The sequence below is a fragment of the Microtus oregoni genome, unplaced genomic scaffold, assembly GCF_018167655.1.
Source record: "Microtus oregoni isolate MIOR12 unplaced genomic scaffold, Mior012 000008F_ref0000371, whole genome shotgun sequence".
Lineage (NCBI taxonomy): Eukaryota > Metazoa > Chordata > Mammalia > Rodentia > Cricetidae > Microtus > Microtus oregoni.
The window spans coordinates 54,812,937-54,885,025 of record NW_024543067.1 but is presented as its reverse complement, the minus strand read 5'-3'; the positions used below and the strand labels follow the sequence as shown (position 1 = coordinate 54,885,025).

Here is a 72,089-nt window from a genome sequence, read left to right as displayed (position 1 = left end):
AATATAATAAGAGGAGACAATGACACTGGCTTGATTAATGTATCTGAGTATAGAATGTGGAAAGCTCATATGATATTAATAGTCAGAAAGTCTAGAAGTAGAATAGGAACAAATTGCTTGCAGCTGTGGAAGTGACCTTGAGAAGAATTAGATATTAAGTTGGTACTAGTCTGAGGAGATTCAGTTTTCTCTTGGGGATAAGGCTAAGAGTATAAACAGAAAATTCAGTAAGGTTCGCTTTTTGTTAAGTAAATCTTTGCATTGGTAATTTTTTTATTATACTGTAATCATCTTGGGTAACTTGATGAATAATTGCTTGGAAAATAAATTAATTCACATTCCAAATTCATATGTGTTTTACATCTGATTGAAAACAACACATACATTGCTCTCTTAGATATTAAGGCACTAATGCGCGGACAAGATGACTCAGAGGGTACAGGCACTTGCTACACATTCTTCATGATCTTTCATTCTCAGAATCCACAAGGTGGTAGGAGAAAACAGGCTCTCCAATGCTGGGAGCAAAGACCTGTATTTTGGTTATAGTCAAGCCATTTAGTCACAAATTAAGTAAGATATTCACCTCTGCAGGGCGTGTTGCAGGCCCAGGAAACAACCTTTATCTCCCCCTGTGAGTTATATATGCCTGCAGGACCCAGGTTTCAGAAACAATTAGCATCCCTCTGTTAATTAACTGTTACAGACCCTCAGCATTTTTGTATATCTTCCTGTTAGCTAGGGATGTCTCCAGACCTGACGTTCCAGCAAACTACCCACTCCCCTGCCTTTTGCTATATAATGCACTTAATAAAAAATAAAGTTGGCATCTTGATAAGAATAGAGACTTGTTGTCTGTTTCATGTGTCTCTTGTCCCTTCATTTCTCCTATCAAGGGTTTGGGCTCTCGATTTGTGTCCCACTGGTTGAGACACTCCAAAGTTAATCTCAGGCTTTTACATGTGAGCCATAGTATAGACCTGTGTGAATACATATATAAGCAAACACAATAATAATAGTAATTAGTACAGTATTTTAAAAATTAAAGCAATTGCCAATAGCTTGTGTCCACGTTCAACATTCAGAGTTTTCAGATTCCATTAATTCTAAACTTTTAAGATTTTTTTTTTTAAAAAAAATTATGCTATAATGATTTTTCCTTTAGGTTCTATAATGCAAAAAAAATAGGCAAAGGTTGCTTTTAGTACTTATCTGTGTCTTAAAAGCTATTATTTTATATGTTAAATCCATTCTTTGGATTATAACAAACCTATCCATAAGACTGTAAGGTGTGATTTTTTACTATATTAAGTATTAAGAATATTACTAGGGTGAGTTCTTTACTTATTAAAATTTTATTCACATTCTCTCAGGATTATTTGTGTTTTATTAGATTGATTTTTATGTCTTTTGTATTATTTTGTTTTGATTTTAGAAATTAAATTGAAATGTTTTAATATAAGGACACAAACTGACACAGAAAATCTACTAAATATAAGGTTTGTACTTGCACTTATATAAGAAAAAACAGCCTTCAAACAGCATAGGAGCAAATTGAAAATACCTCATAGCTTAGTGAAAATGGTATTACTCAAGTTTCAAAATTAAAGTAAGAAAAGGATAATCAGAATTTTTAGTGCAATTACTTGTATGCTTTGCTCAATAGGTATTAGAACATCATCAAAAATTCATTGTGCATATTCAATATCTAAACAATAAAATTAATTAATATACCAATGAAATATATATATATAGACAATGCTCCAAAATAAACCAAATTCTCTGTATTAGCTCACTCCCCTGTCTTTCAGTTTTTTTTTCATTTCCTGAAATCATCTTAGATAATGCACTTTTTATATATTCTTAACTTTCAGGAAATCCATTGTTTTAATATTGTGATAGTACCTCATATATACCTTTAGTAAATACATTTAACAATGAGGCAGAATCCTACCACTTGGTTACATTTCAGAATTGAGAGTCAGTGGGGAAAAAGGAAATTTAAATTGGGAAGGATATGATCTAAGCAAGGGGAAATTAATTCTACTTTTTCTAATCAGACTCGTATTATGTCTGTATAGCTTATAATATCTTTATCTACCAACACTGGGAGAGTTAACAATAGATTTGGGAACCAGCTTTATTAGCAATAAAGACTAGTGATTTAAAGGAAGACTTCTGGTTGACCCTCTTCACACCTTCAAAACCATTTGAATATGTGTTCTTATCTCTTAAAATCTTAGACTTCCCTGTTCTCTTCTGGATCCTATTGTAAAAAGATGTTTAGTAGCTTTCTGTCGGAACCCACTTCCATTCTAGGTCCTTTATATGTGGATGACCACAACTCCCATCTGGTCCCATCTTATCCTCAGCAGAATATTAAGAAATATGCTTTTATATTCATTCATTTTAATTATCGCTGTAATGCTTTTTGTTTTGAAGCTGTTGATCAGCTTGTTGGATATTTTATTCCTATTTCAAGTCATTATGCAAGTGTTGCTCATGAATTTTAGTGTAAAAAGAAATGTTACATAATTTTAGGGATAAATTTGTAAGAAAGATATAACCAAATGTAAATATAGGGCACACATTAGTGCCCATAATTTTTATAGTGAAATATAGTGATAGAATAAAATTTAAAGGAAGGTTGTAAAGTTTGACTGTCATCCTATTTAATGTACTTTTCTGGGGAATTCCTGTCATGCAATTCTTGTGTCAATGAAGTATTTTGCCTTTTTTTAAAACTGTATTTCTTTTTTAAGATTATAATATGGTTACACCATTTCCTCTTCCCTCTCCACCTTCCAAGCCTCTATATACTTCTTTTTTTTGTATCAATAATTTTTCATTATTCACACCTGCATGCATGTATATGTTCTTTCTAATATTTTCCAAAAATGTCTTTATTGGCAGCCCTATGCTCACAACTATGGACCAGCCTCATAATAGCTCTGCTCCACTAGGAGCCTTCCAAATACCATATAATATCCACGTGCAATGTTTGCCTTGCATTCTGAAGAACAATCTACATTTGTTCTTGTACTATGATGAACTTCATACAGTTGTGTGCTTAAATATTTTAAGCCTGTTTGAATATCAGTTCATAATGATATCATAAGAAAATTTCTTTCAGCCATTATGATTATCTACTATTTCTAACAATGTCATACTTCTTTATTTTTATTTGAGATTGTAATTTCATTACAAATTTTTCCTTTAGCTTTCCTCCTCAAACAATGGGCCAACCATCTCCTACTCACTTTCAAATTATGAGTTATTTCACTAACACTGTGAAATGCATAGGTGTATTTATTCATACATATATTCCTAAATACCATAGCAAATTTATATGTTATAATTCAAATTATTGCTAGATCCCTCTTTTTAAGTTATATTTCTATTGAAATAGGGTGAAGAAGACACCATGGAAGTCTCGGAACTTAATTAAGATAAGAACTGAAGACTTTATAATTTTAAGTATCTAATTTGATATTCTCTGTGTTCTGGTGAGATATAGTCATTAATATTCATCAATAATGTTTCACTGTCCCATGCAATTAATTATATATTAAAATCATAAAAACACACAGAGAATCTGAATACTGTATGTAATTATGTTCTTTTTTAAATTATTTGAATGCTGAGGAAGGAGCAACATCTTCCAAAAGATATTTGTTTATAAATGCTGCTGAATTAATCCAAGATAGGTATTTTCAAAATACCATGACTTCAATATTGAAGTCTAAAGATATGTTACTTTGCAGAAGAGGTTTTATTTTGTTTCCACAGGGAATTAGAAGCTGTGAATTCATTCTGAGTTCATTCTGAGTTAAGAAAAATCAGGTTTGATCAAGGAAGATCACCTGAGAAATCTCTGGTAGGAACAGATGGCCCAGATGTCTGAGTTCTACCTCCACAAAATTTTCAAGACTTCTTACTAAGATGATGAAGCCTCATAAGATACTCCAGTCATGACTTGATCATAATTCTAAATTTTCTTTACGTGCTCATAATATTATCAGCACCCCCCCCACCATGGGTATGTATTAGCCCGGTAAACTATGCCCTCATTCCCAACAAATGGACTATGGATATTTTCATTTGTTTAGAATGTTGGTTACAAGTTGTTATGGATAATGATCAGGAGAAAAGGTACACAAAGGATATCAGATTCAGCGTTTTTGTTTTTTTTTAAAGTGGAGAAGTGCTGTGGGATAATTGGTCTGTACCCTGCCAATTATATTTTAAATAAATGCAGATTGTCCAATAGGCAGGCAGGAAGTAGAGACAGGAAAATGATAACTCTGGAAAGAGGGAAGATCTTTCTGCAGTTGTGATCTATCCACAGAGGAAGCAAGAGGTGGCTGCTTTTCTGAAAAATGTACCAAGCCACGTGGCTAACATAGACAAGAATAATGGGTTAATATGCATTATAAGAGTTAATAAGAAGCTTGAGCTAATGGACCAATCAGTTTATAAATGATGTAGACCTCTGTGTTATTTCTTGGGACTAGACAGGTAGGGGACCTTGTGGGACAGAAACCTCAGACAACAGAGCTACAGTCCTAAAAACAGCCTGGCATTGACATAAACACAGAAAGGAGGATCATTGAATTCAAATCAAAGACCTGGTATCAATTCACACACACCCGATTTTTGACAAAGACACAAAAATATGAAATGGTAAAAAAGAAAACATATTCAACAAATGGTAGTGAACTGCTAAAGTTCATTTTAGCTACCAGAAGCTATTTACAGATTCGCCAAAAGCCATTTACAGAATCATTGCAGTTCCAATTCTCATGACATTTTCACCGAAATACAAAGACAATCTTAAAATCTATAGGGAAGACCAAAGGAACCTAAATATAAAAAGCAATTATAGATTAAATAAATAATACTAATGTGATTATCAAACCTGATTTTAGTTAAACCACAGACCCACAGAAAAGGAAAGCTTCCATTGATGATGTAAAATTTGTGAAAATTCAATTGAACATTTGTGAAAATCTTATAATCTTTAAGTTTCTTTTATTTTAATTTTTCTAATAGATATTATTAACATATTCTGAATTTTCTATAGACTCCATCATATTTATTATATTTATTTATATATAAGGATGGTTTCCCTTTTTCCTTTCTAATATGATGCCCTTAAATTAAATTTAGTTTCTGATTGCCCAACCTAAATTTCTAGAAACAGAAATAAAGTGATGAGATAGATATGGTCCTCATCATTATCTTTAATGGAAGTCTTTCCTGGAGGATACTATTTATATAGTAAAACAAAAAACATTTTTGGTTCAATGGAGAAAGTATTATGATCAATACACAAGATGTTATTGGAACATAAAATCTCATGTATCAGAGAATCTGAATTTGTGATGAACTGGAAGAATCAATTAACTGTTAAATCGTTAAATCATAGGTAAAATTGTATTAAATACTATGAAATGGCTCTTTCTACAACTCATGTTTTTAAGCTTCCAATTAATTTGAAAAAAGAAGAGGCTCCAATATTCCAGTTCTACCTGATCCTAATCTTCCTAGCAATCTATGTTATTAGAATGATAGGAAACCTGGGCACGACACTCTTGATTCTGTTTAGTTCTCAGCTTCACACACCCATGTATTATTTATTCAGCAGTCTGTCCTTTATTGACTGTTGGCAGTCCATTGTCATTACTCCCAAAATGTTGGATAACTTTGTGAAAAAAAAGAATTTCATTCTCTACCCAGAATGCATAGCTCTCGTTTACTACTTCTGTGCTTTTACAATTGCAGAATGTCTCATGTTGGCTGTGATGGCCTTATGACAACATTTAATGTTTGGTACCTGGGTGTCTTAAAAGAGTTGTGAGACATTTGCCACTAATACCATGTCAGACAGCCCCTTTCAAATGAGTCATGCTTCTGCTTCCCTCTAGCAAGCAGAACCCCCCTGACAAAATGGTGCTACAAGTGGCACCCAAAGTTCAGCAACTACATTCACATAATAGCTGAGAGTGCTCAGGAAGGGATTCTGGACAGAAAAGAACAGTGTTAAGCATGACTTCTTGGTAGCAGCATTTTCTGAGATGGGCTCTGTTCAATAGCGGCAAATAGAGGCATAGCTCCTATAAGAGAGGCTTCCTGACTCAGCCTTAGCAGGAAATATCTTATAGCTCATTTATGAGGCCCTGCCATGAAATACTTGAATGGTGTTCATGAGCACCTTCTTGGTGGTGTCATTGACCCAAAAACTCCAAAAAGGAGTGACAATAAACATGTCTCCTGCCCGTACCTCTGCCATGAATTTAGACTCTTGGGAAGCTAAAGAATGGAGCAGAGCCAGCCACCAAAGTTGCAGCTTCAATCCTACCCATGCTGCTTAGCAGAGTCAAGACTCATGTGTTCAATATTTGCTGATGAAAAAGATAAATATATACAGGAAAGGCAGATTTAGACAGAAAAAATAACCTCTAAAACATTTTATAGTATTTTTAAAAATATGCATAGACTTGGGAGAGAAAGAGAGGATAAAGAAATTTCTTAAAACATGAAATAGGGAAACGGGATGATTGGGATAAAGGAAGGTTGGGTAGGGGAGCAGGGAAGCACATATCTTAATTAAGGGAGCCATCTTAGGGTTGTCAAGAGACTTGGACCTAGAGGGGCTCCCAGGTGCCCAGGGCGATGTCCCCAGTTATTTCCTGTGGCAGGTGAGGATAGGGAACCTGAAATGACCCTATCCTATAGCCATACTGATGAATATCTTGCATATCACCATAGAACCTTCATCTGGTGATGGATGGAGATAGGGACAGAGACCCACACTGGAGCACTGGACTGAGCTCCCAAGGTCCCAATGAGGAGCAGAAGGAGGGAGAACATGAGCAAAGAAATTAGGAACACAAGGGGTGCACCCACCCACTGAGACAGTGGGGCTGATCTATTGGGAGCTCACCAAGGCCAGCTGGACTGTGACTGAAAAAGCATGGGATAAAACCAGACTCTCTGAATATGTTGGACAATGAGGGCTGCTGAGAAGCCAAGGACAATGGCACGGGGTTTTGATCCTACTTCATGTTCTGGCTTTGTGGGAGCCTAGCCAGTTTGGATGTTCACCTTCCTAGACCAGGATGGAGGGGGGAGGACTTTGGACTTTCCACAGGGCAGGGAACCCTGACTGCTCTTCAGACTGGAGGGGAAGGGAGAGAGGAGTGGGGGGAGAGGGAGAGGAGTGGGAGGAGCGGAAGGGAAATGGGAGACTGGAAGGAGGCAGAATTTTTTTTTTCAATAAAAAAAACAGAAAAAATAACATGAAATAGAGAGTTGGGAGTGGTGTTTTATTCCTTTAATTCCAGCACTTGAGTGAAAGAGACAGGAGATCAGTGTGAGTTTGAGTCCAGCCTAGTGTACAGATGAGATCCACCACAGCTAATGATACGTAAAGAAACCCTGTCTCAATAAACCAAAACTAAAAAATAAAAATCAAGTAATTAAATTAAAAAAAGGCTATGTGGAGATAGAAAATACACAAAGAATCTGGATATTTTATTTTATTGTGTTGTCTTTGTTGATGAAAAACAACAATTGCAAAAAAACCATTTGATTATAAATATCCTTGAATTAATCCAACCTATATATTTTGAAAATTCTTTGACTTCAAAATTTAAGTTGAAATATGCATGTCTTTGAAAAAGAGATTTTGCATTTTTCATTTTACAGGAAATGAGAAGCTGTGCAGTCATTAATGGTGGAAACAGCAGGTTTGATGAAGGAATACACCCTGAAAAGTCTCTGAAAGCAGTGGATGGCCTAGAAGATCCAATATTTTAGAACACTTCTGTTGCAGTTTCCTCTCTCTTCTACATGCAGAACAATATCAAGATTGCTGGCTGACATGATCTAGTCTCACAAAATAATCAAGTTAGGACTTGTCAAACTTCCTCTAAAAAATCTAACGTAAAAAATGTGCTTTCACTCAACATAAAATAGTTTTCATTAGCAATAGGGAATAACTTATGCAATTGTAGGACGACATAGTCTACAAATAGGGATTAATAACTCTAGGTATAAATTATTGGTAATACAACCGACATAAAACTAAATGGAAAAAACATGACAGTGATACCACTAAAATCAGGAACAAGACATGGTTGCTCACTTTATCCATATCTATTCAATATAGTTCTTGAGGACATAGCTAGAATATTAAGACTACAAAAGGAGATCAAGTGGATACGAATCAGAAAAGAAGAAGTGAAACTTTCACTATGTACTGATGATATGATAGTTTACATAAGTGTCCCCCAAATTCCACCAAGGAACTTCTACAACTCATAAAAACTTACAGATATGCAGCAGGATACAAGATTAACTTAAAAAATCAGTTGCCCTCCTTTACAGAGATGATAAATGGGCTGAGACAGACATCAGGGAAATATCACCCTCTACAATAGTCACAAATAGCATAAAATATCTTGGAGTAACTAGAACCAAACAAGTAGAAGAAATGTACTTCAGGAATTATAAATCTTTGAAGAAAGAAATGGAAGAAAACACTAGAAAATGAAAGCTCTGCCATGTTTTGGGGTAGGTAGAATTAACACAGTAAAAATGCCAATCTTACCAAAAAGCAATCTACAGATTTATGCAATGCCTATCAAACTTCCAGCAAAATTCTTCACAGACCTTGAAAGAACAGTACTTACCTTTATATGGAAAAGCATAGAAGACAGGATAGCTCAAACAATGTACTATAAAAGAACTTCTTGAGAAATCACAATCCCTGACTTCAAACACTTCTACAGAACTACAGTACTGAAAAAAGCCTGGTATTAGCATAAACACAGAAAGAGAACCAATGGAACCAAATCAAAGACACAGATATTAGTGCATACACCTATAAACACATGAATTTTGACATAGAAACAAAAAATATAAAATATAAAAAAGATAGCATATTTAACAAATGGTGCTGGTATACCTGGATATCACATGTAGAAGAATGAAAATTGATCCATATCTATTACTATGCCTAAAACACAAGTCCAAATGGATCAAAGACCTCAACATAAAGGCAATGACACTGAATGTCACAGAAGAGAAAGTAGGAAGTACACTTGCAAGCATTGGCACAGGAGAACACTCCTAAATATAATCTTAGTAGCACAGACACTGAGAGAAACAATTAAGTTGAACCATATAGAACTGAAAATCTCTTGTAAAGCAAAGGACATGGTAAACAAGACAAAAAGGCAGCCTATAGAATGGAAAAAAATCTTCACCAACCCTACATCAGACAGAGGACTGATCTCCAAAATATACAAAGAACACAAAAATAAATTGATCATCAAAAGAATAAATAATCCATAAGAAAAATGGAGTACAGACCTAAACAAAGAGCTCTCAAGAAAGGTATATACAATGGCTGAAAGACACTGAAAGAAATGCTCAACATCCATAACCATCAGAGAAATACAAAACAAAGTACTGTGAGATTCCATCTTATACCTGTAAGAATGGCCAAGATCAAAAACATGTTGACAACTTATGCTGAAGAGGTTATGACGTAAAGGGAATACTCCTGCATTTCTGTAGGGAATACAAAATTATTCAACCCCTATGGCTAACAGTTTGGTAATATCTCAGAAAATTAGGAAACAACCTTTATCATAACCAAGCAATATAACTTTGGGGTATATACTCAAAGGATGTTCAATCGTTCGACGAGGCCATGTGCTCAATTATGTTCATAGCAGCATTGTTTGTCATAACCAGCAACTGAAAACAAGCTAAATGCCTCTCGTCTGAACAATGAATAAGGAAAATGTGGAATATTTACACAATGGAGTACTATACAGCAGAAAAAAAATAATGGTATCTTGAAATTTGAGGGAAAATGGATGGATCTAGAAAACATCATATTGGGTGAGGTAACCCAGTCCCAAAAAGGTAAATATAATATGTACTCATTCCTAAGTGGCTTTTAGATATAAAGCAAAGAAAATCAGTCTACAGTTCACAATCCCAGAGAACCTAGAAAATTATGAGGACCCTAAGAGAGACATATATGGATCTAATGTACAAGGGAAGTAGAAAAAGTGAAGATCACTTGAGTAAATTGGGAGCCTGGGGAACAAGGGAGAATGGAAAAGGAGAAGGGAGAAGGAAGGTGAGCAGAAAAAAATGTATAGCTCAATAAAATTAAGAATAAATATGATTTAAAAAATAAGTTATGCAATATGAACACTGTATAAATCTGATTATTGAATAGTGTTCAACACTACATTAGTTTACATGAGGTTCAAGGACACTGTCTCTTATACTCCTACCCACAAGCTATTTTTACTATCTTAAACTAGAATGACAACATGACACAGAAATGGAGGTGTTATACATTTTTTGTTGTTATTTATGCAATAATCTTCATACTATGGTATGGTTATTCCTCAGTTACCTATAATTCTATATTATATGTTTTCTTCATTTTAACTTTGTTTATATTTATTCTTTGTGTCCATCACATCATACTTTTGATCCTATTCATCTTCTTTCTTTCTTTCTTTCTTTTTTTTTTTCTTTCTTTGTTTTTTTTTTTTTTTTTTTTTTTTTGGTTTTTCGAGACAGGGTTTCTCCGTAGTTTGGAGCCTGTCCTGGAACTAGCTCTTGTAGTCCAGGCTGGTCTCGAGGTCTCGAACTCACAGACATCCGCCTGCCTCTGCCTCCCAAGTGCTGGGATTAAAGGCATATGCCACCACCGCCCAGCGATCCTATTCATTTTCTGTTCCTGCATATCTGCCCTATTCATTTGCAGACCTGTCCCACACAAAGAAGATAAATTTTAACAAGAAATAAAGAAAAAAAGAACGAAGAAAAGGTGAAAATATCTTTCCATGGAAGCTGGACTATGACACGCTGAGTCATGTAGAAAACCCTTTTGTCCATATATATTCATGTTCAAGTGTTCATTGCAAAGAGTCATTGGTCTGCCTCATATATCTTTTTAATATAGAGCTATGATGTCTTCCTTTCTTACCATTTTGAGTTTCAGACTCAAACCTTTTTCTTTCACTGTATCATATATTTGTATCATTATTCATTAGGGAAAAAGATAAAACTGGAAAATTGTTTTCTGAATAAAGATGATGTCCCAGTCATTAAATAATGGTTAATTTTGAATGAAACATTGGGTATAGTCATGGGACCACCAATTATTAAATGTTCTTACTTTTCTTTGCTAAATTCAGGTGTTGTATTATTTAAAGGAAGAATAGCATGTTTTACTCTGAATGTTCTTGCTGTGGTTTTATCCAATTAGATGTTAAGGAAAAGAATCACACACAAGCCAGAGGTTAGTCTGCTCTTCTGAGGTTCATTCTCGGTAAGTGAACCTAAGTTTATGTCCAGTTGTCAGCTGAAACCAACTGTGAGAGTCTATAACAGAGTGAGTGCACTGCTTTCTGATTTTGCTTTTAGAAAACAATATTTAAATCATCAAGAAGCCATGAATTTAATTACATTATTCCACAATTAAAAAATAATAATATATAACAGTAGTTAAAATCAGGGTCAAAAAAAGTAATTCGTTTGCTTGAGTACTTGTATTACAAGCAACAGGATTCAAGTTAGATCTCAAAAATCTTTTATAAAAACTAGGGATGAGGTGGGCAGTCCTTGGGCTTCCCACAGGTCAGGGAACCCTGATTGCTCTTCGAGCAGATGAGGGGGGGGGGACTTGATCGGGGGAGGGGGAGGGAAATGGGAAGCGGTTGTGGGGACGAGGCAGAAATCCTTAATAAATAAATAAATTTAAAAAAAAAAAAACTAGGGATGAATACTGACAAATCCAAAAAAACTGGGAGGTAGAAATTGGTATACTGCTAGGACAAGCTAGTCACACAGACTAGCTACTTGACTAATTCCAGGCCAGTAAGAGACCTTGCATCCAAAAATGTGGACAGTCTGAGGAACACCAAAACTGGTCCTTTGCCCTTCAAATATTCATGCATATGCATGGACATCTTTACATGCGTAGATATACACAGACAAATCAATAAGGATTCCTCATACATTGTTGATTGATTGCTTATAATCCCACTTACTTGGGTACATGAGGCATAAGTCCTCAAGTATACAAATTGTTGAGTTGGATACCCTATAAGAGCAACCTTTTGTGAAAGAGAAATTATTTTATTATTTTAAATTCTCTAAGAGCTTCTCAATAAGATATGTCAGACTATCTTCTGACATTTAAGACCAGCTCACTATAATATGTGCTGGAAATGACAACACTAATAGCCATAAGATATGTAGAATCTTCAATTCTATTGTGATTTCATTAATCAAAATATTGGTTTTAATTTAGGTGGCCTCTCTAAGTAAATCTTTACCACCAATGGAGGTTGTTTTTGATAACAGAAAAGGATTATCCTGTTGGGAAATGGCATTTGTTTCCCGTTCAAGGGTTTTCTTCCTGAGAGTTGGAAGTCCTTGGAGACTCTGTGATCATTTTATTTGGTGTTGGCATATATAATTCTAAGGTAAACCTTCAGAGTATAGGAGGCAAAACTGCTCAGGTGATTGCAAAAGGTGAGACTGTTGCCAACTCTAGAGCACAAGAAACTCTTAGGGTTGTTAACCTGTCATTATAACAACATCAGATGTAGTTCTGAGACTATATACAGGGTCCTGGTAACTCAGCAGTGATGATTGCACAGTACTGAGCAGATAAGTATTAGAGAGATTGCAAGTAGGAAGTATAATTTGTCCTGACAATGTTAGAGAAAAAGATAGTGATTCATGAGTCTAAATGAACCATTGTGAAAATCTGTACTCTACTACTAACTTGGTTCATTTATTCAGTTATTTATTGAGTATTTTTTATTATTCAGTAGGGAGGGCCAGTCAGTTCAATTTATGAAGACTCTAAGGGATGTAAATACTTGCCAAATAAATGGTGTGCTTATTGGCATAGTCTGTCTGCATCACTGCCTGGAATAAGTTCCTAATTTCTTTATTTCAATTAATATTAACATACCTAAATACCTTAGATGTCACACACTAATAGAACCTCTCTCTATTTCCCTCCCTTAGCATATAATAAAGCCCAAAGACATCATTACATTATGTAAGAAAACATATATTTTGGATCATTTTTGATCTGTCATTGTACCTCATTAGGGGGACATTTATTATTATCTTTACCAGACAGATGAAATGCATCCATGTATAACAGTGTTTCCAAACTCTTGAATACATGGATATTTGTGTTAAAATTATCGCTGGATGAGATAAGTAGAAGAGACCATGGTTTCTGATGGTAACCACCAAGTTTTCCACCGGAGAATGAGGACTAAACTCAGCTCCTCATCACATGCTGAATTTTTCCTGATATTGTATTTGCATGCCTTTGAAATGGAATGTGTATTGCATATCTTATTTAAATTATTATTACAGTTCAATCGCTGTTTATATTTAAATGATGCTCCAGATGATCATTTCCCTATGCATCAAAGAATGATGCGTGGACTATCTTGATCTAGTAAGGATTTTTTTTTTCATACCAGTTGCATTAAATCATTTATCTTGCACATGAAGAAATATTTTCACCCCATAATTTATATCTATTCCAGAAACTCTTAAATTTTTGAAAGAAATTTATTTGTCTTTGGATACATTTCCCTGGTTGTTTTTGTTTTTTAATTAATTTTGAAGGCATGCTGGCCACAAGAATTACACCTTACCAGGGAAATGTGTAATATTTGGCTCAAGTTTAACTCCAAAAGAAAAACTTTCATAGTATTAGACTCCATAAAACCCACTTAATCTGTGATTTTTATTATGATCATGGTAATTCAGGCAATTAAGTTCAATGACAAGATTTGACATTTCTTCTGCATTACAAAATGCATAGCCCCATTAGACTAACAACTAATTCAAAACAACTAAATTTAAATATAACATATTTTACATTTAATATTCATTCTGATGATCACTGGGGACCATAAGGTGCTTTGTAGGCAAAAGAAATTTTTAGAGAACCATATTGAATCTAAAGACATTTGAATAATTATATAGGAAAAACATGTTATGGAAGATGAAAATATAAAATAATTAGCATCATATTCATTACCTCAAAAGAGGTGATGTCTTTTCAAATTTTATGATTGCTCATTAGCTCAAATGTTTGCTTATTGAACATTATTACCATGAGTTTTGTGCGTATTTATACTGATCATAAGAATATCTGTATTCAGTATTAATCATTTAAATTACAATTTACTGCCTTTACCTGTCATCTTTTTTTAATGCAAATTTCACCACATATTTGGAGTCGAATTCCACTAAATAATGCAAAACTCCAGAATTAGGTGGTGAGTTCTTTAAATCAGAGTGGATTTCACTTTACCTTTACTTCTGCAGTGACATGAGGACATTGTCATTACCTTTGTAATTCAGAAATATTTAGATGGAAATGGAGAATGAGAGAGAGCTAAGGAAAAGCAAAAAATGGGAGGGGAAAAATGCTAGAAACTGTCTTGAAAGCATAGTATTAAACTGATTTTACTTATTTTAATGCCTCCCAAATGCATAAACATTTTGTACTTTTATGACTGTATAATTTTATTCTTATACTTTATGCAGTACAGATCTCTTCAAGCTTCCCAAATTGATTCATAATCATCTAGTTTAGCATGGAGTAGAAGTTCTATAATTAACTAAGTTTAAGAGTTGTATATATAATTTTGTATATGTTTAGTGGTTGTATAAGCGACTAGTCTATCTATAATATAACATAACTTCCAAATACAAAGACGAGAGACGAGGTAATGGCACTGACTTAACTGGTGTAATTGATTAATATTGTAGGTGAGTCTAGAATATGGAAAGTTGATATAATGCTAATATTCAATAAATCTTGAAATAGAATATGAACATATTATTTATAGCTGTGGATGTTACTTTGTGAAAAGTCAAAAATATAGTTGGAGCTGCTCTGTGGAGAATCAGCTTTCTCTTGGGACTAAGTTTAAGACTATAAAAAAAAAGACAGCAAGGTTTATTCTCTTCATATACATGTTTTATTTTAGCATTGGTAAATTTTAATATTATTGTAATTATTTTAGTTAATTTTGATGAATAACAAGTTGAAAATTAAATTAATTCATATTTCATATTCAAAGCAGTTTTATATCTGATTGAAAAGTTACTACATACATTATTTCTTAGAAATTACAGTACTTACTGGACAGACAAGATGACTCAGAGGGTAAACGCACTTGCAAGCAATGCTGATAACCTGCATTCAGTCCTCTGAATCTACATGGTTGAAGGATTAAAGAAACTTTCCAAAGCTATTCTGTTGCCTTCACATGTGTGCCGTGGCATACACCAATGCACATGCATACCCTTTAAACAAACACAATTAATAATCATAATAAATATACTATTTATAAATGAAATGAAAATACTTGCCAATACTCTATGTGAATGTTACATACAGAGAGATTCAAGAAGAAAGTTTTGTACTGAAAGTTACATATCTCCAGAGTTTTCAGATTCTCTTATTGTTACTTTTTAAGACACACTTTTTTAAACATTATTCTATAATTATTTTAACTGTCAATTCTTAAGGCATTAAAAGTAGACAAAGGTTGCTTACGTACTACAATACTGTCTTGAAAGCTATAACTTTATATGTGAGCTTTCATTGGATTATGAGAATCCTCTGCACATCTCTGTGAGCCTTAGTGGGTTTTTTTTTTGTTGGTTTGTTTGTCTCTTTTTACCATGTTGAGTATTAAAACATTTCTATGGTGAGTTCTTCTCTCATCAGAATTTTCTTCACCCTCTCTCAGAACTGCGTAAAAGATTCAGATTATAAGAACTGTCTATGTTATTTTAGCTTGAATTTACCTATTTTGTGCTAACCTGTTCATAATTTATTCTATTTATTTTTAAAATATTCAAAATTCAATTAAAATACATTTTAATATAAGGACACATGTTAATAAAATCAAAATACGGTGATAATTGACATACCAAAATTAGCAAATTCAAAGCTTTTACATATGCTTTACATATGACAAAACAGGCTTCAACAATATATCGGCAAAGAGAAAGTACATCAAAGCTTAATGAGAAAGAATGTGACTCAAGTATTAATAAGTAAAGTAATCAGAATTTTTGTGTAGGATTATAGTGCTTTGCTCAATAGATAATGTAGCAGCAGCAAAAACGTCATTTTGTACATGGAATATCTATACAAAATAATTAAAAAATAGAAAACTAAAATATTCATAAGAAAATACAGTCCATTTATGGGCATCAAGATCAAGAGGTTCTTAGTATGACAATGTTGTCATACAGGAGTTTTATCTTGTGGAGCAGAAAATTGTTCAATATTCCTATATGTTCATGCCACTAATGTAACAATTAGATTGTTTTGCAGTCCATATGTTTTTAAAGCTCACAAGGTGCCAAGCTGGATAAGATTTTTGAGCATTTTTCTCCTCTGGTAATGTCTGAGATTATGCCCAGTACTGTGAAAGCTAGCCAATAAGAATGACACTTCCAGGCCAGTAATAACCTGATATCAAGTTCAGTTACCAAGTACAGGGTACCTTCAGCAACAAGGTCTTTCCACTGAGCTCTACAAAGACCAATAGCATTGATAAGAGCCTGTGATTTTTCCAGCAGTTATTGAGATCTCACTGGCTAACAACTCCACATTCAAATGATGGAACCCAATAATACAAGGTGGTTAATGAATCCAAGGGAACAAGGTCCTTAAGACATAAAAGGATACATTTCTTAAGTGATATATTCAGGTGGAGTTTCATGGGATACTTTTAGCAGATGAAAAGGCTAAAATGAATTATTTGAAGTACTGACTGAAGCTTTGTTTAAAAATTTACCCTGAAATATGGGAATAAATAGGCAAAGATTGTGAATTTAAGGCCAGTCTGGGAGCCCTTGTCTTAAATAAACAGTATTATCCATAGAGTAGAAAACATTGATGAAAAAATATAATGAATGCTATAATTTGACCTAGCAAATAAAATGCAAAATTTTAACTAAGAAAATCAGCATAGGTGTGAAAGCTTAATTATTAATTCATTTTTTCCAATGCTTATATTTATCTGCCATTATTGAGTTTACTATTTATGCATTTTCATAATGTTTTTAAGTTACCACATATAAAATATTTTCTACCAAAATGTATGACTAAGACATGACAAATACTTGAAACACTCAATAAGGGGTGCTAGAATGGTTTGCAGTCGGTAGGAAATGGGTACATATACACAGAGTTCTTATGACAAAGTCACAAGTATGCAATCATCTGATTGATTATTCTTTGCATACCTCTTTTTGCCAGGACTCAAAATCTCTGACTACTTGGGTAGAAAATAGGTTGACAGCTGATTGACAATACCTAAAAATTTGAATTCTGTTTCAAAATTTACTGATTGATAGGAGAATGGACACTCACATTTTTCTTCTATATAAAATTTTCTTCTCATGTCGAGTTTTCAGAAGAGAATGGAAGAAGTAAATCAAACCACAGTGACTGAATTCATCCTTGATGGGTTAACAGATAATCCAGAACTTCAACTGCCACTTTTCCTCATCTTTCTGGGAATCTATTTGGTTACAGTTGTTGGAAATCTAGGCATGATCATCTTGATTCTGTTTAGTTCTCAGCTGCACACACCCATGTATTATTTACTCAGCAGTCTGTCCTTTATTGACTGCTGTCAGTCCACTGTCATTACTCCCAAAATGCTGGTAAACTTTGTGACAGAGAAGAATGTCATCTCCTACCCAGAATGCATGACTCAGTTCTACTTCTTCTGTGTTTTTGCAGTTGCAGAATGTTACATGTTGGCTGTAATGGCATATGACCGCTATGTGGCTATCTCTAACCCTTTGCTTTACAATGTAATCATGTCCTATCAAGTCTGTTTGTGGATGATTTCTCGGGTATATGGTATGGGTTTTCTTAGTGCCACAGTTTATGCTTTCTTCATGATAAGATTGCTTTTCTGTAAGGCTAATATAATAAGGCATTATTTCTGTGATTATTTCCCATTACTAGAGCTCTCTTGCTCTAGTACTTTTATCAATGAAGTACTATTATGGTCTCTTGGTTCACTTAACATTCTTATACTAGCTATGACCATTCTTAGTTCCTACATCTTCATCATTGTCAGCATCCTCAACATTCATTCCACTGAGGGAAGGCTCAAGGCCTTCAGCACCTGCAGCTCCCACATAATGGCTGTTGCTATTTTCTACGGTTCTTTAACATTCATGTATTTTCAGCCACCATCAGTCAACTCTCTGGGACAAAGTAAATTGTCATCTGTGTTTTACACCATTGTGGTGCCTATGTTGAATCCCATGATCTACAGCCTGAGAAATAAAGATGTCAAAGTTGCCCTCAAAAAATTAATACAAAAGGTAAATTTCCATACAACAAAGAATGATTTTCACTAGCAATGGAGTATAACTTCTGTGCTTTTTCAATGATATTGCCTACATATATGAAATGTTAACACTAGACGTGAGATGATTGTTAGCACATTATATTTGGAAAAAAAATTATGAAAGGTAAAAGTGGATTCTCACCTTCATACCCATGGCGAAGTGCTACTCCTTTGTATAGTAGAGTTTATTCAAGATAGCATCCTACGTCACCTGCTGAAATTCTGTAAGCTTTTTTTTTGGGGGGGGGGTGTTTGGTACTATCATATATAAACCACACTCTGCTTAGAGAAGCCAAATGTAACTTTAATAAAATTGATGTACATAAATTCTGCAATAGTTCTTTGTTGCCTCAATGATTTGTAGAAGATCTTCTTGTCCAATTTGCAAATGATTCAAAAAATACTTTCAACAATTTCACAAGTGAAGTAATTGTAATAAAATAGGTTATGCATAGAAATATAGTGTAATTCTGATTATTGAAAAGTATACAGCACTATATTAGTGCATGTGCAAGCAGAGGACAAGTTCTACAATCATCCCCCACACAAGGCGTTTATACTGTCTTAAACTAGAAAGGCAATGGTAAACAGGAACCAAGACAGAGTGCATTCCATGGTTATCTGTGCAATATTCTTCACATAGCCGTATACTAAATCCTCATTTTCCTATAATTCTATATTCATAGTTATTCATGTAGAGTTATGTTGTTTTCTTTTCTCTCTTACATCTCTAGCATTCATTTGTATCACATATTCACATGGACGAAAGATATAATTGGCATTTTTTTTTCCTGAATAAAGATAAGCCTCACTCATGAACTCATGAGCAATTTTGAACGAAAAATAGGGGTCAGACAAGGATACTGCTGAATGTTCTTGTTCTGGAAACCCTAGGTTATGGTTATGGTTACTAAAAGGAAGAATTTAAAATACCATTTATTATAAATATGCTTGCTCTGGTTTTATCCAGTTGGATGTCAAAAGTTACACACATGGTTATAGGGCAATCTGCTTTTTTCAGGTTTCCTCAATATTTATTTCAAGAAGAATCAAGATTATTTAGATCAACAAGAAGAGTTTATGAGCAGTCTCTCTCAGGGGTCTTGAGTTTAATTCCCAGCAACCTTGTGGTAGCTCACAACCATCTATAATGAGATCTGGTACTCTCTTCTGGCATGCAGGCATATATACATGTAGAACATGCATTTACATAATAAATAAATCTTTTTTAAAAAGTAATCTAAAAATAGGATTGGAAAAAAACTATTCATTTGCTAAAGTTTTTGTTTATGAGCACCAGGATCAGAGTTGATTCTCAAAAATCTATTTTCAGAAATAGTGGTGACTGGCAATTATAAACACAGCACTCAGAGGTAGAGACAGATTCCTAGAACAATCTGGGCACCCAGACTAGCCTACTTAATTACTTACAAGTCAGTGAGAGACCTTGCATCAGAGACCTTGCATGAAAGAAAGTAGACAGTCTAAAGAACAACACCAGAGTTTTTACTCTGGTTAAAAAAAAAAAAAAACGTTTTTACCCTTCATATACTCATGAGTGCAATGTGCACACAAGCACATTATGTGCATAGAAATATACAGACAAATAAATAAGACTTTTTGGTACATTGATACTTGCCTATAATCCCACCACCTTAGATAGATGAGGCATGAGTCCTAAAGTATATAGATTACAGATTTAGACAGGATATAAAAGAAAACTTTTATATTATAAAATAAAATTGGTTTATTATTTTCAAATCGTTGGCCATTTTTCAGTAAGATGCAACTGGCAGCATGTCTTCTGGCTTTATAAGACCACTATAATGTGGGTACTCTGTAGTGTGAGACTGAACCAACAACACTGATTTTTTTTTTTTTTTTTTTTTTGGATTTTCGAGACAGGGTTTCTCTATGGTTTTGGAGCCTGTCCTGGAACTAGCTCTTGTAAACCAGGCTGGTCTCAAACTCACAGAGATCTGCCTGCCTCTGCCTCCCGGTTGCTGGGATTAAAGACGTGCGCCACCACCGCCCGGCCAAACTGTTTAGTAGCATATAAGAAATGTAGAAATCAAATCTTACTCAACTTTCAATTGATAAAACATTGCTTTTAAAACAGATAGTTTCTATATATAAAATTTTAAAACTAATGTACAATTTTTGATGATAGAAAAAGATTAAGCAGCAGGCAAATGCCAGTTGCTTCTCTTTCAAGGGTTTCTTTCCTGAGAGTTGTAAACCTTTCAAGAGTGTGCATTCATGCTGTTTGGTGCTAGCATATGTAAGTCCAGGGTTCCCTTTCCGAGTATAGGAGGCATAACTGTTCAGATGACTGTGAAAGGTGTGACTGTTACTAACTCTAGAGCTGAAGAAGCTCTTGGGGACGTTACCCTACCATTAGGGGTAACAAAAATTGTTCTGAGCCTGAGGCCCTGATCTGTCAGCGCTGATGACTATAGAATGTTGATCACATGTTACTACATATCAGCATTAGTGATTATGCAAGTGGCAAGTAAAAGTTTGTGCTGAGGCTTTTGAGATAAGGAGAGTCGTGTGTTCATGCCAACTTGACTAATGTCATGACTCTAGAGAAACCACTGTGAAAAGTCAGAAAATATATATCTAATTGAATTCATTTATAGAATACTTCACAGAATAATTTTGAAATCTTAGAAAATACATCAGCCACCTTCTCAGGTCCCAAAGGCACAGAATTAGCCCATCCTCTGAATTCTGTTCTAGCTCACAGTATGAAGTTGTGCTGCTTTGAATTTAATTTTGTAGTAGTCACTAGAAAGTTCAGTCAGTTATGATGAACATGAAAAGTTTGCAGGATTCCTTCCATTTTAAAGACACTTAAAAAGAAGTAAGCTTTTACCAGAACATTGAGTGGACAAATTTCCTTATGCCTCAGGCAGGCTGTGTGAATCTCCCTAATTTAGCTAGGAATTATTCCTCAATGCTCTAATATGGATTGCATAAAACCTTGTATTTTGGATGTGGAAAAAAATGATTTTCACACCATATATTCCTCATTAACTGTAAAATTTCTAAATAGTTTTATCGCCCCATTGATCCATTTTCCTGGTTTATTTTTAGCTTCCATAACTGAAGTTGTAGTAACTTTGAAAGCATACTGGCCACAAGATGTTCACCTCACTAAGAAAAATGTGTGATATCTGCCTCAAGTCTATCTCAAAAAGGAAAATTATGCAAATGTTAGACTTCATACACCATTATAATCTGTGATTCCTATTATGTTGATTGGAATTCAAGTGATTAAGTTCAATGACAAGATTAGACCTTCTCTATCACATTTTAGAATTTATAGCCACACTACTCTACCTTTGGTCAAGTATCTAATTTGAAACAAGTATACTTGAGTCCAACAGGTTTTGAATTTTTATTTTATCCTGATAATTATTGAGGATCATAGGAATTTTGCAAACAAAATAATTTTTCAGAAAACCATAATACATCTATAGATATTGGGATAATTAGAAAGGAAAACCACTTTTATGGATGATAAAAACACAAACTTCCTTAGTAGAATATTTTTTAATTGAATAGAAGTGACAATATTGAAAATTTTAAGGTTACAAATTGGCTCAAATTTATCTTATTATGCAACATTGCTGGGAATATAACTACACTTTTCTGCTTAGCATAATACCATCATGAGTGCAATAATGCCATTGCAATTAAAATTTTATTGCCTCTTCATTTAAGTTTTATTTTATCTGTAAATTTCATCATATATTTAGAAGTCTAGTTAATATATGCTAATATGGCAGATTTACATTGCTAGTTCTTCAAAATAGAATGGATGTCATTTCCTTTGTATTTCAGCACTAGTTAGACATAGAAAGTAAAAGGAGAGAGAGGGAGCAAGAGAAAGAGAGAGTACTAGGGTGAAAGAATGAGACTTTGGTGGGAAAAGATGCCAGGAAATGCCTTTGAAGCTTCATCATACACTACTTTACTTATCTGAGGAGTCCCAAAGGCATAATTATTTTGGGTTTTTATAGTTTCATATTTTCATTCTTCTTAAAGCAGTTCAGTAGTCTACATGTTACCTGAAGAGATTTATATTTTTCAAGTTTTCTTTGGATTAAAATTTGTATAGCAAATAAATTTTAAGAGATGAATAAATAATTTTGAGAACACTTTAATGGTTTTAAGCTATAGTATGAATACTGACGAATATCTTGCATATCACCATAGAACCTTCATCCGGTGATGGATGGAGATAGAGACAGAGACCCACACTGGAGCACTGGACTGAGCTCCCAAGGTCCCAATGAGGAGCGGAAGGAGGGAGAAGATGAACAAAGAAGTCAGGACCACGAGGGGTGCGTACACCCACTGAGTCAGTGGAGCTGATCTATTGGGAGCTCACCAAGGCCAGCTGGAATGTGACTGAAAAAGCATGGGTTAAAACCGGACTCTGAACATGGCGAGCAATGAGGGCTGATGAGAAGCCAAGGACAATGGCACAGGGTTTTGATCCTACTTCATGTTCTGGCTTTGTGGAAGCCTAGCCAGTTTGGATGTTCACCTTCCTAGACATGGACGGAGGGGGGAGGACCCTGGACTTTCCACAGGGCAGGGAACCCAGACTGCTCTTTGGACTGGAGAGGGAAGGGGAGAGGAGTGGGGAGAGGGGAAGAAGGGTGGGAGGAGGGGGAGGGAAATGGGAGGCTGGAAGGAGGCTGAAACTTTTTTCCCCTTTCTCAATAAAAAAAAAAGCTACAGTCTGTCTACAATATAAAATAATTTCTATAAATATAATAATAGGAGACAATGACACTGTCTTGATTATTGTATCTGAGTATAGAATGTAGAAAGTTTATATGATATTAAAAGTCAGTAATTCTAGAAGTAGAATAAGAATAAATTGCAGCTATGGAAGTCACCTTGCAAAGAGTTAGAAATTAATTTGGAACTACTCTTAGGAGATTCAGTTTTCTCTTAGGGATAAGGATGAGAGTATAAATAGGAAATTCAGTTTTCTTTTTGTTAAGTAAATCCTTTTTACATTGGTAATTTTTTTTACTATGCTGTAATTATCTTAGATAACTTGATGAATAATAGCATTGGAAAATAAATTAATTCATATTCCAAATTCATATGTGTTTTACATCTGATTGAAAAACAATCACATACATTACTTTTATAGATTAAGGCACTTATGGGCAGACAAGATGACTCAGAGGGTACAGTCTCTTGCTATACAATGCTCATGGTCTTTCATCCTCAGAATCTACATTGTGGTAGGAGAAAACAGGGTCTCCAAAGTTATTCTCTGGTTTTTACATGTGAGCCATAGCATAGACTTGTGTGAATACATATATAAACAAAAGAATAATAACAGTAACTAATACAGCATTTAAAAAAAGTAATTGAAGCACTTGTCAATAGTGTGTGTCCATGTTCAACATGCAGAGTTTTCAGATTACATTAATTTAAAATTTAAGATGCTTTTTTAAACATTATGCTAGAGTAATTTTTCCTTTAAGTTCTATAATGGAAACAAATAAAAAGGTTGCTTTTAGTACTTATTTGTGTCTTAAAAGCTATTATTTCATATGTTAAATCCATTCATTGTATTATAACAAACCTATCCATAAGACTGTGAGGTGTAATTATTTACTATATTAAGTATTAAGGATATTACTAGGGTGAGTTCTTCACTTATTAAAAATTTCTTCACATTCTCTCAGGACTATTTTTTTATTTTATTAGATTGACTTTTATGTCATTTGTATTATTTTGTTTTAATTTTAGAAATTCAATTGAAATGTTTTAATATAAGGACACAAACTGACACAGGAAAACTACTAAATATAAAGCTTGTACTTGCAATTATATAAGACAAAACAGGCTTCAAACAGCACTGGAACAGATGGAAATATATCATAGCATAGTGAAAATGGTATTACTCAAGCTTCAAAATTGAATTAAGAAAAAGATAATCAAAATTTTTAGTGCAATCACTAGTATGCTTTCTCAATAGGTATTAGAACATCATCAAAAATTCACTGTGCATATTCAATATCTAAACAATAAAATTAAAAATATACCAATGATCCAAAATAGACCAAATTTCCTGTATTGACTCACACCCCTGCTTTTTCATTTTTTGTTCTCCAAAATCACCTTAGATAATGCACTTTTTATATATTCTTAAATTTCAAAAAATCCATTATTTTAATATTGTGACAGTACCTCTTACATACTTTCATTAAATTCTTTTTTTAACAGTAAGGCAGAATTCTACCACTTGTTTACATTTCAGAATTGAGAGTCATAGAGAAAAACAAAATTTAAATTGTGAAGGATTTGATTCTAGCAAGAGGTAATTATCTCTACATTTTCTAATCAGACTCTTATTATGTCTGTGATGGAGGAAGGTCATTAGTTAAATAAAAAGAAACTGCTTGGCCCTCATTGGTTAGAAGATAGGTGGGAGGAATAAACAGAACAGAACGCTGGGAGGAAGAGGAAGTGAGCTCAGACTCCACAGCTCTCCTCTCGGGAGCAGACACCTCAGAGAGATGCCATGCTCTGCTCTCCCGGGCAGATGCATGCAATGAAGCAAGCTGCCAGGTTAGACATGCTGAACCTGTCCTGGTAAGACCGGTGCTCACAGATTATTAGAGATGGGTTGATCGGGATGTGAGAATTAGCTTGTAAGGGCTAGAGCTAAAGGGCCAAGCAGTGCTTAAAAGAATACAGTTTCCGTGTAATTATTTTGGGTAAAGCTAGCCGTGGGGGCGGCCGGGTGCCGGGACGCAGCCCCGCCGCCCCTTATTACTACATGTCTGTAAAGTTTATAATATCTTTATTTACCAACACTGGGAGAGTGAACAATAGATTTAGGAACCAGCTTTAATAGCAATAAAGACTAGTGATTTAAAGGAAGAATTTTGATTGACCCTCTTCATACCCTCAAAACCATTTGAATATGTGTTCTTATCTTTTAAAATCGTAGACTTCCTTGGTCTCTTCTGTATCCTATTGTAAAAAGATGTTTGGTAGCTTTCTGTCTAGCCCACTTACTTTCCATGTCCTATTTATGTGTATGACCACAACTTCCCTCTGGTCCCATCTTATCTTCAGTATAATATTAAGAAAAATGCTTTTATATTCATTCATTTTAATTCACGCTGTAATTCTTTTTGTTTTAAAGCTGTTGATCAGCTTGTTGAATATTTTACTCCTATTTCAAGGCATTATGCAAGTGTTGCTCATGAAGTTCCGTGAAAAGAGAAGTGTTACATAATTTTAGTGATAAATTTGTAAGAAAGATATAACTAAACGTAAATACAGTAAACACATTGGTGCCCCTAATTTTTATATTGAAATACAGTGACAGAATAAAATTTAAAGGAAGATTGCAAAGTTTGACTGTCATCCTATTTAATGAACTTTTTTTTTATTATTTTTTATTGCGAAAAGAAGAAAAAAAAACATAAACAAAAAACAAGTTTCCACCTCCTCCCAGCCTCCTATTTCCCTTCCCCTCCTCCCACCCTTCTCCCCCTCCTCCCACCCTTCTCCCCCTCCCCCCACTCCTCTCCTCCTCCCTCTCCAGTCCACAGAGCAGTCCGGGTTCCCTGCCCTGTGTTAAGTGCTGGGTCCTCTCCGTCCATATCTAGGAAGGTGAACATCCAAACTGGCTAGGCTCCCACAAAGCCAGCACATTAAGTAGGATCAAAACCCCCTGCCATTGTCCTTGGTGTCTCATCAGCCCTCATTGTTCGCCATGTTCAGAGAGTCCGGTTTTATCCCATGCTTTTTCGGTCACAGTCCAGCTGGCCTTGGTGAGCTCCCCGTAGATAGATAGATAAACCCCTATCCAAACTAATCAAACGAAAGAGAGAGAACACGCAAATTAATAAGATCAGAAATGAAAAGGGGGACATAACCACAGACACAGAGGAAATTCAGAGAGTCATTAGATCTTACTACAAAAGCCTATATGCCACAAAACTGGAAAATGTAAAAGAAATGGATGCTTTTTTAGATAAATACCATTTACCAAAACTAAACCAGGACCAGGTGAACAATCTAAACAGACCTGTAAGTCGCGAAGAATTAGAAGCTGTTATCAAAAACCTCCCTACCAAAAAAAGCCCAGGACCAGATGGTTTCAATGCAGAATTCTACCAGAACTTCCAAGAAGACCTAATACCTAAACTCCTTAATGTATTCCACAATATAGAATCAGAAGGGTCATTACCAAATTCCTTTTATGAAGCCACAATTACTCTGATACCAAAACCACTCAAAGACTCAACCAGGAAAGAGAACTACAGGCCAATCTCACTCATGAATATCGACGCAAAAATCCTCAACAAAATACTGGCAAATCGAATCCAAGAACACATCCGAAAAATTATCCATTATGATCAAGTAGGCTTCATTCCTGAGATGCAGGGCTGGTTCAACATACGAAAATCTATCAATGTAATCCAGCATATAAATAAACTGAAAGAAAAAAACCATATGATCATTTCATTAGATGCTTAAAAAGCATTTGACAAAATTCAACATCCATTTATGTTAAAAGTCTTGGAGAGATAATGAACTTTTCTGGAGAATTCCTGTCATGCAATTCTTGTGTCAATAAAGTATTTTGCTTTTTCATTTTTTAAAACTGTATTTCTTTTTTAAGATTATAATATGATTGCACCATTTCTTCTTTTCTCTCCACCCTTCAAAGCTTCCATATACTTCTCCTTCCTTTGTTTCAAACAATTTTTCATTATTCGAACCTGCATGTATGCATATGTTCTTTCTAATATTGTCTAAACATGTCTTTATTGGCAGCCCTATGCTCACAACGATGGACCAGCCTCCTAATAGCTCTGCTCCACCAGGAACCTTCCAAATACCATATACATCCATGTACAAAATTTGCCTTGCCTGCCTTCTGAAGAGCAGACAATCTACATTTATTCTTCTACTATGATGAACTACATAAAATTGTATGCTTAAGAATTTTAAGCCTGTTTTGATATCAGTTCGTATTGATATCATAAGAAAATTTCGTTCAATCATTATGATTATCTACTATTTATAACAATGTCACACTTCTTTATTTTTATTTGAGATTGTAATTTAATTATATCTTTTCTTTAGCTTTCCTTCCTCAATAGGCTAACCCTCTCTTACTCACTTTCAAATTATGAGTTAATTTACTAATAGTGTGGAATGCATAGGTGTATTTATCCATACACATATATTTCTAAATATCATAGCAATTTTTATATGTTATAATTCAAATTATTGATAGATCTCTTTTTTAAGAGTTATATTTCTATTGAAACCAGGGTGAAGAAGACACCAAGAGAGTCCCAGAACTCAATTACGATAAGAACTTAAGACTTTAAAATTTTAGGTATGTATTTTGATATTCTCTGAGTTCAGGTGAGATATAGTCTTTAATATTCACCAATAATGTTTCACTGTCCCATGCAATTTATTATGTATTAAAATAATAAAAAAAACACACAGAGAATTTGGATACTGTATGTTATTATGTTCTCTTTAAATTGATTGAATGTTGAGGAAGGAGCAACAGCATCCAAAATATATTTGTTTATAAATGCTGCTGAATTAATCCAAGAGAGGTAATCTGAAAAAACTTTGACTTCAAAATTGAAGTCAAAAGGTATGTTACTTTGCAGAAGAGGTTTTATTTTGTTTCCACAGGAAATGAGAGGCTGTGGATTCATTCTGAATTAAGAAAAGTCAGGTTTTGTTTCATGCCTTAAGTAGAAAGAATGAAACTTATTTTTGGAGTATCCTTCCTTTCCAATTACATATTACATTCAATATGATACTGTGCATGTTTCTGTAATAATTACAGTTGAATTTAACATTGAAGGTTCCAAAATGCTCCAACTAACACAGGATGATGCGGGAGATATAAATGTAAAAATATCTCTGGAAAGAAATAAATGATGTGTTCATTATCTGCTAAAGCTACTTCATTCGAATGCTGTATGTAGGGCTGGGGGAGCAGCCAACTCCACTCATTTGATAGGAATCTCCAAAAAGTACAACTTTTATTACTTTTAAACTTCATGTTGTATATTAAGTTATTCACCCTGCCTAGCTATTATTTGTAGCCCCTGACCTATATCACCCTCCCAATTCCTTCTCTTCTGAAACTCCTCTGCCCTTTGCAACCATGGTTTTATTTTATTATCTGTCTTGAGTGCTCTATTCTGGAAGTTTCCTACCTGTGTTTCAGTCATATTTCCTTAGATCTCTGGTAGGTATAAATGACCATGAAACTAGGTTACCACCTTATATAATTTTCAAATAATTTTTGTCATGGGATGTGATAGACTTCATGAATAGCTGAGTGAAGACTTGTCACACTTATAAAAAAAGTAGAACTGAAACAAAAATCTATGCAGGATATTTAGGTATAGACACATCTATGTAAAATTCATTTAATACGCATCATCTGGTTTTCCTCTAGACCTATTTTACATCATGAAAGCCCAGCTTTATACTTTATCTTGTTAATGGTAACCTTTTTGTCTTTCTTAAGAAATTTGAAATAAATGGTGCCTAAAGACCAAAAAAGAAAGAAAAAAAGAAAGAAAAATCAGGTTTGATCAAGGAAGATCACCAGAGAAATTTCTGGTAGGAACAGATGGGCCAGATGTCTTAGTTCTACATCCAGAACAGATTCAAGATTTCTGCCTGAGATGATGAAGCCTCACAAGATACTCCAGTGATGACTTGATCATAATTCTAAATTTTCTTCAGGTCCCCATAATATTATCAGCACCCCCAACAAGCAGGTAGTAACCTGGTAAACTATGCCCACATTTCCAACAAATGGACTATGGGCATTTTCACTTGCTTAGAATGTTGGTTACAAGTTGTTATGGATAATGGTCAGAAGAGAAGCTAAACCAAGGATATCAGATTCAGAGTTTTTGTTTTTCTTTTTTTAAAGGGAGGAAGTGTTGTGGGATAATGGCCTGTACCCTGTCAATTATATTTTAAATAAGTGCTTATTGGCCACTTAGCCAGGCAGGAAGTAAAGATAGGGCAATGATAATTCTGGAAAGAGGGAAGGTATTTTTTGCAGTCATGATCCAGCCAGAGAAGAATCAAGATGTGGCTGCCTTTCTGAAAAAGGTACCTAGCTACGTGGCTAACACAGACAAGAATAATGGGCTAAAATATATTATAAGAGTTAATAAGAAGCTAACGGACTAATCAGTTTATAAATAATGTAGACCTCTGTGTGATTTTGGGGACTAAACAGCTGGGGGACTTGGTGGGACAGAAACCTCAGATGACAGAACTAAAGTACTGAAAACAGCCTGGCATTGGCATAAAGACAGACAGGAGGATCATTGCATTCATATCAAAGACCTGGTCTCAATTCACACAAACACCTGATTTTTTACAATGAAGCAAAAATATAAAATGGAAAAAAGAAAGCAGATTTAACAAATGGTAGTAAACTGCTAAAGCTCATTTTAACTACCAGAAGCCATATACAAATTCACCAAGCTCCATTTACAGATTCATTGCAGTACCAATCCTCATGACATTTACACAGAAATACAAAGACAATCTTAAAATCCATATGGAAGACCAAAGGATCCTAGATAGCAAAAGCAATTAAGGATTAAACAAATAATACTAATGTGATTATCAAACCTGATTTTTAGTTAAACCACAGACCCACAGAAAAGGAAAGCTTCCATTGATGATGTAAAATTTGTGAAAATTCAATCGAGCTTTTGTAAAAATCTTGTAATCTTTAAGTTGCTTTTATTTTTCTTCTAATTGATATTATTAACATATTGTGAATGTTCTATAGACTCCATAATATTTATTATATTTCTTCATATATAAGGATGGTTTTAGTTTTTTCTTTCTAATATGGTACCTTTAAATCAATTTAGCTTTATGATTGCCCACCTAAATTTCTAGAAACAGAAATAAAGTGATGAGATAAATAATTGTCCTCATCATTATCTTAAATGGAAAGTTTTTCCTGGAGGATACTATTTATATAGTAAAACAAAAAACATTTTTGGTTCAATGGAGAAAGTATTATGATCAATACATAAGATGTTATTGGAACATAAAATCTCATGTTTCAGAGAAGTCTGAATTTGTGAACAACTGGAAAAATCAATAATCACTGTTAAATCATAGGTAAAAGTTGTATTAAATACTATGAAATGGCTCTTTCTACAACTCATCATTTTAGGCTTCCAAATTTTTTGAAATAAGTAGGGGCTCCAGAGCTCCAGTTCCAACTGATCCTTATCTTCCTAGCAATCTATGTTATTATGATGATCAGAAACCTGGGCATGATCATCTTGATTCTGTTTAGCTCTTAGCTTCACACACCCATGTATTATTTATTCATCAGTCTGTCCTTTATTGACTGCTGTGAGTCCCCTGTCATTACTCCCAAAATGTTGGATAACTTTGTGAAAGAGAAAAATTTCATCCTCTACCCAGAATGCATAGCTCATGTCTACTACTTCTGTGCTTTTACTTTTGCAGAATGTCATGTGTTGGTTGTGATGGCTTTATGACAATATTTAATGTTTGGTACCTGGGTGTCTTAAAAGAGTTGTGAGACATTTGACACTAATGCCATGTCAGACAGCCTCTTACAAGTGAATCATGCCTCTGCTTTCCTATAGCAAACAGAACCCACCTGACAAAATGATGATTTAGATGGATATGTAAAAGCTAGCCAATAAGAGGTTGAAACTAATGGGCCAGGCAGTGTTTAAAGGAATACAGTTTCCTTGTAATTATTTCGGGATATAAGCTAGCCTTGCAGGCAGCTGGGTGCCAGGAAAGTAGCCCACTACTCCTAACACAACACATGTCTTGGAAAAGAGTTTTTGCTTTTTTACAGGAGATGAGAAGCTGTGCATTCATTCTTGGTTGGAAACAGCAGGTTTGTTCAAGGAAGACACCCTGAAAAGTCTCTGAAAGCAGTGGATGGCCTAGAAGATCCAATATTTTAGAACACCTCTGTTGCAGTTTCCTCTCTATTCTACATGCAGAACAATATCAAGATTGCTGGCTGACATGATCTAGTCTCACAAAATAATCAAGTTAGGACTTGTCAAACTTCCTCTAAAAAATCTAACGTAAAAAATGTGCTTTCACTCAACATAAAATAGTTTTCATTAGCACTAGGGAATAACTTCTGCAATTTGTAGGACGACATAGTATACAAATAGGGATTAATAACTCCAGGTATAAATTATTACTAATACCACTGACATAAAACTAAGTGAAGCAAAAAAAAAAAAACTAAGTGAAGAAAACATGACAGCGATGCCACTAAAATCAGGAACAAGGCATGGTTTCCCACTTTCGCTTTATCTATTCAATATAGTTCTTGAGGACATAGCTAGAATAATAAGACTACAAAAGGAGGTCAAGTGGATACGAATCAGAAAAGAAGAAGTGAAACTTTCACTATTTGCTGATGATATGATAGTTTACATAAGTGTCCCCCAAATTCCACCAAGGAACTTCTACAACTCATAAAAACTTACAGATATGCAGCAGGATACAAGATTAACTTAAAAAATCAGTTGCCCTCCTTTACAGAGATGATAAATGGGCTGAAACAGAAATCAGAGAAATATCACCCTCTACAATAGTCACAAATAGCATAAAATATCTTGGAGTAACTAGAACCAAACAGGTAGAAGAACAGTACTTCAGGAATTAAAAATCTTTGAAGAAAGAAATTGAAGAAGACACTAGAAAATGAAAGCTCTGCCATGTTTTTGGGTAGGTAGAATTAACACAGTAAAAATGCCAATCTTACCAAAAGGCAATCTACAGATTTATGCAATGCCCATCAAACTTCCAGCAAAATTCTTCACAGACCTTGAAAGAACGGTACTTACCTTCATATGGAAAAGCATAGAAGCCAGGATAGCCCAAAGATTGTACAACAAAAGAACTTCTTGAAAAATAACAGTCCCTTACTTCAAACACTTCTACAGAACTACAGTACTGAAAAAAGCCTGGTATTAGCATAAACACAGACAAGAGAACCAATGGAACCAAATCAAAGACCCAGATATTAATGTACACACCTATAAGCACATGAATTTTGACAAAGAAGCAAAAAATATAAAATATAAAATGATAGCATATTTAACAAATGGTGCTGGTATAATTGGATATTAACATGTAGAAGATTGAAAATTGATCCATATCTAATATTATGCCTAAAACACAAGTCCAAATGGATCAAAGACCTCAACATAAAGGCAATGACACTGAATGTCACAGAAGAGAAAGTGAGAAGTATACTTGCAAGCACTGGCACAGGAGAATACTCCTAAATATAATCTTACTACCACAGACAGTGAGAGAAACAATTAAGTGGAACCATATAAAACTGAAAATCTTCTGTAAAGCAAAGGACATGGTAAACAAGACAAAAGGGCAGCCTATAAAATGGAAAAATTCTTCACCAACCCTACATCAGACAGAGGACTGATCTCCAAAATATACAAAGAACACAAAAATAAATTTATCATCAAAAGAATAAATGATCCATAAGAAAAATGAAGTCCAGACCTAAAAAAAAAAGCACTCTCAAGTGAGGAATCTACAATAGGTGAGAGACACCTGAAGAAATGCTCAACATCCTTAAGCATCAGACAAATACAAATCAAAATACTGTGATATTCTATATTGCACCTGTAAGAATGGCCAAGATCAAAAACATGTTGACAACTTATACTGGAGAGGTTATGGAGTAAAGGGAATAGTCCTGCATTTCTGTAGGGAGGCCAAAATCATTTTCCCTTTGGCTAACAGTTTGGCAATATCTCTGACAACTAGAAAACAACCTTTCTCATAACCAAGCAATATAACTTTTTGGCATATACTCAAAGGATGTTCAATCATACCATGAAGACATGTGCTCAATTATGTTCATAGCAGCATTGTTTGTCAAGACCAGCAACTGGTAACAAGCTAAATGCCTCTTGTCTGAACAATGAATAAGGAAAATGTGGAACATTTACACAATGGAGTACTATACAGCATAAAAACTAATGATATCTTGAAATTTGAGGGAAAATGGATGGATCTAGAAAACATCATATTGAGTGAGGTACCCCAGTCCCAGAAAGGCAAATATTATATGTATCCATTCCTAAGTTGCTTTTAGATATAAAACAAAGAAAATCAGTCTACAGTTCACAATCCCAGAGAACCTGGGACAACAATGAGGAAACTAAGAGAGACATATATGGATCTAATCTACAAGGGAAGTAGAAAAAGAGAAGATCACCTGAGTAAACTGGGAGCCTGAGTTACATGGAAGAATGGAAAAGGAGAAGGGAGAAGGAAGGTGAGCAGAAAAAAAATGTATAGCTCAATAAAATTAAGAATAAAAATGAGGCAGACACATGCAGTGTTTCGTGGCAGGACCTCTTAAAAGAGCTGCAAGCTTTGCAGCTAAAGCTGAGTCAGGAAGCCTCTCTTAGATGAGAGTGCTTGCTTGCCTCTAACAAGCAGAGCAGACCCGAGAACACAGCGAGTCTAGTTGCCATCAAACAAATCATAGCACTTTACTCCAAATGCTCTATTCAAAAGCTCTGTCTCCCGCAGGAGCCAGACAGAGATCGCAATGGTGGCACAGCCCCAGGAAGTCGCGCTTTAAAATGACACAGAGTTTTTTCTGCTACTGTTGCCGAATCAGGAAATCTCTCTACAGCACGCCACCAACAAACAGCAAAAATCTGTGTTAAACCCTCTCTCCCTTATTTTTAAGCCTTCTCAGGTTTTTTAAGTGGGTTTACTCCATCACGTCAGGAGCCATTTGTAGTAATAACTTGCCTAAGGTGAGATGATCTTTCGGGGTTCCTGATTCATGAAAGAGTCTGCGAGACATTCTGCAGGACACAACAGATAGTGACTGAACTGACTTTTTATTTTCCAGCTTCATGGAAATGTCTGCTGGATACCATGGGCCTGAAGGCTGAAGATGGATGCCCCAACGGTACAGAGGAACCTTGGGTGACTGTCCAGGCAGCAAGATGTCTCTGTCATTTCTAGAGTTTTAAAAGTTGCTTTTTTCTTGTTTGCTTAGGTAGTATTGTATCTTTCTGGAGTCTTTGATGGAGTTAAGAATAGTTAGTTATAGTTTTCCTTAGTTATGATAAAGATTATTGTAACTTTTATGTGATAACTGTTTTGTTATATGTAATTTTGCTATGTTAAAGTTAAACCTTTTTTTTTTTTTATTTAAACCGAAAAAGGGGAAATGATGGAAGAAGGTCATTGGTTAAATAAAAAGAAACTGCTTGGCCCTCATTGGTTAGAAGATAGGTGGGAGGAGTAAACAGAACAGAACACTGTGAGGAAGTAGAAGTGAGCTCAGACTCCACAGCTCTCCTCTCGGGAGCAGACACTTCAGAGAGACACTAGGCTCCCAGCTCCCAGGCAGACACATGTGATGAAGCAACCCACCAGGATAGACATGCTGAACCTTTCCCGGTGCTCACAGATTATTAGAGATGGGTTGATCGGGATGTGAGAATTAGCCTGTAAGGGCCACAGCTAAAGGGTCAAGCAGTGTTTAAATGAATACAGTTTATGTGTTGTTATTTCGGAGCATAAGCTAGTCAGGCTGCCTGGGTGCTGGGGATGCAGCCTTGCCGCTCATATTACTACAGAGATGGACACTTTATACTCATAACAAGAACAATTCATCAGGATAAAGTCTCAATTCTGAATATCTATGCCCCTAATATAAAAGAATCCACTTATGTAAAAGAAATATTACTAGAACTTAAGGCAGACATCAAACCACACACACTAGTAGTAGGAAACTTCAATACACCTCTCTCACCAATGGACAGATCAATCAGACAGAAACCTAATAGAGAATTAGGAGAATTATTGGAGGTAATTAAGCAAATGGTCTTAACAGACATTTATTGAACACTCCACCCAAATAGGAAAGAATATGCCTTCTTCTCTGCAGCTCATGGAAACTTCTCGAAAATTGATTACATACTCGGTAACAAAGGAAACCTCCACAGATACAAAAAAAATCAGTGTCCACCTGTGTCTTATCAGATCACCATGGATTAAAGCTAGAAGGCAATAACAATGCTCCCCCCAGAAAGCCGATATAGTCATGGAAACTGAACAGTCAACTACTGAACCCCACCTGGGCCAAGGAAGAAATTAAGAAATTAAAGTCTTCCTTGAATTTAATGAAAATAAAGAGACAACATACTCAAACCTATGGGACATGATGAAAGCAGTGTTAAGAGGAAAGTTCATAGCACTAAGTGCCCACTTAAAGAAAATGGAGAAAGCATTATTCATTGGGGATTAAACAACACACCTGAAAGCTCCAGAAAATAAAAATGCCGACGCGCCCAGGAGTAGAAGACTTGAAATAATCAAACTGAGGGCTGAAATCAAGAAAATAGAAACACAGAAAACACTCCAAAGAATCAATGAAACAAAAAGTTGGTTCTTGGAGAAAATCAACAAGATTGACAAACCCTTATCTAAACTAATTAAACGACAGAGAGAGAACACACAAACAAATAAGATCAGAAATGAAAAGGGGGACATAACCCCCCATAACAGAGGAAATTCAGAGAATCATTAGATCTTTCTACAAAAGCCTGAATGCCATAAAACTGGAAAATACAAAAGAAATGGACATTTTTTTAGATAAAATACCATATACCAAAGTTAAACCAGGACCAGGTGAATGATCTAAATAGACCTGTAAGTCACGAAGAATTAGAAACTGTTATCAAAAATCTCCCTTCCAAAAAAAAAAAAAAGCCCAGGATGGTTTCAATGCAGAATTCTACCAGAACGTCCAAGAAGAACTAATACCTACACTCCTTGTATTTCACAATATAGAAACAGAAGAGTCATTGCCAAATTCCTTTTATGAAGCTACAGCTACCCTGATATCAAAACCACACAAAGACCCAACCAAGAAAAAGAATTACAGGCCTATCTCACTCATGAACGTCGATGCAAAAATTCTCAATAAAATACTGGCAAACTGACTCCAAGAACACATTAGAAAAATTATCCATTATGATAAAGTAGGCTTCATCCCAGCGTTGGAAGGCTGGTTCAACATATGAAAATCTATCAATGTAATCCACCGTATAAATAAACTGAAAGAAAAAAATCATGTGATCATCTAATTAGATGCTGAAAAAGCATTTGACAAAATTGAACACCCCTTTTATGATAAAGGTCTGGAGAGATTAGGAATACAAGGGTCATTCCTAAATATAATAAGAGCTATCTACAGCAAGCCGACAGCTAACATTAAATTAAACGGAGAAAAACTAAAATCCATCCCACTAAAATCAGGAACACGACAAGGCTGTCCACCCTCTTCGTACCTCTTCAATATAGTGCTTGAAGTTCTAGCAATAGCAATAAGACAACATAAGAGGATTAGGGGATTCGTATTGGAAAGGAAGAAGGTAAACATTCGTTATTTGCAGATGATATGATAGTGTACATAAGCGACTCCAAAAACTCTACCAAAGAACTCTTATAGCTGATAAACACCTTTACTAATGTGGCAGGATACAATATCAACTCCAAAAAATTAGTTGCCTTCCTATACACTTAGGATAAGGAAGCAGAGAGGGAAATCAGTGAAGCATCACCTTTCACGATAGCCACAAATAGCATAAAATATCTTGGGGTAACTCTGACCAAGAAAGTGAAAGATCTATTCGACAAGAACTTTAATTCTTTGAAGAACGAAATTGAAGAGGATACCAGAAAATGGAAGGATATCCCTTGCTCTTGGATTGGGAGGATAAACATAGTAAAAATAGCAATTCTACCAAAAGCAATCTATAGATTCAATGCAATCCCAATCAAAATTCTTCACAGGCCTGGAGAAGACAATAATCAACTTTATATGGAAAAACAAAAAAACCCAGGATAGCCAAAACAATCTTATACAATAAAGGATTGTCTGGAGGCATTACCATCCCTGACTTCAAACTCTATTACAGAGCTACAGTAATGAAAACAGCTTGGTATTGGCATAAAAACAGAGGAGTCGACCAATGGAATCGAATAGAAGACCCAGACTTTAACCCACAAACCTATGAACACCTGATTTTCGATAAAGGAGCTAAAAGTATACATTGGAAAAAAGAGAGCATCTTCAAAAAATTGTGCTGGCATAACTGGATTTCAATCTGTAGAAGAATGAAAATAGATCCATATCTATCACCGTGCACAAAACTCAAGACCAAATGGATTAAATACATCAATATCAGTCTATGACACGCTGAGTCATGTAGTAAACCCTTTGTCCATATATCTTTATGTTCAAGTGTTCATTGCAAAGAGTCATTGGTCTGCCTCATGTATCTTTTTAATATAGAGCTATGGTATCTTCCTTTCTTACCATTCTGAGTTTCAGACTCAAACCTTTTTCTTTCACTGTATCATATATTTTTATCATTATTCATTAGGGAAAAAGATAAAACTGGAAAATTGTTTTCTGAATAAAGATCATGTCCCATTCATTAAATTATGAATAATTTTGAATAAAAAATTGAGTATAGTTATGAGACCATCAATTATTAACTGTTCTTACTTATCTTTACTAAATTCAGGTGTTGTATTATTTAAAGGAAGAATACCATGTTTTACTCTGAATGTTCTTGCTGTGGTTTTATCCAATTAGATGTTAAGGAAAAAAATCACACACAAGCCAGAGGTTAGTCTGCTCTTCTGAGGTTCATTCTCGGTAAGTGAACCTAAGTTTATGTCCAGTTGTCAGCTGAAACCAACTGTGAGAGTCTATAACAGAGTGAGTGCACTGCTTTCTGATTTTGCTTTTAGAAAACAATATTTAAATCATCAAGAAGCCATGAATTTAATTACATAATTCCACAATAAAAAATAATAATATAAAACAATAGTTAAAAAGAGGGGCAGAAAAAGTAATTCATTTGCTTGAGTACTTGTATTACAAGCAACGGGATTCAAGTTAGATCTCAAAAATCTTTTATAAAATCTAGGTATGAATACTGACAAATCCAAAAAAACTGGGAGGTAGAAATTTGTATACTGCTAGGACAAGCTAGTCACACAGACTAGCTACTTGACTAATTCCAGGCCAGTAAGAGATCTTGCATCCAAAAATGTGGACAGTCTGAGGAACACGAAAATTGGTCCTTTGCCCTTCAAATACTCATGCATACACATGAACATGCAACTTCTTTACATACGTAGATATACACAGACAAATCAATAAGAATTCCTCATACATTGTTGATTGACTGCTTATAATCCTACCTACTTGGGTACATGAGGCATGAGTCCTCAAGTATACAAATTGTTGAGTTGGAATATAGCAACCTTTTAAATTCTCTAAGAGCTTCTCAATAAGATATGTCAGACTATCTTCTGATATGACCAGCTCATTATGTGTGCTGGAAATGACAGCACTAGTAGTTATAAGATATGCAGAAACTTCAATTCTATTGAGATTTCATTTATCAAAATATTGGTTTTAATTTAGGTGGCATCTCTAAGTAAATCTTTACCACCAATGGAGGTTGTTTTTGATAACAGTAAAGGATTATCATGTTGCGAAATGGCATTTGTTTTCCGTTCGAGGGTTTATCCCTGAGAGTCGAAGTCCTTGGAGACTCTATGATCGTTTTATTTGGTGTTGGCGTATATAATTCTAAGGTGAACCTTCAGAGTATAGGAGGCAAAACTGCTCAGGTGATTGCAAAAGGTGAGACTGTTGCCAACTCTAGAGACCAGAAACTCTTAGGGTTGTTAACCTGTCATTACATCAACATCAAATGTAGTTCTGAGCAAAGTACAGGGCCATGGTACCACAGCAGTGATTTCCGCACAGTACTGAGTACAACAGTATTAGAGCGTTTGTGAGTGGGAAGTATAATTTGTGCTGAGAATGTTAGAGAAAAAGAGAGTGATCATGAGTATAGAGGTACCACTGTGAAAATCTGTACTCTACTACTAACTTGATTCATTTATTTAGTTATTAACAGAGTATATTTTTCAGTAGGGAGGGCTAGTCAGTTCAATTTATGAAGACTCTAAGGGAAGTAAATATTTGCCAAATAAATGGTGTGCATATTGGAATAGTCTGTCGACATCACTGTCTGAATACATTTTATGCCCAGGAATAAGTTCCTATTTCTTCATTTCAATTAATATTAACATACTTAAATACCTTAGATGTCACACACTAATAGAACCTCTCTCTATTGTTGTCTTTAACATATAATAAAGTCCAAAGACATCGTCACATTATGTAAGAAAACATATATTTTGGATCATTTTTGATCTGTCATTGTACCTCGTTAGGGGGACATCTATTATTATCTTTATCAGACAGATGAAATGCATCCATGTATAACAGTGTTTCCAAATTCTTGAATACATAGATATTTGTGTCATAATTATTGCTTGATGAGATAAGTAGAGGAGCCATTGTTTCTGATGGTAACCACTAAGTTTTCCACAGGAGAATGAGGACTTAACACAGCTCCTCAGCACATGTTGAATTTTTCCTGATATTGTAATTGCATGCCTTTGAACTGGAATGTATATTGCATATCTTATTTAAATTATTGTCAAAGTTCAATTGTTGTTTATATATAAATGATGCTCCAGATGTTCATTTCCCTATGCATCATAGAATGATGTGTGGACTACTTGATCTAGTAAGGATTTATATTTTGGTGTTTTCATATGAGCTGCATTAAATCATTTATCTTGCACATTAAGATATATTTTACCCCATCATTTATATACATCCCAGTAAGTCTTAAATTTTTTTAAGAAATTTATTTGTCTTTGTATACATTTCCATGGTTATTTTTGTCTTTGAATTAATTTTGAAGGCATGCTGGCCACAAGAAGTACACCTTACCCAGGGAAATGTGTAATATTTGGCTCAAGTTTAACTCCAAAAGAAAAACTTTCATAGTGTTAGACTCCATAAAACCTTCTTAATCTGTGATTCCTATTATAATCATGGTAACTCAGGCAATTAACTTCAATGACAAGATTAGACCTTTCTTCTGCATTACAAAATGCATAGCCCCATTAGACTAGCTTTGGTTATGCAACTTAAAACAACTAAATTTAGATATAACATATTTTACATTTAATATTCATTCTGATGATCACTGGGGACCATAGGTGCTTTGTAGGCAAAAGAAATTTTTAGAGAACCATATTGAATCTAAAGACATTTGAATAATTATATAGGAAAAACATGTTATGAAAGATGAAAATATAAAATAAATAGCATCATATTCATTACCTCAAAAGAGGTGATGTCTTCTCAAATTTTATGATTGTTCATTAGCTCAAATTTTTGCTTATTGAACATTATTACCATGAGTTTGGTACATATTTGTACTGAGCCTAAGAATATCAGTATGCAGTATTAATTACTTAAATTACAAATTTACTGCCTTTACCTGTCATCTTTATTTTACCTGCAAATTTCATCACATATTTGGAGTCGAATTCCACTAAATAATACAAAACTCAGGAATTAGGTGGTGAGTTCTTTAAATCAGAGTGGATTTAACTTTACCTTTACTTCTGCAATGACATGAGGACATTGTCATTACCTTTGTAATTCAGAAATATTTAGATGGAAATGGAGAATGAGAGAAAGTGAAGGGAAAGCAAAAAATGGATGGGGAAAAATGCTAGAAACTGTCTTGGAAGCATATATTTAGACTAATTTTACTTATTTTAATGCCTCACAAATGCATAAACATTTTGTATTTTTATGACTGTATAATTTTATTCTTATACTTTATGAAGTACAGATCTCTACAAGCTTCCCAAATTGATTCATAATCATCTAGTTTAGCATGGAGTAAAAGTTCTATAATTAACTAAGTTTAAGAGTTGTATATATAATTTTGTATATGTTTAGTGGTTGTATAAGCGACTAGTCTATCTATAATATAACATAACTTCCAAATATAAAGACGAGAGACGAGGTAATAGCACTGTCTTAACTGGTGTAATTGATTAATATTGTAGGTGAGTCTAGAATATGGAAAGTTGATATAATGCTAATATTCAATAAATCTTGAAATAGAATACGAACAAATTATTTATAACTGTGGATGTTACTTTGTGAAAAGTCAAAAAAAAATTGGAGCTGCTCTGTGGAGAATCAGCTTTCTCTTGGGACTAAGCCTAACACTATAAAAAAAAAAGTACAGCAAGGTTTATTCTCTTCATATACATGTTTTATTTTAGCATTGGTAAATTTTAATATTATTGAAATTATTTTATTAAATTTTGATGAATAACAAGTAGAAAATTAAATTAATTCAGTTTTACATCTGATTGAAAAGTTACTACATACATTATTCTCTTAGAAATTAGAGTACTTACTGGACAGACAAGATGACTCAGAGGGTAAACGCACTTGCAAGCAATGCTGATAACCTGCATTCAGTCCTCTGAATCTACGTGGTTGAAGGATTAAAGAAACTTTCCAAAGCTATTCTGTTGCCTTCACATGTGTGCCGTGGCATACACGAATGCACATGCATACCATTTAAACAAACCCAATTAATAATCATAATAAATATACTATTTATAAATAAAATGAAAATACTTGCTAATACACTATGTGAATGTTACATACAGAGAGATTCAAGAAGAAAGTTTTGTACTGAAAGTTACATATCTCCAGAGTTTTCAGATTCTCTTATTGTTACTTTTTAAGACACACATTTTTTAACATTATTCTATAATTATTTTAACTGTCAATTCTTAAGTCATCCAAAGTAGGCAAAGGTTGCTTATGTACTACAATAGTCTCTTAAAAGCTATGACTTTATATGTGAAATCCTTTCATTGGATTATGAGAATCCTCTGCACATCTCTTTGAGCCTTAGTGCGTTTGTTTTTTCGTTGGTTTGTTTTTCTCTTTTTACCATGTCGAGTATTAAAACATTTCTATGGTGATTTCTTCTCTTATCAGAATTTTCTTGAGGTTCTTTCAGAACTGTGTAAAAGACTCAGATTATAAGAACTGTCTATGTTATTTTAGTTTGATTTTACCTATTTTGTGCTAACTTGTTCATAATTTATTTTATTTACTTTTTAAAATATTCAATATTCAATTAAAATATACTTTAATATAAGGACACATGTTAATAAAATAAAAATATGGTGATAATTGACATAGCAAAATTAGCAAATACAAAGCTTTTGGTGATGCCTTTTTGTAATATAAAACAGGCTTCAAACAGTAGTTTGGCAAAGAGAAACTACATCATAGCTCAATGAGAAAGAATGTGACTCAAGTATTAATAATTAAAGTAATCAGAATTTTTGTGTAGGATTATAGTGCTTTGCTCAATAGATAATATAACAGCAGCAAATATGTTATTGTGCACATGGAATATCTATACAAAATAATTAAAAAATAAAAAACTAAAATATTCATAATCAAATGCAGTCCATTCATGGGCATCAAGATCAAGAGGTTCTTAGTATGACAATGTTGTCATATAGGAGTTTCATCTTGTGGAACACAGAATTATTCAATATTCCTATATGTTCATGCCACTAATGTAACAATTAGATTGTTTTGCAGTCCATATGTTTGTAAAGCTCACAAGGTGCCAAGCTGGATAAAATTTTTGAGCATTTTTTTCTTCTGGTAATGTCTGAGATTATGCCCAGTACTGTGAAAGCTAGCCAATAAGAATGACACTTCCAGGCCAGTAATATCCTGATATCTCCAAGTTCTGTTACCAAGTACAGGGTACCTTCAGCAACAAGGTCTTTCCACTGAGCTCTACAAAGACCAATAGCATCGATAAGAGCCTGTGATTTTTCCAGTAGTTATTGAGATCTCACTGGCTAACAACTCCATATTCAAATGATGGAACCCAGTAACACAAAGTAGTCAATGAATCCAAGGGAACAAAGTAGTTAAGACATAAAAGGATATATTTCTTAAGTGATATATTCAGGTGGAGTTTCATGGGATACTTTTAGCAGATGAAAAGGCTAAAATGAATTATTTGAAGTACTGACTAAAGCTTTGTTTAAAAATTTACCCTGAAAGATGGGAATAAATAGGCAAAGATTGTGAATTTAAGGCCAGTCTGGGAGCCCTTGTCTTAAATAAACAGTATTATCCATAGAGTAGAAAACATTCATGTAAAAATATAATGAGAGCTATAATTTGACATAACAAACAAAATGAAAAATTTTAACTAAGAAAATCAGCATAGATGTGTAAGCTTATTTATTAATTAATTTTTTCCAATGCTTTTATTTATCTGCTATTATTGAGTTTGCTATTTATGTCTTTTCATAATGTTTTTAAGTTACCACATATAAAGTATTTTCTACCAAAAAAGAGGTGCTATTACTAAGATATGACAAATACTTGAAACACTCAATAAGGGGTGCTAGAATAGTTTGCAGTCGGTAGGAAATGGGTACATATACACAGAGTTCTTATGACAAAATCACAAGTATGCAACCATCTGATTGATTATTCTTTGTGTTCCTCTTTTTTCCAGGACTACAAAATCTCTGACTACTTGGGTAAACAATAGTTTGACAGTTGATTGAAGATATCTAAAAATTTGAATTGTTTCAAAATTTACTGATTGATAGGAGAATGGACACTCACATTTTTCTTCTATATAAAATTTTCTTCTCATGTCAAGTTTCCAGAAGAGAATGGAACAAGTAAATCAATCCTCATTGACTGAATTCATCCTTGATGGGTTAACAGATATTCCAGAACTTCAATTGCCCATTTTTTTCATCTTTCTGGGAGTCTATTTGGTTACAGTTGTTGGAAATCTAGGCATGATCATCTTGATTGTGTTTAGTTCTCAGCTTCACACACCCATGTATTATTTACTCAGCAGTCTGTCCTTTATTGACTGCTGTCAGTCGACTGTCATTACTCCCAAAATGCTGGTGAACTTTGTGACAGAGAAGAATGTCATCTCCTACCCAGAATGCATGGCTCAGTTCTACTTTTTCTGTGTTTTTGCAGTTGCAGAATGTTACATGTTGGCTGTAATGGCATATGACCGCTATGTAGCTATCTCTAAACCATTGCTTTACAATGTAACCATGTCTTATCAAGTCTGTTTGTTGATGATTGCTGGGGTATTTGGTATGGGATTTCTTAGTTCCACAGCTTATGGTAGCTTCATGATAAGATTGCTTTTCTGTAAGGCTAATATAATAAGGCATTATTTCTGTGATTATTTCCCATTACTAGAGCTCTCTTGCTCTAGTACTTTTATCAATGAAGCACTATTATGGTCCCTTGGTTCATTTAACATTTTTTTACCAGCTGTGACCATTCTTAGTTCTTACATCTTCATCATTGTCAGCATCCTCCACATTCAATCCACTGGGGGAAGACGCAAGGCCTTTAGCACCTGCAGCTCCCACATCTTGGCTGTTGCTATTTTCTATGGTTCTTTAGCATTCATGTATCTTCAGCCACCATCAGTGAGCTCCCTGGGACAAAGTAAATTGTCATCTGTATTTTATACCATTGTTGTGCCTATGTTGAATCCTATGATCTACAGCCTGAGAAATAAAGATGTCAAAGTTGCCCTCAAAAAATTAATACAAAAGGTAAATGTCCACACAACAAAGAATGACTTTTATTAGTTATTCAGTATAACTTCTGCAATACATTGGAAGATATAGCCTACATACAGGATTAGTAACATTAGAACAGAGATGATTTTAGCACATGGTATTTGGAAGAAATGTACCAAAGGTAAAAGTGGATTCTCACCTTCATACCATGGAGAAGTGCTACTCCTTTGTATAATAGAGCTTATTCAATAGTATCCTACATCACCTGCTAAAATTTCCTAACCTTTTTTTTTGGTTGATTATTATATCATATATGAACCAAGCTCTGCCTAAACAAACCAAATTTAACTTTAATAAGATGGATATACATAAATTTCTGCAATCTTCCTTTGAGGCCTCAATGATTTGTAGAGGTCTTCTTGTTCAATTAGCAAATGACTCAAAAATACTTTGAATAATTTCATAAATGAAGCCACTTAAACAAAATAAGTTATGAAATAGGAATATGATGTAATTTTGATTATTGAAAATTATACAGCACTATATTAGTGCAAGTGTTAACTAACAGAAGACAGGTTCCCACACATATGTATTTATACAATCTTAAACTAGAAAGGCAATGGGGAATATGTTGTGAGGCAAAGTGCGTTATTCTTCAAAGAGCTGTATGACTCCTCCTCGTTTTCCTATAACTCCATAGTCATATTTCTTTTTAATGTAGAGTTATGTTGTTTTGTTTTTTCTCTTACCTCTCTGAGTATCAGACTCAGAAGTTATGAAGTTACAGTCTTTCATTGTGGCATCTGTTTGTATTACTTATTCACATGGAAGAAAGTTAAAATTGGCATTTTTTTCTGAATAAAGATAAGCCTTACTCATGAACTCATGAGCAATTTTGAATGAAAAATAGGGGTTAGACAAGAATACATGAAACTTCTATATGTTCTTGTTCTGGAAGCTCTAGGTTAGTGTTGGGGTTATTTAAAGGAAAAAAAAATTAAATACCATTTTATTATAAATGTGCTTGCTATGGTTTTATCCAATTGGATGTCAAAAGGTTACACACATGGACACAGGAAAGTATGCTCTTTTCAGGTTTCCTCAATATTTATATCAAAAAGAATCAAAAATATTCACCCCAGCAAGCAGAGTTTATAAGCAGTCTCTCACAGAGGTCCTGATTTCAATTCCATATGATGGCTCACAACCACATATAATGAGATGTGGTACTCTCCTCTGACATGCAGGCATACATGCATGTAGAACACTGTTTACATAAGAAATAAATTTTTAAAAATAGAAAAGTAATTTAAAAATAGGATTGGAAAAAAAATCATTTGCTAAAATTCTTGTTCATTAGCACCAGGATTGAGTTGATTCTCAAAAGCCTATTTTCAGTAGTAGTGGTAACTAGCAATTGTAATTATTTCACTCAGAGGTAGAGACAGTTAGATTCCTAGAACAATCTGAACACCCAGACTAGCCTACTCAGCTACTTACAATTTAGTTAGAGACCTTGCGTCAAAAAAAAAAAAAAAGGACACCCTAAGGAACAACACCAGAGTTTGTTTTTACCCTTCACATACTCATGCATGCACATGTGCACACAACCACATTACACGCATACAAATACACAGACAAATAAATAAAGCTTTTTTGGTATACTGGTACTTGCCTCTAATCCCACCAGCTTAGATAGATGAGGGACGAGTCCTCAAATATATAGATTATAGATTTAGACAGGATACAAAAAAGACTTATATTATTAAAAAATTTTTATTATTTTCAAATCTTTGGGCATTTTTCATTAAGAGGTACCTGTCAGAATCTCTTCTGGATTTTTAACACCACTATAGTGTGGGTTCAGTGTAGTGTGGGATTGAACCAAAAACACTATTTAGTAGCATATAAGAAATGCAGAAATCAAATCATACTAAGATTTCAATTGATAAAATATTGCTTTAATACAAATCGTTTCTGCATATAATATTTTAAGACTAATGTACAACTTTTGATGATAGAAAAGAATTAAGCACAGTCCATTGCTCCAATGTGGGTCTCTGTCTCTATCTGCATCCATCGCCAGATGAAGGTTCTATGGTGATATGCAAGATATTCATTAGCATGGTTATAGGATCGGGCCTTTTTAGGCTCTCTCTCCTCAGCTGTCCAAGGACCTAGTTGGGGACATCTCTCTGGACCCGGGGGAACCGCTCTAGAGTCAAGGCTCTTGCCAACCCTAAAATGGCTCCATTAATTAAGATATATACTTCCCTGAGGGAGAACATGAGCAAGAAAGTCAAGCCCGCGAGGGGGGCACATACCCACTGAGGCGGTGGGGCTGATCTATTGAGAGATCACCAAGGCCAGCTGGACTGGGACTGAAAAAGCATGGGATAAAACCGGAATCTCTGAATATGGTGGACAATGAGGGCTGCTGAGAAGCCAAGGACAATGGCACTTAGTTTTGATCCTACTGCACGTACTGGCTTTGTGGGAGCCTAGCCAGTTTGGATGCTCACCTTCCTAGACCTGGATGGAGGTGGGGAGGACCTTTGACTGCCCACAGGGCATGGAACCCTGACTGCTCTTTGGACTGGAGAGGGAGGGGGAGGGAAGTGTGGCGTGGGGAATGGGGGAAGGGGTGGGAAAAGGGAGGCAGAGAGGAGGCAGAAATTTTAATAAAATATAAATAAAAAATTTAAAAATATAGGACTGAAATAAAATACAGCATTTACATAGAAAAAAAATTAAGCAGCTGGAAAATGTCATTTGCTTCTCTTTAAAGGTTTGTTCCCTGAGAGTTGTAAACCTTTCTAGAGTATGGTTTCATTCTATTTGGAGCTGGCATATAAAAGTCCAGGGGTCACTTTCAGAGCATAGGAGGCATAACTGTTTGGGTGGCTGTGAAAGCTAAGGCTGTTACCAACCTTAGAGCTGAAGACGCTCTTGGGGACGTTACTCTAGCATTAGACTAACTACAAAAATAGGTCTGTGTCTGAAGCCCTCATCTCTCAGCACTGATGACTACAGAATGTTGATCACAAGTTACTATATACCAACATTAGTGATTTTGGAAGGGACCAGTAAAACTTGGTGCTGAGATTTTGAAAATAAGAAGAGTAGAATGTTCATAACACCTTGATTAATGTCATGACTCTAGAGGAACTGATGTGAAAAGTCAGGAAAATATATATTATTAGATTAATTTATGCAATATTTTACAGAGTAGTTTTTAAATCTTATAGAATGCATCAGCCACTTTCTCAGGTCCCGAAGGCACAGAATTAGCCCATCCTCTGCATTCGGCTTTAGCTCTAGTATGAAGTTGTGCTGCTTTTAGTTTAATTTTGTAGTAGTTACTAGAAAGCTCAGTCAGTTATGATGAACTGGAGAAGGTTTGTGTGATTCCTTCCATTTTAAAGACACTTAAATTGAAGTAAGCTTTTACCGGAATATTGAGTGGACAAATTGGAATAGGCTGTCTTCATTTCTGACTGACCACATTTTATGACCAGGAATAAGTTTCCAATTTTATTAGATTATGATTTCTGTAGTTAAATATATTTAAATACCACACACAAAATAAAGGTCTTGTGCTTGTTAGAACATCTCAACTCAGATAAATTTTAAGAAAAAGTAAAGAAAAAAAGAGAAGGTGAAAATATATTTCATGAGTCATGAAGTAAACTCTTGTGTTCATATATCTTGACCTGCAAATGTTCATTACAAAGAGTCATTGGTCTGCCTCATATATCTTTTCAATATAGAGCTATGGTGTCTTCCTTTCTTACCATTCTGAGTTTCAGACTCAAAGCTTATTTCTTTCACTGTAGCATGGATTTGTTTCATTATTCACTAGGGAAAAAGATAAAACTGGAAAATTGTTTTCTGATTAATGATCATATCCCATGCATTAAATTATGGTTAATTTTGAAAGAAAAATTGGGTATAGCTAGGGGACCACAAATTATTTTTTTTATTTTTTTTTATCTTTTTTTATTAAGAAAAGGAGAAAAAAACATAAACAAAAAACAAGTTTCCACCTCCTCCCAGCCTCCCATTTCCCTCCCCCTCTTCCCACCCTTCTCCCCGTCCTCCCACCCTTCTCCCCCTCCCCCCACTCCTCTCCCCCTTCCTCTGCAGTCCACAGAGCAGTCCGGGTTCCCTGCCCTGTGGTAAGTCCTAGGTCCTCCCCCCTCCGTCCGTATCTAGGAAGGTGAACATCCAAACTGGCTAGGCTCCCACAAAGCCAGCACATTAAGTAGGATCAAAACCCCGTGCCATTGTCCTTGGCGTCTCATCAGCCCTCATTGTTCGCCATGTTCAGAGAGTCCGGTTTTATCCCTTGCTTTTTCGGTCACAGTCCAGCTGGTCTTGGTGAGCTCCCAGTAGATCAGCTCCACTGTGTCAGTGGGTGGGTGCACCGCTCGTGGTCCCAACTTCTTTGCTCATGTTCTCCCTCCTTCTGCTCCTCATTGGGACCTTGGGAGCTCAGTCCAGTGCTCCAGTGTGGGTCTCTGTCTCTATCTCCATCCATCACCAGATGAAGGTTCTATGATGATATGCAAGATATTCGTCAGTATTGCTCTAGAATAGGGTCATTTCAGGTTCCCTATCCTCAGCTGCCCAAGGAACTAACTGGGAACCCCATCTTGGGCACCTGGAATCCCCTCTAGGGTCAAGTCTCTTGCCCACCCTAAAGTGGCTCCCTTAACTAAGAATTGAACCACCAATTATTAAATGTTCTTACTTTTCTTTGCTAAATTAAGGTTTTGTATTATTTAAAGGAAGAATAGCATGTTTTACTCTGAATGTTCTTGCTGTGGTTTTATCCAATTAGATGTTAGAATAAAAGAATCACACACAAGCCAGAGGTTAGTCTGCTCTTCTGAGGTTCATTCTCGGTAGGTAACTCTATGTGTTTGTCAAGTTGTCAGCTGAAATCAACTGTGAGAGTCTATAACAAAGTGAGTTCACTGCTTCTGATTTTTCTTTTAGAAAACAATATTTAAATCATCAAGAAGCCATGATTAAATCACATAATTCCACATTAAAAAATAATAATATAAAACAGTAGTTAAAAATAGGGGCAGAAAAAGTAATTCATTTGCCCGAGTACTTGCTTACAAGCAACAGGATTCAAGTAGAATCACAAAAATCCTTTTTAAAAACTAGGGATGAATACTGGCAAATTCAAACACAAACTGGGAGGTAGAAACTAGTATACTGCTAGGACAAAATAATCACACAGACTAGCTACTTGCCTAATTCCAGGCCAGTAAGAGACCTTGCATCCAAAAAAGTGGACAGTCTGAGGAACACCAAAACTGGTCCTTTGCCCTTCAAATACTCATGCATATGCATGCACATGCAACTTCTTTACATACGTAGATATACACAGACAAATCAATAAGAATTCCTCATGCATTGATGATTGATTGCTTATAATCTTACCTACTTGGGTAGACGATGCATGAGTCCTCAAATATTCAAATTGTTGAGTTGGATATGATATAACAGCAAACTTTTGTGAAACAGAAATTGGTTTATAATTTTAAATTATCTAACTGATTCAAATAAGATATATCAGATTATCGTCTGACTTTTAGACCAGGTCACTATAATGTGTGCTGGAAATGACAACACTAGTGGCCATCAGATATGTAGAATCTTCAATTCTATCGAGATTTCATTTATCAAAATATTGGTTTTAATTTAGGTGGTATATCTAAATAGATCTTTACCACCAATGGAGGTTGTTTTTGATAACAGAAAAGGATTATCCTGTTGGGAAATGGCATTTGTTTCCCTTTCAAGGTTTTCTTTCTGAGAGTTAGAAGTCCTTGGAGACTCTGTGATCACTTTATTTGGTGTTGGCATATATAATTCTAAGGTAAACCTTAAGTGTACAGGAGGCAAAACTGCTCAGGTGAGCAAAAGGTGAGACTGTTGTCAACTCTAGAGCACTAGAAACTCTTTGGGTTGTAAACCTGTCATTATAACAACATCAAATATAGTTCTGAAACTTAGTACAGGGCCCTGGTACCTCAGCAGTGATTAATGCACAGTACTGAGCATGACAGTATTAGAGCGTTTGCAAGTGGGAAGTATAATTTGTGCTGAGATTGTTAGAGAAAAAGAGAGTGATTCATGAGTCTAGATAAACCACTGTGAAAATCTGTACTTTACTACTAACTTGGTTCTTTTATTCAGTTATTAATGGAGTATTTTTTATTATTCAGTAGGGAGGGCCAGTCAGTTCAATTTATGAAGACTCTAAGGAAAGTAAATATTTGCCCAAAAAAAATGGTGTGCTTATTGGAATAGTCTGTCTACATCACTGCCTGAATACATTTTATGCCCAGGAATAAGTTCCTAATTTATTTATTTCAATTAATATTAACACACTTAAATATCTTAGATGTCACACACTAACAGAAGCTCTCTCTATTTCCTTCCTTTAGCATATAATAAAGTCCAAAGACATCATTACATTATGTAAGAAAACATATATTTTGGATCATTTTTGATCTGTCATTGTACCTCTTTAGGGGGACATCAATTATTATCTTTATCAGACAGATGAAATGCATCCATGTATAACAGTTTTTCCAAATTATTGGATACATAAATATTTGTGTTATAATTATTGCTTGATGGGATAAGTAGAGGAGACCATAGTTTCTGATGGTAACCACCAAGTTTTCCATAGGAGAATGAGGACTAAACTCAGCTCCTCAGCACATGCTGAATTTTTCCTCATATTCTAATCGCATGCCTTTGAACTGGAATGAATATGGAAAGTATTGCATATCTTATTTAAATTATTATCACAGTTCAATCACTGCTTATATATAAATGATATTCCAGATGTTCATTTCCCTATGCATTGTAGAATGATGTGTGGACTACCTTGATCTAGTAAGGATTTATGTTTTGGTGTTTTTATATGAGTTGCATTAAATCATTTATCTTGCACATGAAGAAATATTTTCACCCCATAATTTATATATATCCTAATAAGTCATGGTTGAAGGATTAAAGAAACTTTCCAAAGTTATTCTGCTGCCTTCACGTGTGTGCCATGACATACATTAATGCACATGCATACCATTTAAACAAATACAATTAATAATGATAATATACTTTTCTAAAATGAAATTAAAATACTTTCAAATAGTGTATGTGAATGTTACATACAGAGTCATTCAAAAAGAAAGTTTTGTACTGAACGTTACATACCTCTAGAGTTTCCAGATTCTCTTACTGTTATTTTTCAAGACACACATTTTTTAATGTTATCCTATAATTACTTTTCTGTCAATTCTTAAGTAATCCAAAGTAGACAAAGGTTGCTTAAGTACTACACTGGTGTCTTAAAAGCTATTATTTATAAGTGAAATCCTCTAATTGTATTATGAAAAATCTTTATATAACTTTGTGAACCTTCAGAGTTTGTTTGTTTGTTTAGTTTAATTTATATATCTATTTATTTATTTACCATGTTGAGTATTAAATCATTCCTATGGTGAGTTCTTCTCTTATTCAAATTTTTTTCAAGTTTTCTCAGGACTGTGTAAAAGGTCCAGAGTAGAAGGACTTTTGTGTTTTATTAGAATTTTTATTGAATTTAGATATTTTGTGCTAACTTGTTCATAATTTATGCTATTTCTATTACTTTTTAAAATTTTAAAAATCCAATTGAGATGTGTTTTAATATAAGGACACATGTTCATAAAATCAAAATACAGTGGTAATTGGCATACAAAGACTAGCAAATACAAAGCTTTTGTTTATCTTATGTAAGAAAAGCAGGTTTCAAACAGTATATTAGCATAAAAAAACTACATCATAGCTTAGAGAGAAAAGATGTGCCTAAAGTTTTAATAATTAAAGTATAAAATATATAATCAAAATTTTTGTGTAGGCATTACAGTTCTTTGCTCAATAGGTATTATAACAGCAGCAAAAATGTCATTGTGGACATGGAATATCTTTACAAAATAATTTAAAAATAAACAACTTAAATATTCATAAACAATGCAGTGTATTTACAGGCAGCAAGATCAAGAGGTTCTTATCTGACAAAATTGTCAGATATGAGTTTTATCTTGTGGTACAGAAAATTGTTCAATATTCCTATATGTTCATGCCACTAATGTACTAATGAGAATGTCTTCCTGTCCAGATGTTATTATAGTTCACAAAGTGCACAGCTGGATAAGATTTTTGAGCATTTTTCTCCTTTAGTAGTGTCCAAGGTAACTCCTAACACTGTGAAAGGCAAACAATAAGGATGACACTTCCAAGCCAGTATCATCCTGATATATTCATGCTCCTTGACCAAGTACAGGATACCTTCAGCAACAAGGTCTTTCCACTGAGCTCTGGAAAGACAAATAGCATTGTAAAGAGCTTGTGAATTTTCCAGTAGTTGGTGGGATGTCATTGGCCAAAAACTCCTAATGGGGAAACCCATTAAACCAAGGTGGTTAATGAATCCAAGGGAACAATGTCTTTAAGACACAAAAGGACAAATGTACATATGAACTCATAGTAATTACAGGAAAATACATAAGTCCTATGCAAGCTCAATAGAGACCAAATCTCTGAATGGAGAGGAGAGGTGGGCAGGAAGTTCTGCCTCTAACTCAGAAGAACGGCCATTTGATTGCTCCTGAGAGAGGGAGACTAATTTTCATTAAGTAATGTCCCTTGTAAGTTAACCATACTCTTATGGAAGGTTCTATATGTAAAAATTCATGGGCATCACAAACTGGGCATGATAGGTGAAAAAAGAAAACACAAAGGGACTTAACTGGAGGATTTCAGTGAGGGGCTAAATAAGATCAAAATGCATGGTAGGGCATTCTAAAAGTACTAATTTCAAAGAAAATTCATAAGAATTACTAAAAAATAGAGTTAATAAGAAAATATCTGCTATGAAATAGTTTATAATTTTAGAGTAGATTCAATAAAAATGGTAAAAACACAATGCGTCACAAAATAAGAAAACTTCAGAGAAAGCACAAAAATTTTAAAGGAATGAAAAACAACTAATGAAATATTTCATTGAGATATCATGATAAATTTGATTTATAATATCTTGAGTGACATACTCAGCTGGAGTTTTATGGGATATATTTTAGCAAATGAGAAAGCTAACATGAATTACATTTGAAAAACTGACAGAAGCTTTGCATTAAATTTTACCTTGAGACATGGGAATGAATAAGGAAGAGGTTTGTATATTCTAGGCCAGTCTGGAATATAGAGGAAGTCCTTGTCTAAATAAGGAATAGTATCCTTAGAGAAGAAAACATTTTCAAGAAAAAAATATAATGAAAACTATAATTTGACATAGCAAAGAAAATCCAAAATTGTTATTTGGAAAATTAGCAGAGATGTGTAAGCTTAATTACTAATTGATGAAATTGACCAACTTCTAGAATGTGAAATCTGAAAAAAAAAAGTGCATACTTTACTAGTATAATATTGAGAATTACATGGGGTGCCAGTCTCCCAATCCCCTCAGGATCAGAAGGGCCACTACAGCAAGCAGCTACTGACTAAAGATATCTGAGGTTGAAAAAAATAAGTCAGCTCACATAACATCTTCTCATTCATTTATTTTTCCTATGATCTCCCCAAAGCTTTTTCAATTTCCTTCCAATGATCTCTTTATCCCTCAAAATTTTCAGTTTATTTGTCTGCACAGGCATAGTTAACAATTCTTTGGCAAATAACAATGATACTCTACCAAACATGAATTTCTTAGGGCCAACAAAACAGATAAGACAGAATAAGCAGGCTCCTGTCTTACTTAGGTCACAGAGGGTGTGTGTCTTTGATGTGCCCAGGCATATATGAAAAAAGGTGGATAAATAGAGGAATGGCTATGATTTCTAAAAGGAGAGGAAATTTGTGTTAACTACATTTGTTCAGTTAGGTAAGCTAGGCACTTGTTATTGATAAATGTATAGAAAAAGGAAAGAAAAACAAAGCAGTGCCATTGCACTCTCTGAGCACTTCTGTTCCTTGTTCATCTTTTGCGTTGCGGTTACCATAACAACCATCATAAGCTGTGTGAAGAAAGCAATGACACTTGGCCCTGGACCATACAAGGTACTGTACTCATTGGCTCCTAGTTGAGAATATCTTTCTTTCTTCGGAGTTGGTTTAGTGATCCAATCATTTTTCTAGGGGTGAAGGCACAGTTAATTTCTAAGGGGTAAAGGCACAGTTAATTTCCTAGACTAAGATCTTTTGTCAAACAAACATAGGCAGAGTTAATTACAAAATGTTAATATATTTTTTTTACAGTAGAACAAAAACTAGTAGGTCACACACTCCTGAGTCAGCTGTTAGAGAATTCTGGACAATCCGGTCCTGCTTATAAGTAAAGCAGACATGCTTTTTTTTTTCCACTCTGTGACTGTCTTTTCAAGTTCTTATGTGGGCTATTTGCAAGATTCCTCTTCTAGTTGGATATCCTTATATAAAGTATATTTAGGGGGACTAACTTTATATAGATTTGAGTATGGGAACAAGGGTTTGGCTGAGTGAATGATGACATCTCAGCCCCACAGTTTGGAAACAGATCATTCAGTTGCCAGTACAGAATGAAGTTATGCAAAATGAATGATTTATACATGTTTGGGAAGAATCCCACTATGAAAAAAAGGAAAACTGTGATTTCACAATGTTTCACAGAAATAATATTGACTATTTAAAAGGTAGGTCCCCAAAGCCTTACAAACTGGATGTTAGCCTAAAGATTTCACCAACCGTGCTCTCTTTGTGTAATGCTTGTGGGCCACAGTAATATGAGGTATGAAAAGACAATTCGCTGCTTAAAATAAATAACAGACAGTGAACAATTATATCTAATGCTTAAATTTATTTGCCATTGACATGAGTATGGATATTGAAGTATTATTATAATACTTTTAATTTACCATATATGAAACATTTTGTAATAAAAATAGGTGCTGTTATTAAGACATGACAAATACTTGAAACACTCTATAAGAGGTGCTAGTACAGTTTGCATATGGTAGGATATGGTTAGCAGTATACATAGTTCTTATGACAAAGTCACAATTATACAAACACCTGTTTGATTATTTCTTTGCATACCTCCTTTTTCCAGGACCACAAAACAAACAGTAAACAAATAGGATGACTGCTGATTGAGGATACCTGAAAGGAATTGAATTCTTTTTCAAAATTTACTGTGCAATAGGAAAATGGGTACTCAAATTTTTATTTTATGTAGAATTTTCTTCTTACATCAAGTTTCCAGAAGCGAATGGAAGAAGTAAATCATACCTCAGTGACTGATTTCATCCTTGACGGGGTAACAAAGAATCCAGAACTCCAGTTGCCCCTATTCCTCATCTTTCTTGGAGTCTATTTGATTACAGTTGTGGGAAATCTAGGCATGATCATCTTGATTCTGTCCAGTTCTCAAGTATTATTTACTCAGCAGTCTGTCCTTTATTGACTTTTGTCAGTCTACTGTCATTACTCCCAAAATGCTGATGAACTTTGTGACATTTAAGAATGTCATACCCTACCCAGAATGCATGGTTCAGTTCTACTTCTTCTGTATTTGCAGAATGTCATATGTTGGCTGTAATGACATATGACCGCTGTGTGGCTCTCTCTAATCCTTTACTTTACAATGTAACCATGTCCTATCAAGTCTGTTTATGGATGATAGCTGGGGTATATGGTATGAGATTCATTAGTGCTACAGCTTATGCTTTCTTCATGATGAGATTGCTTTTCTGTAAGGATAATATAATAAGGCATTTTTTTCTGTGATTTTTTCCCATTACTGGAGCTTTCATGCTCTGGTACTTTTATCAATGAAGTACTAGCATGGTCCCTTGGTTCATTTAACATTCTTATACCAGCCGGGCGGTGGTGGCGCATGCCTTTAATCCCAGCACTCGGGAGGCAGAGGCAGGCGGATCTCTGTGAGTTCGAGACCAGCCTGGTCTACAAGAGCTAGTTCCAGGACAAGCTCCAAAACCACAGAGAAACCCTGTCTCGAAAAACCAAAAAAAAAAAAAAAAAAAAAAAAAAAAAAAAAAAAAAAAACATTCTTATACCAGCTGTGACCATTCTTAGTTCTTACATCCTCATCATTGTCAGCATCCTCCATATTCATTCCACTGGGGGAAGACACAAGGCCTTTAGCACCTCCAGCTCCCACATCTTGGCTGTTGCTCTTTTCTATGGTTCAACATCTTTCATGTATCTTCAGCCATCATCAGTTAGTTCCCTGGGACAAAGTAAATTGTCAACTGTTTTTTATACCAATGTTGTGCCTATGTTGAATCCCATGATCTACAGCCTGAGAAATAAAGATGTCAAAGTTGCCCTAAAAAAAATAATTCAAAAGATACATTTTCATTCAATATGGCATGATTTTCATTAGCAATGGAGTATAACTTTGGCAGTTTGTTGGAGATGTAGCCTACATCCAGGAATTTGTAAATATATTTGAGACTATTGTTATCACGTGGTTGTTAGGTCAAAATGTACCATAAGTAAAAGTGGATTCTCACCTTCATATCCATGGAGAAGTGCTACCCTTTTGTATAACCATTGTTTATCCAAGATAGCATCCTACATCACTTCCTGAAAATTCCGTAAGCTTTTTTCTTGATTGGTTATATTTGCATATATGAACAAAGCTCTGCTTAGGCAAGATAAATATAGCTTTATTAAAATGGGTGTATATAATATCTGTAATACTTTTTGCTTCAATGATTTGTAGAAAGTCCTACTTTTCAATTCACAAATGATTCAAAAATGCTGTCAATAATCCCATAATTGAAGCAGTTGAAATAAAGAAGTTATGAAATATTAATATTATGAAATTCTGATTATTGAAATGAAATGTATACAACAGACCTACATTAGTGCATATGTAAGCAGAGGACAGGCTCTACCATCATCCCACCAGTTGGGGAGGTCTTTCAGCACATGTGTTGCTTTCATTGATTTATGTATAAAGAAATTGGCTTGACCTATAGCATGGGAGGAAGAAGGTCGAGTTAGAAAGACAAAATAGAGCTAGCACTGGAGATAGATGTGCTGAAACTTTTCTGGTAGGCCACAACCTAGTAGTGATATACAGATTTATAGAAATGGGCTAAATTAATATTAAAGAGTTAGCCTATAATAAGCTAGACCTATTGGGCCAAGCAGTGATATAGCACCAATCTACTTCAAGAAGAAGATGAGCATTGAAGAGGTTCCTTATGGAGTTTGATAGTCATTTGAGCAAGAAACTGCTCTTGCCTGGACTAATGCATAAACTGGACACAGAGAACCCACAGAGAGAGGACTACTGAACTTGCCTAAAGGTAAGATGATCTTTCGAGGTTCCTGATTGATGAAAGAGTCTGTGAGACATTCTGCAGGACACAGCAGATAGTGACTGACTGCCTTTGAAATTTCCTGCTTAATGGAAATGTCTGCTGGAAGCTATGGGACTGTAGGCCGAAGGTGGATGCCCCAATGGTGCAGAGGAACTTCGGGTGACTGTCCAGGCAGCGAGATATCTCTGTGATTTCTAGAGTCTTGTAAGTTGCTTACTTCTCATTTACTTAGGTAATATTATATCCTTCTGGAGTCTTTGATGGAGTTAAAGAATATGTAGATAGTTATAGTTTTCCTTAGTTATGAAAAAAGATAAAGTAGATGTAAATATTGTAATTGTAATTCTTGCTTTATAACTGTTTTGTTATATGTAATTTTGCTATGTTAAAGTGAAAGCCTTTCCTTTTTGTTTAAACAGAAAAAGGGGAAATGATGGAGGAAGGTCATTGGCTAATAAAGAAACTGCCTTGGCCCATTTGATAGGCCAGCCTTTATGTGGGTGGAGTAAACAGAACAGAATGCTGGGAGGAAGAGGAAGTGAGCTCAGACTTGATAGCGCTCCTCTCTGGGGCAGACGTGATGAAGCTCAGACCCAGGATGGACATAGGCTAGAATCTTCCCGGTAAATGCACCTTGGGATGCTGCACACATTATTGTAAATGGGCTAGTCCAGGTGCGAGAGTTAGCTGAGAAGAGGCTAGATATAATGGGCCGAGTAGTGTTTAAATGAATACAGTTTTGTGTTGTTATTTCGGGGCATTAGCTAGTCAGGCGGCTAGGAGCTGGGCTGTGGGAAGAGGCCCGCAGCTCTTACAACAAAACAGTGATTTAATTAATACAATTTCTGTGTAGTTATTTCAGTATTGGGGAGCTAAGAAGAGCAAGCAGCTAACCCCAACATCCCACCACAAGGAGTTTACACTATCTTAAACTAGAAAGGGAATGGTAAACAAGAAATAAGGAACAATGCCTTTTATGGTTATCTGTACAATATTCCTGGCACAGCTGCATGACTCCTCTCATTTTCCTATAGTTCTATAGTCATATTTCTTCTGAATATAGAGTTATATTGTTTTATTTTCTCTCTTTCCTCTCTGAGTTTCATATTCAGAAATTGTAGTCTTTCATTGTAGCATCCATTTATATCACTTCTTCACATGGGAGACAAATAAACTTAGCATTTTTTTTCTGAATAATGGTAAGCCTCATTCATGAACTCATGAGCAATTTTGGAAGAATAATATGGGTTAGACAATGATACCTGAAACTGCTGAATGTTCTTGGTCTAGAAAGTCTAGGTTAAGTTTAGGGTTACCTAAAGAAAGAATTTAAAATACCATTTTATTATAAATGTGCTTGCTATGATTTTAAACAATTGGATGTTAAAAGTACACACATGGCCATAGGGCAGTCTGCTCTTTGCATATTCCCTCAATATTTATATCAAGAAGAATCAATAATATTTAGATCAACAAGAAGAGGTTATAATCAGTCTTCAGACATCTTGAGTTCATTCCCTAGCACATGGTGGCTCAAAAGCATCTATAATGAGATGTGGTACTCTCTTCTGGCAAGGCATATATGCAGGCAGAACACTGCTTACATAATAAATAAATTTTAAGAAAAGAAAAAAATATTTAAAAATAAGAATGGAAAAATCAATGTATTTGCTAAAGTTCTTGTTTATAAGCACCAAGATCGGAGTTGATTCTTAAAAAAAAGATTTTTAGAAGTAGTGGCGAGTAACAATTGTAAGCAGAGCACTCAGAGTAAAGACAGTAATAGTAGTAGATTCCTAGAACAATCTAGACATCCAGACTAGCCTACTTAGCTACTTACAAGTCATTGAGAGACCTTGCATCAAAGAAAGTAAACAGCCTAAGGAACAACACCAGTGTCTGTTTTTAACCTTCACATACTCATGCACGCACATGTGCATACAACCACATTACATGCATACAAATACACAGACAAATAAATAAAGCTTTTTGGTACATTGATACTTGCCTATAATCCCACCTACTTCGACAGATGAGGCATGAGTTCTCAAATATATAGATTTCAGATTAGACATGATATAAAAGAAAACATTTATGTCATAAAAGAAAATCGGTTTATTATTATCAAATCTTTGGGCATTTTTAGTAAGAGGAACCTGTCAGAATGTCTTCTGGATTTTTAAGACCACTATAGTGTGGGTTTGTAGGGCACAAGGGCAGCTAACATGGCGCCAAACAATGGATCCTGAGTTCTTTACCAAGACCTGATTGGACACCAGAACCAGGCAAGATGATGTTAGCATGTAAATAGCTTGTGGACAATAGGTAAATGTAGAGTTCCTCAATGTGTAATAGGGTGACCTTTACAAGGATTGTCTAACACCTTTTCTACCCCCCATGGACCTGTAGTTTTTTGCTTTAAAAGATGTTTACTATGCTAAAATAAATGAGTCACTCCCTGACTAAACACCTTGCTGCTTCTTACTGTCTCCTGGATCAAGGGAGACTGGGGCATGGGCAAGCTGAACACTTACCTTTCCTCAGACTCAGCTCATCCTCATCCAGTTGGGATAAGACCCAGCAACTGGTGCCCAATTGTGGAACTCAAAGAATAACATTTCTGCCAAGGCTAAGTGGTCTCTCAGGGTAAGTGAAACCTTCAGTATGGGTAATTCTTTTTCTTCAAATGAAGAGCTGGCTTTGAAGGCCTTGTGGCTCATGCTTAAGTCCAGAGGTCTTGAATTGTCTGATAGAAATGCTGTCAAGACCTGGGACACTATTGTTACCCTGGCCACCTGGGTCCCTAGTTCCAACCTTTTCTCCTGGACTACCTGAGCCTGGGTGGAGAAGTCAGCCATATGAAGGGAAAAACATTTTGGTATTGTGCCACACCTGAAATTCTGTTCCACAATCACTGCTCTTAGAATGTCCTTTCAACTAGATATAATACCTTCACCCCCGCCTCAGGGGCCCACAGAGGGAAAGAAGACAGAGCAGGGCCAGGGAGAGATAAGAGAAAACACAAAAGACAAAGAGGAAAATGAATGGGCTAAATTTGACAAGGAGCACATTAACCAAACTGCACATTGGCGGTTAAGACAGAAACGAAAATCACTGCTCTGGATTCTTGCTCCCCAAAGGATCCTGGACCCCACCTTTTGTGCCTTGGACTGGGAGGGAGCATCACCCTATGCGGCCATGGGGAGGGACCTGCATGACCAAGACTACTATGACCAGACTTAGATTAGACCAAGGGATGGGGTGGGTGGGATAGGTAGGGGGTAGGAAAGAAGGGTGATTGGGGGTGAAGGGGTGGGAGAGGAAATCTATGCAGAGGCTTATCTCATTAAGAGGGAATTGCGAGGGTACTCAAATCTTGGACTGAATGGCTTGCCTGCCTCCCCACCCCCCGTTAACCTGGCCCCAGGACCCGGTAGGCCACTAGAATGGCATCCATGGGAGGGTAAAGGTCTCAAAGAGCTCTGTAAAGTGATAACCGAGGGAGGTCCAAACTCTCCTTGGACCCAGATGCTACTGTAGGACATTGCCTACCATCCATGTGTCCGAAAGGACAGGCTGGATGTGATTAAGGCTGTCCTCACCAGCTCCCAGTTCATTAAATGCTGTGCCTTCTTTAATAAAGGAATGCAGGATACATGTGGAATCCAACTGGCAAGCCCTGCTCATGATACCGATCATTTATGCTATGCTGGTGGGGACAGCAGATGGATACTCCACTGGAATACAATAGACAACAATAGTCAGCCCATATCTTAATCAGGTGAGTTAGGACGGACTTAATGCATGGTACAAACTGGATGAAGGACTCACAGAGTCCCCCATAGCTGGAGTGAGGCAGAAACCTTTTGAATCTTTGCCAGACTTTATAGACCAGGTCCAGCAGAGTGTCCACTGTAAATTGCTGGCAGGAAACCTCCAGGACCAATTTGTGAAGTTCTTAGTTTGGGGAGGGTTTGAATGCAGTCTACTACACAGCCTGTGTAGGACTGATGGAAGGCTCCCTGAGCAGATGGGTAGTGGCCTCCCAGGATGTGGGTACACAACAGCATTCAAGCTCAATCACTTGCCCTGTCCACTCAAGACCATACATCAGCAATGACTGAGGTTATTACCCAGGCCTTAGCAATCCAAGGTCAAGGAACTTCACAGCCTTAAGGGGAGGAACCTGTTTCAAATGTGGGCAGAAGAGACATTTTAAGAGATAATGCCCAGAACATTCTCCCACCTTTTAGCCTGGGGGATCGAATCTACCCCCATCCCCTGCCCTAGAAGCAGAAAGGGGTACCATTGGAAAAATGATTGTCAGGCCAAATTTGTTCTAGAGGGAAAGCCTTTAAACTAGAGGAGGGGCATCCTCCAGCCCTGTCAACTTAAGGAGGAACCCCCTCCAAAGCAAGGACAAGAACACCCCATACCAGGGTGACCCAGGCTAACTGTACTGTCCCCATGGTGGTTAGACTCCATCTTGAAATGAATGTCTTCATAGTTAAAAAAGATTTCACTGTCTAGTTAACACAGGAGCAGATAGAACAGTACTCTGAGAGGAGGAGGTACCTCCTGTGGGAGCTTGCTGCTGGACCCCCAATATTGGGGGTGGGAGGCAACTCTGGAACCAAGGAAATGATCACCCTCCTGAAGTAGACTAGCCCTGATGGGGAACAAGAAAAGACACATCCCCTGGTGGACAAAAACTTCACAGACAACCTCTTGGGACAGGACAAGCTAGGACAAATGGATGCTGTGGTCACCACAGGACAATCCTAGGGGCCACTTGCCCCCATGTATGTCCTATCAGGTGGAAGCCAGAAAGCACCATTTGGGTAGAGCAGTGGCCATTAATTAAACCCAAACTTGTGACACTCTACTTTCTGTTAGAAAAACAGATAACCCTTGGATATATATGTCATTTCATGAGCCCCTGGAACACATGGTATTTATTATTCAAAGGGCATCTGAAGCCTGGTGTATGCTTCTGGGCTTATGCAAAGTAAATGAGAGAATAATGTTACTGGGCACACACTTAAGGGGCATTTCCTGGACTCCCACTATACACTCAGAGTATACACTAGCTGTAATTGATATTAAAGACTGTTGTTTATCCCATTACATCCAGATGATTGTGAAAAATTTGCCTTCTCTATTCCTCCCTTAAATTTTCAACCTAATTGGCAATTCGAATGGGCAATACTGCCCCAAAGAATGGCCACTAGCCCAACTTCTGCCAACAATATTTGGCTACACTCTTGGGGCCTGGCTAGGCTCTGATACCTCTTTTGCCTATGCCTATATGGATGATGTAATCTTGGGGCATAGGGACCCTACCCATCTAGAGGGATTTTTAACCCAGGCCCTCACAATACTTAGAAAAGGAAGATTTACTGTAGCCCCCAATAAGGTCCAAAAAGTACCCCCCTTTAAGGTACTCAGGTCTCATCTTACCTCTACTCAAACCAGTTTCCCTAAACCCTTGCTGGATATTCCTGCATCCATGAACTTGACTTAACTTCAGAGCCTCCTGGGAGAAATTAGTTGGCTACTACCATGGGTTCTTTTTCCTAAAGACAGCCTTGTGCTTCTATTTGCTCTTTTTAAGGATGAGGGGCCCCAAGACAATGTCACAATTACAGATGACTATTGGGCAATATTCCTACAGTTCCAAGAAGCCCTAAATAAAGTCTCCCTAAAGAGATATTCCATTTTTAGGCCCTTTTCTCTCTGGCTGTTCATTGGTGTTACTCTAATTTCTATAGTCTTAACCCAAGAAGGGGAACCATTGGAATGGATTCACAAACCCCTGGGAGGCACACCTCAGGTGTACCCCCAGGCTGATCATCTTGCTGACATAATAATTAAAAGCTGAGCCCAATCCCAGAGACCCCCTTTTCATTATCTTTCCCTTTTGGATGCCAGATGTTGAATCACTTACCTGGTCCAAAACTCATCTTTCTCTCCCCCTGGAGGGGTTTCTAGGACACATTAATTGCCATTATGGGCCATCTAAATGGACTGTCATGCTAAGATGACTTCCCTTGAAGATGCCGTCTTTGTTCTCTCCTAAACTTATCCCCAGTGCTTTTTATGTTTTTACTGACTGAGCTCAGGCAGGCTAGCATGTACATAATAATACCTAAATGTTTGCACTGTGTAATGGCATTTTATTTGTATTTTAATAAATAAAGCTTGCCTGATGATCAGAAAAGTAAAACAGCCATAACAGTCAGCCTTACAGATCAGGCAGCAATGACATACACTTTAAATTGAGTGGCTACAATAACACAAATTTAACCCAGTAGCCACACAAACTTGCCATAGAAATCAGGCACTAGTGGTGTACAGCCTTAGTCTAGAGCTGGAGAGTATTATGATGGGAGGAAACAGATCTCAGCCTCAGTATCATTCTGAGATTCCTAGAAGCAAGACCACCATTTCAGACTGAGATAGCGGTAAGAGCCAGTGGCTGGTTGCTTTTCTTTACTGACCTTCAGGTTGAATCTTAATTTCTGTCTCTGAGATTTTATTAATCATGCTTCATCACTATTTTCATAAAAATTCAACTTCTCTGCAAAATGAATCATGCTGGCTGAGAAAGCCATTTAAATTGCCTACCTTTTACTGTTAATTCATTTTTATTAGTACGATTTATGTTTTTCCAATCACATAGTATGTTGGTAACAATATTGTAATAAAAACTAAATGTTTTCAGTAAAAATTTCTTATTTTTTGATTGCTTGTTTCTTGCAGAGGCAGAAATGCCATATTATTTGGGGGAATCTTTATATTTAATATAAATACAGAGGCACACAACAGGTATAAACTTCATGGGAAAAGCTCCTTGGAATGTGTCAACCTCATACTGTACTTTGTGAGATATGAACAGTACTTGCTGAAGATTAACTTTTATAACACAAGTGTATACAAATGAAACTGATATATTAACATTCACCTTTTTCTAATGTAAAATTCATTGATTTTTAATGTACCTACAATACTCATTAGTCATTTATTTATTTATTTATTTTGTATACAATATTCTGTCTACATGTATGCCTATAGTCCATAAGAGGCCACCAGACCTCACTACAGATGGCTGTGAGCCACCATGTGGTTGCTGGGAATTGAACTCAGGACAGCAGGCAATGTTCTTAACCAGTGAGCCGTCTCTCCAGCCCTGCTCATTAGTCAGTTTTGCATTCTAATTGTAAAATATTTTAATCACCATTTCAAAAATATTCCTGGACCCATTATCAACAGTACACAGGAATTTATTTTCATTAACATCTGACAAACCCTTGTTGCTCTCTATTTCTATGGATTTGCTTATTAGAGATGCTTTATGTCAATGGAGTCTACCACAGTCTTCCCTTCAGCATAATGTTTCTTTCTGTCATACATTTTGTTATTTCAGGCTGTAACATATCAGCGCTTTCTTTCTCATTGTAGCATAACATGCCAGGCCAGGGATAGATGAGGCAGAGCATTGTATTTACCAATGCATGAACATCTGGTGTGCTTCGTATATAATTATTTTAATTATTACTGCCTTGATAATTCCTTTACAAGTTTTTGTGTTGTTTGGTTTTGTGCTTATATGTGTTTTGTTATTGTGCATATGTAGCTAGCATTGAAATTTCTAAGGTATATGTCAAACTATGTTTCATATTTCATAGGACTCTCAAACCATTTCCATAAAAGGATTTACTGTAGGTTTCTCATAAGCATCTGAAACATAATCAACATTGATAGCTCTAAGAACATCGAAGAAGGATAGAAAGAAACATTGATAGCTCTAAGAACATTGAAGAAGGAGAGAAAGAAAGATGTAATAGCCAGGGAACCAGGCTGTTGACTGTAGATAGTCTTCTATAATTGAGAGGGAAGCTACACACTATGAAATTTCAACAGTATGTGGTCTAAACAATAATTGCACAGTGACACCACAAGCTCACATGTCAATATGGATGAGAAAGTTTTCATAAAGCCTCACACAAAATGAAATGTAAGAGGTATTTAATTACTAGATGACTTCTAAGATGATGAGAATCAGCCTCCTTGAGAAATGAGTCACCTTATAGTTTATCCACCAAAAGTTCAGCATGTAGATATGTGTGTGTGTCTCCTAAATAATTTTTAAAATTGTCATGCATTTGAGAGAAAGTTGGAAAATACAGAAGGAGATGGGAGGCTATGAATGATGCAAATTAAGTACTACTTTTCATACAGAAAAGCAAACAAAACAAAACAAAACAAAAAACAGGATAGCCAAAACAATCGTGTAACAACAAAAGAACATCTGGAGGTATCACAATGCCTGACTGAGCTCTACTACTGAAAACAGCCTGGCATTGGCTTCAACACAGACAGGAGTATCATTGGAATCAAATCAAAGACCTGGTATCAATTCACACACACCTGATTTTTGACAAAGAAGCAAAAATATGAAATGGAAAAAAATGGCAAAAAAGGAAAGCCTATTCAACAAATGGTAGTGATTGCTAAAGTTCATTTTAACTACCAGAAGCCAATTACAGATTCACTAAAAGCCATTTACAGATTCATTGCACTGCCAATACTCATGACATTTTCACAGAAATACAAAGACAATCTTAAAATCCATAGGGAAGACTAAAGGATCCTAGATAGCAAAAGCAATTATGAATTAAACAAAAGAACTATAGTAATTATCAGACTTGATTTTTAGTTAAATACCAGACCTCCAGAAAAGGAAATCTTTCATTGATTATGTAATGTTTGTGATAATTCAATTGAACTTTGGTGAGAATTTTATAATCTTTAAGTTGCTTTTATTTATTTTCTTCGAATAGATATTATTAGAATATTCTTCCTTTTCTATAAACTATATCATATTTACTATATTTAATCATATGTCATGACAGTATTCCTTATTGCTTTCTAATATGGTACCTTTATATTCAATTTAGCTTTCTGATTGCCCAACCTAAAATTTTAGAAGACAGAAATAAATTTATGCGATAGACAATTGTCCTCATCACTATCTTAAATGGAAAGTCTTTCGTGGGGAAAATTTTTTATACAGTAAAACAAAGAATATTTTTGCTTCAATTGGAAAGGTATTATGATCAAGACACAAAATGTATTGGAACATAAATCACATGTATTATAGAAGTCTGAATTATTGATGGAGTAGTAAGATCAATAATCACTGTTGAATCATAGGTAAAAAGCATATTAACTCATATTAAATAGCTTTTTTACAACTCATCTTTTTAGGGTTCAAAATTATCTGAAAAACAAAGGTTGCTCCATAGCTCAGTCAGTAAGCATCTCCATCTAAAGTTCTAGCAGCTATATCTATCTTTAGCTCTTATATCTTCATCTTTGTCTGTATCCTTTACAATCAATCCACTGGGAGAAGATCCAAGACCTTTAGCACCTCAGCTCCCACATTATGACTATTGTTGTCTTCTTCAGTTCTACAGCTTTCATGTACTTTCATCCATCATCAGTCAGCTACTTGTGTCAAAGTAAATTGTCATCTGTATTTTATACCATTGTTGGACCTATTTTGATTCCCAAGATCTATATACAGCCTGAGAAATAAAGATGTCAAAGTTGCCCTAAAAATGTTAATACAAAAGGCAAACTTGCACTCATCAAAAAATAGTTTTCATTAGCAATAGTGAATAACTACTGAAATTTATAGGAGGATATAGTCTACAAATAGGAATTAATAATACTAGGTATGAATTATTGTTAATAGAGGATTTTTTGGAAAAAAAACAAACCAAAATTAAAAGTAGATTATAACCCAGGGTAAATTGCTACTGTCTTGTATAAACAATGTTCATTCACAGATAGTAGCCTATATCTCCTGCGAAAAATTCCATAAGTTCTTTTTGTTGTTGGTTATATCACATATATGAAACCAGATCTGCTAAATTAAGCATCACTTATCACTTACATTAAGTAGAGAATAAATAAATTTCTTAAATATTCCATGATTTTTTCAATGTTTTGTAGATGGCCTTTTTGATCAATTTGGAAATTACTCAAGAAATACATTCCCTAATTCTGTAAGTTAAACAATTAGAATAAAATAAGTTATGCACAGATATCCACTAAATATTCCATCCAAACACAAAAGCATATACCTTATTCTCAGCACCTCATGGAACTTTCTCAAAAACTGAACACATACAAGGTAACCAAACAAACCTCAACATATAGAAAAATATTAAATAACTTCATGTATCTTATCAGATAACCGTGGCTTATAATTAGAATTCAACAGTACTAATTCCAAAAAACCCATAAACATATGGAAATTAAAGAATGCTCATTTGAAGCATCAATAGGTCAAGGAAGAAATTAAAAACATCCTAAAATACAATAAAAATGACCACACAACATACCCAAATTTATGGGACATAATAAAAGCAGTGTTAAGAGGAAAGTTCATAGCACTAAATGCCTACATAAAGAAGCTGGAAAACTTTTAGGTGCTGAGGAGCTCCATCTGGATGGGTGAGTGTGTGCTATCCAGGGGCAGATTGTCCCAGAAGAGAGTACAAAAACCCCTCCCCCAGCTCCTTCTGCAGGGCTGTCTTTCTTACACCCCCCCCCCCAAGCCTGTGTGGTCTGCAAGGTCCTTTGCTCAGGAACAAGTTTCTGCTCCTACACTAAGGCTACCCACCCAGAGCAGTGAGTGCCTGCCTACAGGGCAGGCCTCAAGGACCCCCAAAGGGAGCAAGGGCACCTTCAGCTATCTCAGCAGGGTCTCATGTATTAAACTGGACCCTACCCTGCCCCCCAAGTTCACCCGTTTGTCCACGGGTCATTGGATTACCAGGCGTACATGTTTCGGTGCTGAGAAGTTTCATCTGGATAGGAACGGTTCCTGCTTCTACACTGAGGAGATACTCCCAGAGAGTCAGTCACAGCAATGTCTGGACCAAGACACCAGGCCTCTCCTGGCTCCATGTGAAGGAAGAGATGGGAGGGCACCAATGCAAGAATTCCTCCAACAACCTGAAAAGCAACGTGACATCAGCAAAATCCAGGGATCCCAAAATAAGAAGAATTGTACACCCAACTCCAGAAGAAATAAAAGAAATCGTCTCAAAAGTGAATTATATGAAAATAATAGCGGACCTTAAACAGGAGGTGAAAAACTGCCATAAACAATTAGAGATTACAAACAAAAGGTAGAAGAAATGAATAAATCGCTCAAAGATACCCAAGAAAACCAAGAGAAACAAGAAAAAGCAATAAAACAGGTAAGGGAAGTGGTTCAAGACTTGAAGAATGAAATGGAAGTAATGAAGAAAACACAAACCTAGGGAAGGATGGAGATGGAAAATCTGAGTAAACGAACAGGAACTACAGAGACAAGTACTACCGCCAGATTACAAGGGATAGAAGAAAGAATGTCAGACACTGAAGATACCATAGAGAAAATAAACACACTGACCAAAGAAAACAGCACAACCAACAAATTCTCATCACAAAACATTCAGGAAATCTGGGACACAATAAAAAGACCAAACCTAAGAATTATAGGGGTAGAGAAGGAGAAGAAGTACAGCTCAATGGTCCAGAAAATATATTTAATAAAATTATAGAAGAAAACTTTCCCAACCTAAAGAAAGATATTCCTTTGAAGGTTGAAGAAGTATACAGACACCGAATAGACTGGACCAAAAAAAAAATCTCCTTGCCATATAATAATCAAAACACAAAACATACAGAATAAAGAAAGAATATTAAGAGCTGCAAAGGAAAAAGGCCAAGTTACTTATTAAGGTAAACCTATCAGACTTACACCTGATTTCTCTGTGGAAACCATGAAAGCCAAAAGATCCTGGATAGATGTACTGTAGAAACTAAGAGACCATGGATGCAAGCCCAGACTACTATACTCAGCCAAGCTTTCATTTTCTATAAATGGAGAAAACAAAGTTTTCCAAGATAAAAACAAATTTAAACAATACATAGCCACAAATCCAGTCTTACAGAAAATAATAGAAGGAAAAATCACAACCCAAGGAGTCCACCAAAGCCCACAATAACTCAAACATCTAATGACCCTTCACCAGCACAACTCAAAGAAGGGAAACACACAAACTCTACTACAAAAAGAAAAGAAAAGAAAAGAAAAAATGAATGGAGTTAACAACCACTGGTCATTAATATCTCTTAATATCAATGGACTCAACAGAAAAAATTCAAATGGCCAAAAGACACTTAAGGTCATGCTCATCCTCCTTGGTGATCAAGGAAATGCAAATTAAAACTACTTTTATATACCATCTTACACCTGTCAGAATGGCTAAAATCAAAAACACCAATGATAGCCTCTGCTGGAGAGGTTGTGCAGTAAGAGGCACACTCATCCGTTGCTGGTGGGAATGCAAACTTGTGCAACCACTTTGGAAAGCAGTGTGGTGATTTCTCAGGAAATTCGGGATCAACAGACCCCAAGATCTAGTAATATCACTCTTGGAAATATACCCAAGAGATGCCCTATCATATGACAAAAGCATTTGTTCAACTATGTTCATAGCAGCATTATTTGTAATAGCTGGAACCTGGAAACACGTAGACGCCCCTCAATGGAAGAATGGATAAAGAAAGTGTGGAATATCTACACATCAGAGTACTACGCTGTGGTAAAAAACAATGACTTCTCAAATTTTGCATGCAAATGGACAGAAATAGAAAGCACTATCCTGAGTGAGGTATTCCAGACCCAAGAAGATGAACATGGGGTGTACTCACTCATAATTGGTTTCTAGCCATAAATAAAGGACATTGAGCATATAATTTGTGATCCTAGAGAAGCTAAATAAGAAGGTGAACCTAAAGAAAAACATATCGTCAACCGCCTGGATTTGGGAAGTAGACAAGATTGCAGGACAAAACCTGGGAACTTGGGGGTGAGGTGGCATGGGACTAAGGGGAAATGGGATGAGAAACGTGAGAAGGGGAGAATGGGGGGAGCTTGGGGGAATGGGATGGTTGGGATAAAGGAAGGGTGGGCATGGGAGCAGAGAAATATATGTATATCCTAATTAAGGGAGCCATCTTAGGGTTGGCAAGAGACTTGACTCTAGAGTGGCTCGCAGGTGTCCAGGGAGATGTCCCGAGCTTGTACCTTGAGCAACTGAGGAGAGGGAACCTGAAATGACCCTATCCTATAGCCATACTGATGAATATCTTGCATATCACCTTAGAACCTTCATCTCGCGATGGACCAAAATAGAGACAGAGACCCAAATTGGAGCACCGGACTGAGCTCTTAAGATCCAAATGAGGAGCAGAAAGAGGGAGAACATGAACATGGAAGTCAGGACCACGAGCGGTGCACCCACCCACTGTGACAGTGGAACTGATCTATTGGGAGCTCACCAAGGCCAGACTCACCAAGGACTGGGACTGAATAAGCATGGGATGAAACGAGACTTTCTGAATATGGCAGACAATGAAGGCTGATGAGAAGCCAAGGACAATGGCACTAGGTTTCGAT

At 35.5% G+C, this 72,089-nt stretch overlaps 1 protein-coding gene and 2 pseudogenes across 1 annotated transcript; all 3 read left to right on the top strand.

Moving 5' to 3' along the window:
* The first annotated feature begins 17,529 nt into the window (after window positions 1-17,529).
* Window positions 17,530-18,479, top strand: LOC121451609 (annotated as a pseudogene).
* Window positions 18,480-44,273: 25,794 nt separating this feature from the next.
* LOC121451404 (olfactory receptor 150-like) lies at window positions 44,274-45,233 on the top strand. Its single transcript, XM_041656855.1, has one exon. The coding sequence runs from the start codon at window positions 44,277-44,279 to the stop codon at window positions 45,231-45,233; it is 957 nt and encodes a 318-aa protein (XP_041512789.1). The 5' UTR covers window positions 44,274-44,276.
* Window positions 45,234-56,478: 11,245 nt separating this feature from the next.
* Window positions 56,479-57,615, top strand: LOC121451403 (annotated as a pseudogene).
* Window positions 57,616-72,089: the final 14,474 nt, after the last annotated feature.

Excerpts from the sequence above, each read along its gene's own strand:
- LOC121451404 (XM_041656855.1), top strand. The coding sequence starts at position 44,277 with ATGGAACAAGTAAATCAATCCTCATTGACTGAATTCATCCTTGATGGG.